Source organism: Prunus avium, chromosome 6, assembly GCF_965620075.1.
Source record: "Prunus avium chromosome 6, drPruAviu1.hap1.1, whole genome shotgun sequence".
Classification (NCBI taxonomy): domain Eukaryota; kingdom Viridiplantae; phylum Streptophyta; class Magnoliopsida; order Rosales; family Rosaceae; genus Prunus; species Prunus avium.
Genome location: NC_142289.1, coordinates 28,764,808 through 28,822,997, shown reverse-complemented (window position 1 = coordinate 28,822,997; position 58,190 = coordinate 28,764,808). Strand labels below are relative to the sequence as shown.

The window sequence follows — 58,190 nt, the reverse complement described above, 5'->3', positions numbered from 1 at the left end:
ATATAATTCCAAGAGCTATTCTACATATTAAGCTTCTCAAATCTGAGGTGCTGATCATGCCTACAACAAAATGAATTGTCTGTAGCTTGTTATCTCATAAAGACATTGAAAGTTAAATTTTTTTTGTGATAGAGTTAAAACAAAATGAATTGTCAAAGTTGATATGTACATCTGAATTTAATATTACTCTGCACTGCTCACAGGTCAATTATGGGAAACAATTTTGAAGGGAGTCTACCTGCAGAACTTTTTAATTACTCCAGTCTTGGGGTTTTGTAAGTACATCGTCCCCTTCTGTTTCATTAACCCACTTTTTCAGAAAAAAGGAAAAAGAAAAAAGAAAAATCAGCAGCTCTGTTTTCGTGATGAATTTTTTGTGTCCATTTTGCAGAATGATCAGTGACGTAGCAAACTCTGGTTTCCAATTCCCACGATTTGCAAACCTGAGCAATATATACACTCTGTAAATGGTTTTTATTGCATGTCGCACACATCTATTCAATTTTTAAGAGATTTAATACAAAAACATGTACAGGGCAAAGAGTTGAATTAATTCATGTTCACTGGCCAGATGTAAACTTTTAAAAAGCTTTATTTTGCTCTGCAAGAGTCTTTGTGCTGGGACAAACCCCAACATTTCTTTAAGTTGCATAATTTATTATGCAGTCAGCATCACTAGATGTAAGCATCTCATGCTCATGATTTATCCACTCACTCACCTCTTCTCATGGTTTCTATAGGATATTAAGGAACTGTTCCATCACCGGTGAAATCCCTGAATACATTGGTAAAATGTCAAATTTAAAATACTTGTGAGTCTCTCTCTCTCTCTCTCTCTCACACACACACACACACAACACCTTCACAAGTCCCTAGATTATGTTTATGTTTATGCTTTTTACTGATTTGTTTCAATTCCTGCTTTTGAATGTACTTTGATACAATTCATCTCACAGACTAGTTAACTAAGTTCCCAAGTTGTTAATGCCCTCTATGTATTCTTAACAGGGATTTGAGCTTTAACAATTTAACCGGACGAATCCCACAATCCATGAAAGGTTTAAATTTAACTCACTTGTAAGTGAATGAAATTCGTGTGTTTTTGCTACACAAAAGACAACCGAACTCTTGTTGATGTTAGTATTCTATTATTAACTTTCTCTCTCCTCAGGTCCCTGGCAAAAAATAAACTTAATGACACAATCCCTGATTGGGTTGGTGAAGTCAAGACTAGATTGTAAGCTTCTATATTCAAATTCTTAAACTATGTACAGCTATTTTTATCTTCATGCATTGGCTGTCAAGTAAGTCCGAAAGCTTGGTATCTTGATAATTGATCTTTATTTAACAATGATTGTCCGAAAGCTTAGTATCTCATAATTTCCTTTAACACCTTTGGGATTAAAGTAAGACCAGTTTAATGTTGTTTATGACTCAAGTTCACTAAGTGGAACTTTAACTTTTGAGATTTCTTAGAATTAGGATCGTTGCTTTTTGAACCTGCAATTGATGGCAAATTCAAATATACTGGATTGACCTTCGGTTGGACAGAGTATGTATCAGTCTGGTTGTTTACATGCGGTAGTAAACCTTGTGTGCGCATACATATATGAAAGAACCATGCAACACCCTAGCAAATAAAAGGAAACTATCTAGGAAGTACTCTCTATAATGAGGAATTGTTGGTAGCATCGTAGTTATCTTTCTTAGTGACAGTTGTCAGTAGTAATGCTGGTTTCTTAAAGCCATTGTGCACTTGATTGTTGGGGGAATGATCACAAAACTGTAGAATAGGATGGAAATATAAAGTAAGGTAGAGAGTATTTGTAAAAACAGAGAATTATACAAACTGATTTTTATTAACTTTTTCGATATATCAACAGCCCATTACATTGGCTATTTATAATTACATTTACACCTTTACATAATAAGACACAACTCTTGAATTAATTCCAAGAGATACAGATGCAACTTTTGATATCTAAAAGATACAACTTCTCATATAGTAAAGACATACAACTTTTCATAAGAAACCTGTAGGAAAAGATACAACTAATATGCATTACTTTTAACACTCCCCTTAATGCATTTGTCCTGCACACTTAATTTATCTCGGAAGAAATAAAACTTCTCTCTAGGAAGTGCTTTGGTGAAAACATCTGCAATCTGTTCATCAGTGCCACAAAACTTTAATTCGATCTCTTTGTCTTCAACCAATTTTCTGATAAAATGATGACGAAGCTAAATGTGTTTTGACCTGCTATGAAAAACGGGATTCTTTGTCATTGCAATTGTGGACATGTTATCACAATAAATATCAGTTGGTGATTTTTGAATTTGATGAAGATCTACCAGAATTCTTCGTAACCAAACTGCTTCACATGTTGTACTTGTGGCTGAAATGTATTCAGCTTTTGCTGATGATAGTGCCACAGTACTTTTCTTCTTTGATGACCATGATAAAGCTTTGTTTCCTAAGAAAAACACATGTCCAAAGGTGCTCTTTCTATCATCAATTGCACCTGCCCAGTCACTGTCTGTGTAGCCAACTAACTATGCTTCCTTCTCTTGTGTATATCTAATACCATATCCCTTGGTTCCTTGTATGTATCTGAATATTCTTTTTACTAGAAAAATGGTGATTACTTGGATCACTCATGAATCTAGATACCACACTTATGACATGAACAATATCTGGCCTTGTATTTGTAAGATAAATTAATGAACCAACCACACTTCGATATATGGATGCATCAAACTTAGGTGCTCCATCATTACTTGTAAGCTTCAAATTAATTGCCATTGGAGTATCCATTGGTTTGCTCTTCAACATATTGAATTTTTTCAACAGATTTTCAGCATACTTCTCTTGAGAAATAAATATCCCATCATCTGATTGTTGAACCTGTATACCAAGAAAATATCTCATAGTACCCAGATCCGTCATCTCATTATGCCAACCTTGGATTTGTGCTTGTATAAATCAAATCATCAACATAGAGGCAAAAAATCAGAAAATCATGTGTACCTTCTTTCTTGAGATAAAGTGATGGCTCACTTAAGCTTCTTGTAAATCCATTTTGCTGAAAATAGTGATCAATTTTGTTGTTCCAGGCTCTTGGCGCTTGTTTTAAGCCATATAAGGCTTTACGGAGGCGATAAACTTTATCTTCCCTCCCTTTCTCAACATAACCTTGAGGTTGCTTCACATAAACCTCTTCTTCAAGTTCTCCATTTAAAAATGCAGATTTGACATCCAATTGATAAACCTTTGTCTTCAGTTGTGTAGCCAAAGCCAAAACAGTTCTTATAGTTTCCATTCGAACTATTGGAGCAAACATCTCATTAAAATCAATTCCTGGATGTTGAGAATATCCTTTTGCAACCAAGCGAGCCTTATGCTTTTGGATTGAGCCATCTTCATTAAACTTTGTCTTGTAGACCCATTTAAGTCCAATGATATCTTTTGATTTGGGTCGATCAACAAGTTCCCATGTTCTATTTTTCTTGATATAACTCTTATTTCCTCATCCATTGCATCTTGCCAAATATTTTCTTTTACAACATCCTCGAATTTTTGAGGTTCAATAGCACTCAAAACAATTTCATTAGTGGACTCATATAGATCCTCCATTAAACATATTTTCTCGATTGGCCTTGCGCTTGAAGGTGATGATCTTTTAGAGGAACTAGAACTGGAGGAATGTGTTCTTGTACTTGATATTGGACTTTGAAGCATCTGAGTTTCTTCTGAATTTGATGAATCTAGTTCCTCAAAAAATCTTGGCACTTCAATATCATCATTCTCTCATTTCTAAGCTTTGAGTTCATAAAAAATAACATCTCTAGAAATTACCAAACTATTGGTTCTTGGATCAATTAATCTGTATGCTTTGGACTGATCACTATATCCCACAAAAATATTTTTCTCACCTTTCTCATCAAATTTTTCTCTCTTTTGAGAAGGGATATGTGCATATGCAATGCTGCCAAAAATCTTGAAGAAATCCACCTTTGGTTTAAAACGATGCCATGCTTCAAAAGGAGTCTTATCTTTGACTGCCTTGGTTGGAGACCGATTAAGAATAAACACTGCTGTATGAATTGCTTCAGCCCAAAATGCATTCGGCAGACCCTTTACCTTCAACATGCTTCTTGTCATCTCAACAATGGTTCGATTTCTTCGTTCGGCAACTCCGTTTTGCTGTGTGGTGTACCTTGCTGTCAACTCTCTTTTAATACCATTGCTTTTGCAATATTCAGAAAATTCATTTGATGTAAACTCTCCACCATGATCTGTTCTTAACACCTTCATATTGTGACCACTCTGATTTTGTAAGATCCCACTTTGACCAACGGAGAGGGGGTTAATGTGCCTTATATGTACATGTCCGCATCAATCTAGCACGAGGCCTTTTGGGAGCTCACTGGCTTCGGAGTTGTAGGAACTCCGAAGTTAAGCGAGTTGGGGGCAAGAGCAATCCCAGGATGGGTGACCCACTGGGAAGTTGGTCGTGAGCTCCTAGAAACAAAACCGTGAAGGCTAGAGAGGGGGGGCCCAAAGCGGACAATATCGTGCTACGGCAGAGCCGATCCGGGATGTGACAATTTGGTATCAGAGCCACTCTGCCGTGTGGTGCAAGTGTGCCGACGAGGACGTCGGGCCCTTAAGGGGGGTGGATTGTAAGATCCCACTTTGACCAACGGAGAGGGGGTTGATGTGCCTTATATGCACATGCCCGCATCAATCTAGCACGAGGCCTTTTGGGAGCTCACTGGCTTCGGAGTTGTAGGAACTCCGAAGTTAAGCGAGTTGGGGGTGAGAGCAATCCCATGATGGGTGACCCACTGGGAAGTTGGTCGTGAGCTCCCAGAAACAAAACCGTGAGGGCCAAAGAGGGGGGCCCAAAGCGGACAATATCGTGCTACGGCAGAGCCGATCCGGGATGTGACAGATTTTCTCCAAAAGCTTTAAATTGCTTGAAAACAGAAAATGCTTCTGACTTTTGTTATAAGAAATATACCCACATCATCCTGGAGAAATCATCTATGAATAGAATGAAGTACCTTTTGTTATTGAAGGATGGTGTACGAGTTGGTCCGCAAATATCTGCATGTACCAATTCAAGAGGGGCTTTTGCTCTCCAAGATGATTGTGAGAATGGTAACCGATGGAATTTTCCAAAAATACAGCCTTCACAAATTTCCTTTTCAGAGTGAATAGACGGAAGTCCAACCACCATATTTTTCTGGTGTAACAGTTGCAGGCTTCTTTGATTCAAATGCCCATATCTTAGATGTCATAACAACGATCCATCAACTTTCTCTGCTTCCAAAGCAAAGTTTTCCTTTGATGTCATCAACAGCGGAAAAACTTTGTTTGTTGTCATTTTAATCTTTGCCACCAGAGTATTATTCTTTTTATCAGAAATAACACAACAATCATCTTCAAATTTCACCAAGAATCCTCTTTGCAAAAGTTGTCCAACACTTAGTAAATTTTGAGCCAAATTAGGAACATATAGCACATCATAGATAAGTTTTGAAGTACCTCCTTTTGTTTGCACTGAAATGATACCCTTGCCTTCCACGTTGTGTAGTTTTCCATTACCAAGCTTGACTTGTGAATTCACTTTTTCTTCTAACTTGACAAAGCATTGCTTATTTCCTGTCATATGATTACTGCATCCGCTATCCACGTACCAAACATCTTGTGAATCTTGATGAGAACTGAAACATGTATAAAATAATTGCTCTTGAGAGTCATTTTTCTACGTTAAATTTACTTCATTGCTTTTCTGATATCTGCAGTCTCTTTGTGAATGGTTGGGTATCCTGCACCGAGTACATTTGTATCAGCAATCTGCACTTTTATGCCCATATTTGTTGCAAACATAGCATTGAAGGGATGATCTTCCATTTTGATTATTTGAATTGCTGCTTCCTTGTTGATTATTGGAACTGCTGCTTCCTTGTTGATGATTGGGACTGCTGCTTTGTTGTTGATTATTGAAACTGTTGCCTCCTTTGTTGGAGTTTCTACGCCCAATTTTTTTGTTTCTCTCATTTTGAGATTTCTAGAATTGTCCTCCTTTTTGTCTGTCTTCTTTCGCCTTCGAATTCACCTTGGACTGGAAAGCTTGCTCCACTGATTGTTCTGTGGATCTGTTGATTCTTTTTTCATGTGCTTCCAATGAACCAATTAATTCATGTAAAGAAAGTGTAGATAAATCTTTTGATTCTTCTATTGCAGCAGCGACATGATCATATTTTGGCGGTAGACTTCGTAAAGTTTTCTCTACAATTTTCTTGTCTGAAATTGTGTCCCCATAACATCTGATTTGGTTCACAATCCCAGAAACCTTTGTGAAGAATGCTTGAATGAATTCATTGTCTTTCATAAGTAAGTTATCAAATTCCCGCCATAAGGATTGCAGTTTGATGGAGATCACTTTTTCTGAACCTTTGAACTCAATTTTGAGAATTTCCCAAGCCTTCTTTGATGTTGTTGCTGAAAGTAATCTTGGAAAGAGATTTTTGCTTACTCCTTGTTGAATTAGAAACAACGCCTTGGCATCTTTTTTCTTATTTTCCTTGTAAACCTGCTGCTTTTCTTGTGTTTCCTTTCCTGCTTTTGAAGTTTCTTGTTCCTCATACCCATCTTCTACAATATCCCAAAGATCCTGGGAGATAAACAGAGTCTTCATTTGAACGCTCCAATACTCATAATTCTCACCATCAAAAATAGGCATTAGATTCTGGATATTCCCAATGGTAGATGAATTTGAACTTGATGCCATTGCTAATCACAGCGGTAGCGATAAGATCAAATACTGCTCTGGTACCAAATTTGTAGGGGGAATGATCACAAAACTGAAGAATATGATGGAAATATGAAGTAAGGCAGAGAGTATTTGTAAAAACAGAGAATTATACAAACTGATTTTTATTAACTTCTTCAATATATCAGCAGCCATAACATTGGCTATTTATAATTACATTTACACCTTTGCATAATAAGACACAACTCTTGAATTAATTCCAAGAGATACAGATGCAACTTTTGATATCTAAAAGATACAACTTCTCATATAGTAAAGAGATACAACTCTTCATAAGAAACCTGTAGGAAAAGATACAACTAATATGCATTACTTTTAACATTGATTAAGACCAAAAAAGGCGCTATTTGAATTCTGTATTAATTTTGAGCTGATATTTGAGTGTCTTCTTAGCTTCAATCATATCCATGCAATGAAATATTTATATGAATAGTTGTTGTGAAATTATCATTCTACAAAAAGTTTCATGCAGTAATTTAGATACTAAAACACTTCCTTCATCAGACAGCTACTTAGATTTGACACCGGAATGCTTAATTGTATGGAAAAGAAAAATCCTTATCTAAGCCACCATCATTTTCTAGGAGCTTATTATGTTCCCACATTCCATTAGCTATGAAATTTGACCATATGTCTTTTTAGGGATCTGTCGTACAATAACTTTTCCGAAGTTAGCTTCGTAGTGCCAGACGATAAGCGAAATCATCTGTAAGAATTGGCATTAATTTTCTTTTTCTATTGTTACCAATCTAGTTGCATGTGGAATTATGATGAGATCGTTTTCCATACATTTCAGGAACTTGTTTTCCTGCTGCAGCAGTTCAACCCATCCAGATCAACTATTTGTGTATGTTAATATTTTTATCTGTCCTAGTATAAGAAAAGCCAAGGGCCATTTCTTACAAATTTGGTGGTTTATTCAGGGATCCAAAGAAACGCATGCACAAGCATTGTCCTGGACGAAAATCTAAATGTGAGTTTGGTTGGTTCTTCAGACATGTATACAATTACACATAACTTTATACCTGATTGAAAATTGGCAATAGAATATGTAAAACTGTAAATATATAAAAAAATAAAAAAACAGCACCGTTAAATACTTGACACGTATATCATTTTGTCTGGTGAGGAATTATTATTCTTCCAAGGGATGAATTTTTAAATGGTTGGTTACGTAAGCATGATAAGAGAGTATGAGTATCAATCTATAAAAGAAAACTGGTAGTCACAGTGTAATGAGTACCTATTTAGCACTTTATTTTATCTAATCTATCCCTTTGTGACTAACATTTGCAGCTCGTTCCTTGTTTATAAATTGTGGTGGTGAGGGATTAACTGTTGGTGACAAGTATTATGAAGCAGACAACTCAACTTCATTCTATTATATTAGTCCATCCAAAACCTGGGGTTATAGCCTTTCTGGAGACTTCTTATCACCGGAGTCCAATTCTAGTAATTTCATACAGAACCAGCCATGTGGAATTCATGTTCCTGACGCAGACTTATATTTAAATGCTCGGATTGCCCCTGTCTTCCTAAGTTATTATGCTTGCTTACACAAAGGCAAATATAATGTGACCCTTCACTTTGCTGAAATAGTATTCAGGGAGAAGGAATCATATAGTATACTAAAGAGACGGGCATTTGACGTTTATATCCAGGTAAGAGCTGATGTCATTCAATTAATCCTATTATTTGTCACTAAATTGAGTACCATCATTATAATAGAGGTGTGACCCATATATAAGAGCAATAATACAAAGAATGGGTCCAACTAGTTTTGTTCCTGCACATATTTACTGTCTGCTAGTGTTAAAAGAAGCGTTTGTTGTAGGATAATAGAACGCTAATGAATTTCGACATTGCAAAAGAGGCAAAGGGTCCAGATGGACCTCAAACCAGATCTTTCGAAGCTGATGTTAATGATAGTGTATTGGAGATTTCCTTCTACTGGGCTGGAAAGGGATGTGTAGACGACCCGCCTATTTTGAATGGACCTCTCATTTCTGCTATTTCCATAACTCCAGGTGATTTAAAAGGCTATGACTTTAGTTTCTTCTGGTTGGTTCCAAGCTACACTTGAACCCCTTGGCTTATATGGTCATCATGCAGGCAGGCAGTTTTCATTTCAGTTAATTAGATTAATCTTGTTAGACTGCATATGTACTGAATTAATTTGACAATCCTTTAAAGAAGTTTGACTTTTCTCTTGCTGTTATCCCCTCCTTCGATGAAATATCACTTCGAAGTTCCCCAAAGCTCTGCATTGAAGAAAGCTTTGATTATTACTCTACCTTCAAGTGTAGTCGTTCTATTGCTTCTATTAGCTTTCGTGTGGAAAATGGGCTGGCTGGGGAAAAGAGAGTTGAGAGGTGAGTGAAGCTACAACTATACTGCACCATGCCCTTTTTCAAGAATTCTTATTTCCCAGTTAACATGTCAACTTTGATTTTTCCCGGAACAGAAATACAGATAGGCCAAGATAAACATGTTACCCTTCAAGAATTAATAGGTGCAACTCGAAAGTTTAGCAGCAAAATGGAGATCGGTAGAGGGCATTTTGGAAGGGTTTATAAGGTATACTTTTACACTGTGAACTTAATTTGTGGTAGAAATTTGATATTAGGGTGGGGTAGCTTTTGAATGTAGCAAATTTGTTCAGATATATAACATTAGTCTATTGTGTTGATGCAGGCTGAACTGGAAGGTGGTCAAACTACTGTAGCTGTTAAAAGACTCTCTACTCACTCAAAAGAAAAAGTTGAGGAGTTCTTAAATGAATTCTATACCTTAAAGTCATTGAGGCATGAGAACCTTGTTCAATTGTTGGATGGTTATTTTGGAGAAGGGTTGCATTTGCTCATCTATGAATATATGCCAAACCTGTCCATTGCAGACGCTTTTTTTGGTAATTCATCTTTTCTCCTCCCTTTTCTAATTCTTCAAGCACAACATCAAATTGTTTTATTCTATATTATAGGAGCAGTATACTTCCTCCTTTTGTGTACAAATAGAGATACTTACATTCATATTAGCTTAGCCAACATTTTCCTCTTCATATCGTGTATTGCTTTTATATTAAGAAATAAGATCCAATACTCACTTGTCATTGAAATACCATCAAAATACCATTAGGTGATGCATACCAGATGTCTGTCTTTTGAGAAAACTTTCCATGACCCCCCCATTCGACAATGCATGTTACGACGCTTACCCCGTTGACAGAACCCACCCCGAATTCCTCGGAATCCGGGATGAATCCCGTAGTATTTCCGACATCTTACCGATGCATGGCCCATTTACTAAAGAACAAGACTTTCTGCGGAAATTTCGGCAGAGTCTCCCATTGAAAAATGGACAAATCCCAAATTCTTAACCTGTTAAAATCACAGTTTATCCACAACTAGCAGCATGCACAAGTTAACCAACAAGCAGTTTACAAACTAGGCCTCTGACCTTTCAAATCAAACCCTAGAACGGGCAATAACAAAGCAATCTAGGAATTTCATTTTTCAAACAATAAAAAGTTTAACAAAACATAAACGAACCAAACTTATCCTATAGAAGCTCGAGGTTTGGAAACTCAGGGCTTGGCTCTGCTGCTCAGCTCAGTCAACTACTATCTGGGGGGCGCAAAACAGAAAATGTGTGAGTGGACAAAAACAAAGTTTGATTTATCTTGCAAAACAATATACTAACCCCACCATTTACAAAATAATGCCAAAACATGCACTTGATACCATATCTACGTAAGCATTTCAAAGTCAAAGTATTCTCACTTTCCCAAGAATATATGATACCAACCAAAACAAAACCTTTTTACTTCAATCCAAAGTTCCCGAAGAAATGACTGAAAACGACATATGTAAGACTGTCTTTAAAGTATTCCACTAATACATTTATCCATATATAAAATTATTATAAAAAGTTATATAAATCCCAAACTATGGTAATGTATTCTATAATATATATATATATATATATATATATATATATATATATATATATATATATATATATATATATATATAAGTATCACACCAACTTGAGTATCGGGGAAAACAATCCAACAGGGGAATTGTTTGGCTAGCCTGCAGGATTTCAAGTTTCTACCCTGCGTCTAGGGATGAGCCGTCCAATCGGGGGACGAACACTCTATAGCACACACGCCGGAAGTTCCAACGCCACGTGTGGCCAAAACGAATCACTAAGTCCTATGTGCGCAGACAACTTCATCACACGCCGGAACATCCAACGCCGCGTGTGATGAACTAACAACAAACCATATATGCCCACACATCGGAATCATCCAACAACACGTGTGGGTACAACAACCAAGGGAGGGTACTTAGCATAGTGCAATCACCTATTCACATAACCAATCAATAAAGTACCCCAAACTCATATTAATATTTTTCCCAAATACTTCATCATAATATGCATCGAAAATTTCTCAAACATAAATCCATATTCAAAGCAACCAAGATCCTCAAAATCAAAATAGTCAAAATTCCACCTTTTTAAGCAATACATATATATATAACACCTTATATATATACATATAAATCCCATAATCCGAACAATCCATCTTTAATGCATATTAATTCAATCGATAAAAACAATGCACTTTCAAAACAAAGTCCACTCACAAGTAGTCCCACGCTGCTTGACCCTAAGAGGGTCCCGCCTGCTGCGTACACGTGGTCAGAGTACCTATTTCAAAATACGAGCACAACATTAATACAAAAACCTTCGAACGAGAACTTTAAGTTAAAACCCTAATTCCCGAGTTTCATGTAAGCATGAGGAACAAGACGTTCCTAAGGTTCAACTACGTGTTTCGAATGAAGGTATAGCCTCGGAAGACGCTCGGTCAACCGGGCGATCAAACTTTCCAAATTGGGTCAACCAGGCCCATGGGACCCGCGACCTTCATTTTACGATCCGAAAGTTCTTAAGGTTTCCACAAGGTTTAGGATACACGTCCTACAAGTTTGGTTTGGATCGGAAGGTCGGATCGCTTGCGATCGGACGGTTATCGTTTAACGCAAACTTTAAGTTATTGAATCAGAACATTCGGGGCTCCAATTCACGATCCGCAAATTCCTACACGATCCTAGGAATGTCTAGATCAACATATATTGAAATGGAGTCAATCCAACGGTCCAAACGTGTCGAACCCGGATAACGCCTAATATGCGATATCCAATCGACGATCAAACGATAACCAAATTCATATCCAAGCATACCGTCGTGCTCGGGATGACATGACGATTATTTTAGGACCCTAAGACCAGCCAAAAAGTGGCCCACGCGCTCCCCACGCGCCGGCAACGCGTGGGTGTCCAAATCAATTTCCGGCCAAGACTTATACCTATACGAAGAGCACATAGAGTGGAGCAACTTTTGTTCTTGGACCTACCCCAAAAAGTCACCAGAAGTGGCCGGAATCGGGGGTCAAAACCGGCCAAAACTTCCATCGCTTAAAATCATTTCAAAACACAGAAATTTCTCCTAAATTACCCAACCAGCAGCTTGATCACAAAGAGAGGATGAGAAAACATACCAAGTTCGAAGAAAATGGTGGCCAGAGGTGTTCGAGAGAGCTCCGAAAGTTTTCTCACAAAAACCGGCCGGTTTTCTGCGAAATTCAGCGGGTGTCGACGATGGTGGTAGCTGGGATGGGGCGGGGCTAGAAGAGGGAGGAGAGGTGGTCCTTTTGGGACCGGTGCCACCCCAAGTGGCGGCCAGTAGTGGCGGTGGCTGCTCTTGGAGCCACCGGCTGGACAAAAACGAGAAGGGGGGGGGGGGGGGGGGGTCTATGCGCGAAAGGGGAGAGAGAGAGAGAGATATATATGTTTTGTTTTAAAAACCCAATTTCGAAAAAATTACAATTTTGCCACTACGTGTGTTTTGATCGTATCTTTCTCGTTACAACTCCGATTTGAGCCCACTATGTGTCTATGGACTCATCTCGGTACGATATACGTAAAAGCGCCACTCATTTCCCCCAAATCTTATGGATTAAAAAGTTACCAAATTACCCCTACCCGAGGGCAAAATTGAAAATTCATATTTAAATTTAATTAAATAATTGAATGGATAATTTAATTAGGGTCGGGGTGTTACACCTGCGTCATTAAATGTCATGAAAGGGCTTTTCTGTTGTAGTGACTAGTGTTTTCTGTGTCGATACAGTGTTTATGACAAAAACAAAGTCGTTTATGGTTTAGACTAAACATGAGGAATATATGCATAGAATGCTAAAGTGGTCATCATTCATGTGACTTGCAGGCTCGAACTCCAGATTGAAGTTTAATTGGGAAACTAGATTTAACATTTGCCTGGGAATAGCAAGGGGTTTAGATCATCTTCATGAGCACCCTAGACTCAAGATGGTTCATAGGGATATCAAAGCTGAAAATATCCTCCTTGATGGAGCTCTTAATGCTAAGATCTCAGACTTTGGAATGGCAAGCCTGTATACCGAGGAAGAACAACTTATGATCATCAAAGTGGAAGCACCAAAGTAAGTGTACAAACACTGTATAAAATAATACCATGAAATTCAACTTATACTATGACGGGTGCATTATGCAAATGAATTTATGCTTTATTGTTGTTGATGCAGCGGACATATGGCACCTGAGTATGCAATTCAAGGATTTGTAACAAGCAAAGTTGATGTTTACAGTTTTGGGGTGGTTATACTCGAAATTGTTAGTGGGAAGAAAAATGCAGGATACAAATTTAACCATGAGAGTGAGTATCTCTTGGACATGGTAAGCAAAACTGATAGGACGTACGGTGTTTTGTAATATCTCCTACTTTAAAGTGAACATGCACACTTTGAATTCTAAACCCTCATCATTTTACTGCAGGCTTATGTTGCATATAAAAATGGAAGCCTCATGGACTTGGTGGATAAAAATTTGTCTGGCATTTATGATGCAAAACAAGCCATCACCATCTTAACCTTGGCCGTGATGTGCACGAATATATCTCCTACTCTAAGGCCAAGAATGGCAGACGTTGTGAGTATTCTTGTTGGTGAGAAAACCTTTGAGCAGATTAATCCGCCTACTATGGGTGATCATCAGCTTAATGTAGCCATGGCTCGTGGCGAATGTACCAAAGATGATTCTTCTACTTCCACAGACGTGACCTCAAGGGCATCAACTTCAACTAAATTAATCAAGGGGATAGATGAAACACAAAATTCTTCTGCAAAAACCTGTATCGAAATATCGGAAGAGAGTCAGACCTCGCATTAAACATGCATCCTATTTGGATTGTGTGAGAGAAGTTACAGTCAGTTTGGTTTGTGTTAGACCTATGCTTTCAATTGTTTTCTTTTTAAAGCATTGTGTTAGACCTATGGTTTCATCATATCTTCGTCGTCTTCTTCTTTATGTAGTTTTCTTTTTTAATTACATTCGATAAGAATATTGTTTCAGGTTTGTTCTATGGTTCAATAAGATGGTTATTTCTTGTTTTTTTCTTTCTTTTCTTTAAGAATTCAGTTGTTAGTAGTAATGTAATTGATCACTGTCTTTCTTAAGGAAAAATTGGTTCTAGAGAGAAGTAGAGGGATACAGTGGGGGAGGATGAGAAAATGAAAAAAATACCCAAAGAAAAGTTCATGCCAGCCTCGTTGCACCTGATTTCGATTCCCCTCTCCTTTACATTAGAGTAGTTTAGAATATTGCTTTGTCAAAAAAAAAAAAGAATAAAAACCACTAATATTGCGTGATATATTCTTTTTGGTTTACAACTTTTAATCTAGGGCCACTTTTCTTGTTCTTCTTTATCAATGGGCGAAACAGTTTTTCATGGGGAATAATATTAGGACAAAGTGGCTATAATAAAGTAAGCTTTAACTTTGGGAAAAAAAAAAAAAAAAAGTAAGCTTTAACGAAATAAATATTTATTCTCGAAATATTTGCATCTTCATGTTCATAAAGTAAGCTTTATTAATTAAGGAGGGGCCTTCGAGTATTTATGTCTCCTCCGTCTAATCAAAAGGAATAAAAAACAAAATGGTTTCAGGCATTTACAGTTCATAAAATAAATTTATTATTTTTGGTTAAAATAAAGTTGCTTTAGTTGTAAAAAAATTCTATAGAATCGTGAAAGATGATGTACGCCCAAATTAATTGGCTCTATAAAAGTATTGCACTGTTTTTTCATTGAAACACGGAGAGCAACCAGAAAATAGGACTCCAAAGCTAAACAAGCTCTCATTTACATCAATTTCACATCCAAATCACAATCAATAATTACTATAGAAGGGGATTCATTTGGTAAGAGTGAAGCCGATCCAAGCTAAAGTCATTATTGGCCTGTTTGGTTCGATTTGAGCTTAAGCCAAATTTTTTTTTTAGTTAGTTAGCCAAATTTAAGAGCTTGCTAAGTCATTTTACAAAACGAACATTTTCTAATTTCTAAAACGGTAACATCTTAAAATTCAGTATTTGATCAAAGTAAACAAAATAGCAATTTAATGATATTAGTTATTGTTATGGAGATTCGAACTTGACACTACTGGTCTGCTAGTCGAGTCAATGCCTTCCACTCAACTAGGCCCTGTTAGCGTGGTGTATATTGTTTGATAAATAATAATCTTACGATAATAAAATTTGTTCATTAAAGAATGTGTTAGTAGATATGTCATTATCTCACTTACATGATGAATGAAGTTGAGTATATTTGAATAAACAAAACACGACAAGCTAATTTGATGACAATACTCTTGATAAACTGGTTCAGTTTATTGCTTTGGGTAAGTTGTTCACATTTCTAAAATATTAAAAGAATCAAACTTCTATGCATGCTTCAACTTTCTTTGCTTTTATTTCATGGTAGTTTAAGTGATTAAGAGTATTTATTCGTGCATTTGAAGTCCTAAGTTCGATTTTCCCCCTCCTCTAATATCGCTTGAATCAAAAAAGGTGTATTCCTTGTCCACGTTGTTTATACCATAATCAACCAAGCGTATTCGGCATCAAGCGACCGACACTCAGGAAGGGAAATATGCTAAACAAGCAGACAAGCAAGCCCTTAGAAGACGAGTGATATCATCCCCTTCTTAACCTACCGAAGGAAGGCCCCCTTCGAAAGCCGTAAAACACCTGCCGAAGCTCTCGGCTACAAAGACTAGAGCTATGACACGTGTCACCTCCACAATAGTTTGCACAAAGTCCCACATCGAAACTTTATGCAAAACTTCCATTTTCACTTCCCTATAAATAAGGAATAGTGCCCAAGTAAAAGGGGCAATTATTTTTTCACATTCACTTCCCTATATAGCTGACTTAAGCATCGGAGAGCCTTCGGTAGGCACCACACTGGTGTCCGAAGCTTGATGATTGCTTCTTCCCCCTTTTCTTGTCTTCTGTAGGATTTCCATATACCGAAGGTTCACACCTTCATTCCTTGCTGAAAACCTAACACTTTCCTACCTAAGTTGACCCTCCCAAAAAGAGCATCAACACACATTATTCATAGTAAATATATATATATCGTGTTAACACTTTGGTATGTTTCTGCAACTACGCAATGATTCGTGTGATTAATTTTTTTAATTATCTAAAAATGGTGGTATAGTGGTACGTACAGTTACAAGTCTGTTGCATTATAAAAATAGAGGCAGCTTAAGCTTCGCATGCGTACATATTAATTGTCACTGTAAACTAGAGTCACAATGGTTGAACTTGAAACCAGTGTTTTCAAAGGCATGCCTAAGCGTGCGTCGGAGCGAGGTGGAGGGAAATCGCCTTAGGCGTATGATTGTTTAGCTTGTTGTCTGCTTAGCATGGTGAGGAATGGCAAGGCGTGCAAGGCGAGGCATGGAAGGCGCAAAGAAGTGCCACTGTCTGCAAGCCAGAGCGCGAGGAAGAAGACGACCTGGCTTGAAATTTTTTTGTTAGGGTTTGTTTTAATGAAACGACGTCGTTTGATCTAGTTAAGTGTTTTTTTTTAAAACTGAGGTGACTATGCGCATGTTTTGGTTTTTATTTTTGAAACAAACAGCATGCCTTCAAAGCCCCCCACTGAAACAAACGATACTTCCTCCTTTTTTCTTCTAAATAAATACATTAATGGACCTATCAGTATATTCTAATGCGATAATCTCCATCAATTTTAATTCTCTCCATAAGTTGAAGCGTCTCTCTCCTTCAGTATGCAATTCTCTTTGTACAAGATTTTTTTTTCCAACAACACAATAACCAACTATAAATAACACTCAAGTCCATACATAAATTAATACTGAAAATTATAGCATTTTATGTTTCGTGATGAGGAGTGGGATGCATGAATTGAGTTTTTCTTTTGATGTTGAATAAGTATTTTATGTTTTGAGATTGATTATTATGCTTGAATGATATTTAGTACTTATTATATTTTGTATAGAATATTCTCACTACTACAAAAATCGAAATAGACGACGGGAATCCACCGTCGTCTAGAAGGTTTTCAAACCGTCATGAAATTGACATCTTTTGATATATAAAACAATGATGGCTAATACCTGACGTCGTTAAACCGTTCAATGTCAAAAATTATTACAAACCGACATCTAATTACTATATATATAGCGTAAAATGAAACCTTCGACAACATTAGACGACGGTTTTATTAAAACTCAAACGTCTAAAGAGTCTTACATGTCAAGATCAAAACAAGCACCTAAGTACAAATAATTATCCAAGTCCCTAATTGAAGGAATACAGACTTGTATAACCTAGAAACCGTCGTGGTTAACTTATACTATGTTAAACAAATAAACAAACCGACGTCTACTTTGTAAAAGACGACGCATACACAAAAGAACGGACGTTTAAAGCATATTACATGTCAATAATCACACAGGCACCAACGTAAAATTAATTAACCACGATACACATGTGGAAAAACCGTCGCTTATATGATTATGCACATCGCAAGGTAGGAGAACAACGCCTTTTTAAAAATATTCCACGTCTGTTTCTTGCGGGAATCGTCGTTTAAATTATACAAAGAAGCCCTTTAGACAAAGTTAGACGACGCTTTTTCTACAAAGTGGACGTCTGAATATTTTAAAATGACACAATGTTACTGAATACCGACGTAACAAATCCTACCCACGACTACTTTTGTTAAAGGCTGACGTTAAAAATTATATTGAAGGCGTGGACAGGAAAAGAAACGACGTGGGTTATATCTTCAACGTCGCTTTTTGTAAAATAAAGGACGTGGTTAATTCCTTCACTACGTCACGAGGATCCAATTGTATGACGTTGTAATTTCTTACCACGTCGGTTTCTAATACATGTTGACGTGGTTGGCCTTTTAAAAGTCACTTGTGTAACCCTCCTTGACGTGTGTATTCTCTGAGACGTCATATGTTTTTGACTAACCGACATGCAAAAAATATGTCACGACATTTAATGGAACTGAGCTGCCTTTATTTCAACCCTTAGACGACGGTAGGTTTAATCATGGAAGTAGTGTTTAACAAATTCATCGGTTGGAGTACTCCAACGTCGTGTTATAGCAAAATATACGACGTGCATTGTTTTGTAGGGCGTCATTGATGTTTATTACTACTAGCCGCTTGTAATTTAATTTTAATAAACCGACGTGTTTTCATTTTCAGATGGCGGTTTTTATTTCTTTACGATCTTTTGCATTTTCTTTCCACGACGTTGGTTTTATTTTAGACGTCTATTTTTCCAATTTTTTTAACTGGACCGTCGTATTTTACACCTTTAATCCAGTATTTTAAATTTTTTATTTGTCGTGCCCAAAGCCTGCATAATGAAAATGTGATCCGAATTAAAATGATATACAGACCTATTAATTAATGTCATACATTACAACAATCAATCAATCCATATATCTTCACACCCATCTCTAATATTTTCACTCCCAAACTCACCCACTAGGTCATCAAATGTGTCAACATTTGGTATCCCTCTAGTAAATGGCTCACACTCAATTCTAATATCACCTAGCACATCATCACCAATAACATCATTATATTCTCTATTAGGTATTGATAACACTACCGACCAACCATGATGCATTGGATCATCAACATAAAATACTTGTTTGACTTGAGAAGCCATAACAAATTGGTCATTCCTATATCCAATTTTACTCAAATCTACAAGGGTAAATCCAAGTTCATCGACTACAAGGCCTGAAGTGTTATCTATCCATCACACCTCAAGACTGGGATTCTAAACTTTTGGTAGTCAAGGTCCCAAATTTCTTGAATAACACCACAAAAACCCATATTGGAGACAATAGGGTTTTTATCCTTGGCACTAGCAACTTGAATAGTATGTGCAAATAAATAAACTCCACTATTTTGGATAGTTCGCACATCATCTTGTGCCTTGGTGTTAAATTTAACACCATTAATAAGATAGCTTCTATATGATGGCACTGCCATGCTTGGACCAGCTGCTAGACACCTCAAATTTTTTGATACGCCATTATTCTCTTCCCCATTAAGTTCACTTTAAACCTGCAAATTAATCATATATCTTAATTCAATCTAACGTATAGAAAGAAAGAAAATTAAAAGTTCAATATGTCATTCAATAACATATATACCTTAAAGCGTAGCCATTGAATGAAAGTGCTATTGTGCTTATCTTGCAGCCACTTTGTTCTCTTTCTAAATTTTGGATAAGTGGTCTTGATGTGGATCATATGTTCCCTACATTGACATGAAAAAATCAAGCATTACGGTCCCTTATATACAAGATAAACATAAAGAATAATAATATTTAAAATGGCTACATATGAAAAATAAAACTCATACGTACTCAATATAAGGTAGGACTTCCTCCGTATTCTCCAAGACATATAGATGTGCCTGGTTCAACAAGTCCCGATCAACTAAGCTCACTGTGCAACCAGATAATGGCTTTGAAACTCACATCTTCTGGCTTTAAGGCACTCCAACTGTACTAACATCAGATAAATGCTCGGTACAAAACTCTACAGCTTCTTCAGCTATATACCACTCAACAATGCAACCTTCGGGACAAGTACGGTTCTGAACATACCCCTTTAGCACTTTCATATATCTTTCAAACGGATACATCCATCTAAAATATACTAGCCCACATAGACGAACTTCTCTGACAAGATGTACTATTAGATAAACCATGATATCAAAGAATGAAGGGGGAAAGTACTTCTCAAGCAAACACAAAGTAACTACTACATTTTCTTCCAACTTATCTAGCTTGTAAACATCTACCATCTTTGCACATATATAAGAAACCCATATTCAGAAAAATCCATATTTAATGCATATTACTTCAATCAATAAAAACAATGCACTTTCAAAACAAAGTCCACTCACAAGTAGTCCCACACTGCTTGACCCTGAAAGGGTCTCGCCTGCTGTGTACGCATGATCGGAGTACCTCAATCCTCTGAATCTTTCTGCAATGCACCAAGAAGGCCCGGGGGCCCCCAAGGAGTAAAACCACCAAACAACACTTGATAACAAGAGAAGAGCTTGTTTCACTTATACTACATCCGAATGGCCTAAACTTGTTTTATAGCCACCATCTTTGGATATGTTGTAGAGAACAGAAAACTGAACAACATTCAAGAAGCAACCTTGGTCATTTGAGCAAGGGAAATCGACATGCAAGAGTGAGTAAAGTGCTGTAGAGTTAAAACAGCATAACATAGGACTTATTGACCTTGGACAAGGTTTCAGATGGTTATAGAACTCCAATTGCTGTGAATTTTAGATATGTAATAGTTATCTAAGGAAGGAACAGCTCGTATGAAGAAACTGTTGTCGAATGATCAACATAAATTGACATGCAAGAAAGAATTCGAGCCTACATCAATACAGCAGACAGGAATGAGCAGGCGACACTTAAACACGCTTTGAGATGCCTACACTTCTTGGATTAAGCTCCAATTTTGATAGATTATAGACAAGACATAGATGAACAACTTTGATGAATGGAACGAAGCCATTAGATCAGAGGAAGGCCGCATGCAAGAGTGAATAATGGCACACTAGAGTGAAACCAGAAAACAGAACGAAAGTGAAGACTAGTCTCACCTTGAACACGATTTGAGGTAGATAGAAATCTTCGATTTCCTTGAAGTTTGGATAAGTTGTAGCTCTTGAACAGAGGAACAAGTTTGATGAAGACTACTTCACCAAAAGAACAGTGGAAATATACATGCAAGGACAAACCCGAGCCTTATGCAGAGAATCAGGCTGTGATGAACAGCTTGTACTCAAACTGCGTTTTAGGTAACTAAACTTCTTCGATTGGGCTCTATTTTTGATATGTTCTAGTAGACAAGCCGATAAACAAGTCTGTAGAAGGAAATATTTCATTTTGAGCTGAGGAGATATGGGTTTCGAAGCAGTCAACAAGACTGACGTGAAGAAGGAGAGCTTGACCTTTCAACTTTGAAGAGAATGATGTGTGAAAACTTGTGTTGTGTGAGAGTTATCAATGGTCAGACTTGGGAAGAGGAGGGAATAAGGCCCCGTTTGGGATTGCTTTTTTTCGCCAAAAACCTGCTTCACTTTAAAGTTAAGCAGTTAAAGGTGTTTGGTAAAAATAAAATATCCTGATTATTTTAAAAGCAGTGGCCTTTTAACAGCAGCTTTTAGAAGCAGGCTCTGGGTTGCTTTTCAAAGTTGCTTTTAAAAAAAGCAGAGATGAACCTTTAATGAATTTTTTTAATTCCCAAAATACCATCGTTCTTTTTAAAAAATGACACCACCTCCACTTCCACATCCAACTCCACCACTTGCACCACCACATTCACTACCTCCACAACCATTGCCACCACCACCACCACCACCACCACATCCTCCTACTCCTCATCCTCCTCCACCACCTCCACCACCACCTCCTCCTCCACCATCTCCACCACCACCTCCTTCACCTTCACCTCCACCTCCAAATCACCATCACTACCACTACCACCACCACAACCACCACCTTATCCAAAACCTCCACATCCACCACCACCTCCACAATCAACACCACCACCACCACCATGATGCCACTACCACGACAACCACCACCTCCTCCAAAACCTCCATATCCGCCACCGCCACCACCTCCACAACCAACACCACCACCACCAACATGCTGTGACTACCACAACCACCACCACCTCCACAACCGCCATCCCCACCACCACCTCCTCTCCATCACTACCACTACCACCACATGATTAGTACACAACACTTTTGATATCCTGTCTATTTTAGTCATTATTTACAGTTACAACAATTTTATATTAAAATTTACCAAACGGTTTTGACACTGCTTTTTGTACTAACAGCACTTTAAAAATATTGTTTACCAAACATGGAGCTACTTTACTTTACAACTAATTATTTTTAAAGCACAGCAAAAGCAACTTTTTAAAAAAGTGACAGCAATCCCAAACTGGGCCTAAGTGTGGGAGTTATAAAATGATCAGATGTAAGAAGGTCTATGCATGGAAAATCTAACTTGGGGTATTTTAAATTTTAACTTGTCCAAAATTACGATCGTGCCACTTCATTTCTGTAAATCACAACTTCCTTGTTAAAACTCCGATTTGAGCCCACCACGTGTCTACGGACTCAACTCGACACAATCTACGTCAAAGTACTATTCGTTTCTCCAAAGTCCTTCCGGATTAAAAAAGTGACCAAAATGACCCTATCCCCATGGGCAAAATTGTAATTTCAGAATTTAAATAAATTAAATAATTGAATAAATAAATAAATTAGGGTCGGGGTGTTACAATGAGCATGTATGATCCTTGTCTTTTTAGGACAAATGAGGGATTCAAAGGTGGAAAAGAAGGATTTTCCTTTAATACACATGACAAGTTCTCCACTCTACTCTTTTCGTAACCGAGAGAGTTTTAAAATAGAGGCTCTGCCTTTTCTGTAGTCTTATTTCCTTCATTTCCTTCTTTCGAGCGAATGGAGGTTTTCCCAGCCAAGGCGACTCCACCCTCTTTTCTTTTTCTCTTTGGTTGGTTCTTTTTCTTCTCCTCTCTTCTGCCTTTTTTTGACCATACCCTTTAAAATTAGCCTAAAACGAAGTATGGGACGACTCACACATGTCAATTAGCCTTTAAAAAAAACATATAAAATTTCTTTATTGTATATGAGACCTTCCTATATTAGAGAGTTGGTTAGCAATGTAGTTCGTAAATATGGTACAAATAGTATTATTATGCTCTTTTACTAAATTAAAATATTTTAAATTTACTCATACTATCCTCATTTAATATATTATTTTCTTTCTTAACATGTTAATTAGCGAGCACGTCCAACGTACAACTTTGGAATGCTAAAGTAGGTGAGCCACACCATCAAAACCCTCTCCAACAGCCTTGTCAAACTCAGTCATCAAAGTTGCAACCTCTTTCTCTCTCTTCAAGATTGGTAAGTCGACATTGACTTTTCAAAACATTTAATTTTACTTTGGAAAAATAAAACCTACCTTGAAAATGTTAAAAACATACTTTTTTTTTTCTTTTCAAACAATAACTACATAGACATTTTTCACATGTTTTCATACTGCGTTAATTGAATTGAAGAGTCTACTGAGGCACAAAATATTAAAGTAGCAAATAAAGCTTTTCAAATTGCCACGTAGGTCAACAAACTTCAATTGAAGAATTTGGTTTGCTACTAGTATTGGAGATGCTCTAAGAGTATTTTGGGATTTAAAATATCTCACCAAAGTTTCCCTTTATATATACTAGAGTGCTTGTGTCAATTGACATTTTTTGTTTTGTTTTGTTTTATTTTTTGTTTTTATTCATTTTAGGGGTCGTTTGGTACGGCGGACTGTCATGGACTTGACTAAATCCTGAGACTGTCTTGGATTAGCTCAGATTGGACTAAGCTGGATTAAGTCCTGACCTACGTTTGGTGATGTGTCGGACTAAGAAGCTGGATTGTAAAAATAGTGAAGACCTATGTTTGGATCTGTGTCGGACTAAAAAAAATATATTTTAATATTTAATTTTAATTAAAACTAAATAAAATTCTAATATTTAATATTAATTAAAGATTGCTAAAACTATCTTATCTCTTCTTCTTCTTCTTCTTTTTTTTTTCTCTTTTTTCTCCTTTTCTTCTTCCTTTCCTTCCCAGCCCGTTTCTTTTTCTTCTTCTTTTTTCCTATTTTCTTCTTCCTTCCCAAGTTCCTAGGCCATCCCTTTTTCTTTTTTTTTCCTTTTTTCCTCTCTTCTTCTTCCTTCATTCTTAATCACTTGTCTAGATTGAAAGCTGTTACCTTTCCTGAGAGAGAGAGAGAGTGGTCAAGGGTTTTAGGCGAGAAAAAGCGCAGAGAGAGAGAGAGAGAGGCTGAAAATTCAATACCAGCTATTTATTCCATAAGTTCGACTTGATGGCTTCTATGTCATTTCCCGGAAGAATCCTTTAATGGGTACCAATTAGTTTTTAGAATTTTTGTCAAACCACTTCAAGATTGGGAATTCATGACTTCCTTCTCTCAGTCTCATACAAGAAAGCCCACATCTCCGTTAATGGTGTCTCCCTTTGCAGTTGTCCTGATCATGGTGGATGATTTCTTGGAAGGTTCAATTGGGTTTGATAGTGGTTGTTGAATTTGGGTTTAATTGGGTTGTGGTTCCATTGGGTTTGAATTGGTGGTGGTTGATTCGAGTGACTGGGTTTGAATTGGTGGTGGTTGGTTCGAGTGACTGGGTTTGACGATGGTCTGTGGTGATTCTGGTGGTTTGGCTGAGTCTATGGTGGTTACAGTTCTAGGTGAAGAAGAAGAAGCTGGTTATTGTCGGACTCGCGTTCTCTGTTTAGCGAAATTGGAAGAGCAAGTGAGGCTTTTTGTTTACTGTTGTACTATACAATCCCATTTAATTTAGTCCCCCTTTTACCAAACATGATTTTCAAAGTGTTATTTAACACTGTCCAGGCCAGTCCAGCCTACCAAACATGCCCTTATAGTATTATGAAAGGGAAAACTTGATATGCTTTGCTTCCCATGAAAATAAAAGCTTTTTATTTTTATTTTTACATTGTAATATAAAAAGCTGTTAATATATTTATTCTCATTTGACAAATGGTTTCTTTTTCTGATAAAACAAAAGCCTAACTAAACATTGTAATATAAAAAGCTGTTAATATATTTATTCTCATTTGACAAATGGTTTCTTTTTCTGATAAAACAAAAGTCTAACTAATTTACATTATTATATGAGAGAGATCAAACTCAAATGCAAAGATGGACTCACTGCCTTAGCTAACCGTCATAAAATATGTGGTTTCATTTCTTAATATTTTTATTAGCTAACCATATCTTTTTGAATAATGAAAGTTTATTTTATCCAAAAAAATAAAAGATTTATGAAAGTTCCATTTTTAAGGCATTAACAGAAGAAACTCACATTTTCATATTATCCGAAATTCTGTGTACAAATTCCCACCTGATCAATAAATAAAACAAGCTTTTATTTTGTCTGTATATATTGATAATCGAGAATATGAAGAAGAGGGAGAGTATGAAGATCGAGTATAGGAGGTAGTGGCATTATGGTGGGTTTCTGGCACAGATTGGGGACCAAAGGGAAAGCCTTATACTCAGCGACGCTCTCACCGCCATTTTCAAGCCCTCTCACTCTCCCTCACATTTGGGTTCCCACCCAAACCCCCAATCGCCCCCTCTCATCTGGGTACACCACATTTATGTTCTTCAGCTCATAGAAAATCATGGGTCTCTCTGTTTTAGCTTGATTGATTGATTGATTGAATGATTGAATGATTGAATGACTGAATGATTGAATGAGTGGTTGTTGATTGTTGTTGTACGTAAAGCTGTGAAAACAGGAGCTACAGGGCAGACTCGGAGTGCTGCTGAAATAATGAGCGGAAAGCCAATTGCAAAAGACATAAAATTGAGAGTAGCTGCTGAAATAAGCAGAATGAAAGCTGCCATTGGAAGACTTCCTGGGTTGGCTATGGTTTTGGTGGGCTACAGAGAGGACTCACACGCTTATGTCCATATCAAGTTAAAAGCTTGTAATGAAGTTGGGATTGAAACTTCCATTGTACAACTGCCCCAAGATTGTACTCAAGATCGACTTATTGATGTTGTTTCAAGTTTTAACAGCAACCCATCTGTGCACGGTATAATTGTTCAACTTCCTCTGCCAGAGGTACCAACTCCTTGGAGTTAATTTAGAATTATTGCTTCAAATTGGGTTTTGTATTCTTAATTTCTTCTAGTTCTAGTCATGTGATTTGGTTTTGGCCTTTTGGGTTTCTAAAAATATCGTATGTTAACTTGTCTGATTCAGCATTTGGATGAGGAAACGATTATAAATTTCGTGAGTCCGGAAAAAGATGTGGATGGCTTTCATCCCCTCAATATGGGGAATCTTGCATTGCGGGGAAGGGAGCCGTTATTCATCCCTTGTGCCCCTAAGGCTTGCATTGAGTTGTTGCTCAGGTATCGCGTGGAGATCATTGGGAAGAATGCAGTGGTAATAGGGAGAAGCAAGATTGCTGGGTTATCCACTTCTTTGCTCTTGCAGGTGACACATATTTTTGTTCTCTACTGTATAGACATCAGAATGTTTGAATAATTTTTCAATGATGCTCCATTAGTCCTGGACAGAGGCACCACGCGATGGTTAGCACTCTCCATTCGTTCACCAACAACCCAGAACAAATTACTCGTCGAGCTGATATTATTGTGTCAGATGTTGGCATTCCAAATATAGTCGGATGCAATTGGCTGATGCCAGGGGCAGTTGTAGTCGACATGGGGACAAATTCAGTTAAGGTAAATTATCTTGTTTCTATCTAACTTTCAGATCTAATGAGGATTATATCTGTGCACAGTCATAAACGTTTCTTTCTTAGGTTGTTGTGAAGTTTGGTCAGTTTTCCTGTCCATTTAAGTGCAATAACAAAGGAACAAACTACTGTTCATCTGCCAAGAAAGCAGTCATTTCTGTTTGCGATTACCAAAAAATACTCAATGCACCCGCGTTGGAGGGTGCATTGGAAAAAAGTATCCCAAATCTTTTTATTCTATATCTTTTGCCCAAAACAGAACATTGAAAGTATATGTTACTTCAAAATCCCCTCCTGCAAAATGCATTTTAAAAATAGAATTTTGCTAGAGAAACTAGATTTGTATGATCATAAGAATTTGTATCTATCAGATTTTACCTTCTTTACTCATGTGTGGTCATAAAGGAAGACTCAACTGCTTCAGCCTCACATGAGTCATGACTGTGTTAGACCATAATGATGTTTATTGTTTCATTAAATGTAGAAAAGTACTTTTGAAGGCCTGATGGTGGACTGAATCAATATCGATCTAGAGTAGACATTAATCTCTAAAGCAATTCTAAATTCCAAAGAGTGTAAGAGTTTACTCATCCACCTATTGAGATGAAGTTTCATATAAGTTCTTTAGTCGTATCATTGCATTAGGGGTTGGAGCTAGGACTATATTCTTAATTATGCCTTACCTTCTAACCATTAGTTGTCACTATTACCATATTACCTAACTGTCACTAGTTACTGTATTGTTGAACATCTATTAATATGTAAATCAACCAGAACCGCATGAGTAGTATAGAAAACTGCGGCCATAACTTGGTTTGAGAAAATTTATCCTTTACATAGGCCCTAGACCTCTAACTTACAAGAGTGCTGTTCCTTCAGTGGTTGTCTTTGATAAATTGTAAAAGTGCTTGTTATTTTTATTTTCATATGGGGAAATGACAGTGTCATTAAAACAAAGTGACTTTGCATGGCCATAGGAGTATATTACTATTAGTAAGTGTATTCTGGGTCTTTGTGTTTTTGATAGGGTTTTAATGGATGGTCATGACTAGTTTGATTTAAGGACAAGGATTTATTATTATCCAGCCAAAGTCTACAAATAAGCTTGTGATCTCTTGTTCTTTGTAGTAAATGAATTTTGATGTAAAATTAGGCTAGTTGTGTTTCAAGGCATAGCTACCTACTATTAAAGACTAGGATATTATTATCTAGAGGTGTTAGTCTGAATGTTGATAAAGACTACAATGCACAAGTGTATGCATTTGTTGTCTTTCCCGTCTTGCTTATTTTTCTCAGTTGCCTTCATTTCTTTGTCCTACTTGCCCTCTGAATTGCCTGATATCCAATTGAATTTCTCATTCTTAGTAGATCTGGTTCACCTGTCATAGATCCCTAATTTACCCCCAAATTCTTTCATCAAGCCAAACCTTAATTGGACTCCTCAGTTTCACATCAACCCCTAACCCTAAACTTTACAGTTTAGAGCTAGAAGCGACGATGGTTCTTGCTGTTTTGAATCAACTAATACAACATCAAGTATGTTATGTCAAGGATTTTAAATAGCAGAGGGTAAATGGTAATCCATGTTCGCTTCCCATTATTAATAGACAAACTGGACTGCAATGTGCTCAATGAGAAAGCCATTTCTCAATGAGGGCATTGATCTTGTTCTCTCAATGTGCAGCACCAATTTGTTTTGGCATATGGACTGATATTGTATTGCATGGTAAGTACCAAGAAAAACAATGCATTACATGGAATCTTCAATGTTATATCACAAGTACAGAAGCCATCAAGGAAAATCAATTTTCATCGCCACATCTCGTGTCAAATTTGTAAACATGTGTTTTTCAATGCCAATAAAGAAATACAGTGATATTTCACTAGGATATAAACTTGTCTGCGAATTTGGTTTGAATTCTTGGGCTTGCTTGCTCATGATGGATGTGTCATAATATGCAGGATCCCAATAGTCCCCGAGGATTCCGTACCACCGGAGATGTTTGCTACGAAGAGGCAATTAAGGTGGTGTCAGCCATAACTCCTGTGCCAGGAGGAGTTGGACCTGTTGTAATCTCAATGCTCCTCTCCAACACCCTTGACTCTGCAAAGCGAGCTTACGGATTCACTTGATCTTTTCTCCTAAGAAGAGAATGTATACATGACTGGTCGTGACACGACTTGTTGGGTATAAAAATTGGAAATACATAGATTGAGAGCAATTTAACTTTAATTGTAATTGCTTTTGTTTACCTTTTTACTAGTATTTTGGCACATGTTATGGTATGCATGTGAGAGTTATTGCTTGGAAAGTCGAGAAGAAAGGCAAGATGGATTAGTGGGGGAAAAATATGAGAGTATTTTATTTATTTATGTAGTAGTTGTTAATTACTATGTTGCTCGTACTATATTACCTTCATTTTATTGAGTGTAATTTAAATATTTGTTTGGCTCTTTAAAATTGAGGAGGAGCTCCTCCGCACAACAATGGAACTTCGACATTTGTCAGCTCCTTTAACTGTTTTTCATGTGTAATTTGATTTGGTGTGAGGAGGAGCTCCTCCTCACTAGTAAGGAGTTAAGCAATAGGGCATTTTTCTCTCTTAATTAATAGTATAGATTATCACTTTATGTTCAGTTAGGTTTAACAAAAATCATGAAGAAAATCAAACGGAACTAAACCACTATTGGGTTCAGGCAGTTTCAGCCTAAGCGTGATTCGTTTTATGTATTAGCCCAATTGCAAAACCTCCTAAATATTTTTTCATTTTCCAACACATAAAACCGTAAGTTCAATATGCCATGAAATTTCAAAGTTCAATAAACTTCAAATTTAACATTTTTATTTAGTTATTAGTTACTCTCCTTGACTAGCAAAATAAAATATAAATGAAAAATATATAAAGCTTAAACCCGGAACTAAACCATTATAGATCATTTCAGGAGTTCCTTAACTCCTAAGATGGTTGAGGCACGTATTTGTGGGCAGAATTGGCTGCGATCTTTTCTTGTTGAAGAGATGGAATTTTATGAAGAAGTCGAGTCAGGTATGCCATCTATATTATATTGGTTTTCTTATTGCAATCTTATTATAAAGTTAATTAATTAAACTTTTTCCTTTCATATAGAGGTGGGATCAACTCCAATAATAGAATCAGACATAACCTCTCTTGATTGAAACTTCTATGTTTGATTTGTGAATTAGGTGATGTTGAGGACCTATTATTACCTTGTTTATTTGTTTTAATGTACTTATTTAGTGATTATTTATTTTAACTTTGCTTTTTAGGCAATGTGCAGAGGAATTAGAGGATCAGGTGCAGTTCTTGACTTAGTTATTTTGAGGAGATGAAGACAAAGTGCTTGGCCTTTTATCTTGATTTATTTTGCTGGAATTTTATATATTGAAATTGCAATTTGTATGAACACCTTTGAGAAGCCAGAAGCGAATTAACTCAAAAGGTTGAAATCAAGCCTAAATAGATCAGCCACTACCTTACTGAGTTCTCAATCTCGTACTAGCCTGTCAAGTATAGTAGGCATGGTATTAGTGCCACTACTTGCTGAGTTCTGAATACTCCATTTAGGATCATGAGTCTCTGCATTTAGAGTACACGTATTTATCCGCATTTCACTTCATCTTGACTCTTAAAATAATCTGACGACTTAAAATAAAAAGACATCAAAATTAACATAAAATTTATTTATTTATTTTCTTTTGGACTACAAACTTTCATACCCTTCTCTATCCACAGTCGCCAAACCAAATAATGGATTGCTATATTTGAAAAATCTACATTAAACCAAAGAAACATTTCAAAACAGCGCCATCCCCTTCAAGGGCCGGAAGCCAAAATATTAAGCGCCCAAATTTGTAGACATCAGGAAGCCAAATGTTGTAACTGACGAGTTGGTTTGCCAGTACTAGACTTTAATATAATTTTTTTACTTAAACTTTCTCTTTACTTCCTTCAATTCGACTATCTCTCTCATTGACCAAAAAAGATCATATCTTCTCTCTCGGTTTTTTCTTTCGTTTTTGGGTTTTGCTCTCTGTCACTTACTCTCCCTTCCCTTCCTCTCTCTTTTTTTTTTAATTGAAGAAGAAATTGTTTTCTTCCTTAGAGCTATTGGAGTTAGAGGAATCACGTGGCAATGATTTTCATATCAGTTGGTTCAGATTGATAGAGAGATTCAATTTGGGGGTTTTCTTTGCTCTTTTCAGTTGGGGTTGATTCCCTGTTCTTGTGAGATTTCTGTTCCCATTTCTTTTATTTTTTCAAGTATTTGAGTATAGGCAATGACCCACGAATCCTTCTGATTAGTTATAAATTAGAATACAAATTTTACGATGCAGACATGGACGATGTACCAGTTGTATAGATGAAAGGCTGATTATATCCTTTGATTTTTTAAAGCTCTTGTTTCAATCTTTTATTATTTGTTGATGAAGTCAGGGGCTTGTTTGACAAGACCCGCCCCGAATTCCTCGAAACTCGAGACGAATCCTGTGAAAATTCCGACATCACACCGATGTCGGGCACACATGCTAAAAATTTAGCCTCTTTTCCAAATTAAGGAAAAAGGGCACGAGACTTTCTACCGAAAATTTGGCACTCTCCTGAAAATTTGACTTTTCCCCAAATTTTTCAACCTGTTAAAAGCACATTTTAAAACACCAACTGGCAGCATACACAAGTTAACAACATGCAATTGCATAATAGGCCTCCGGCCTTCAATTAATTCGAAACAGAACCAGCAATGCTCTTAAGTCGAACAATACATAAACCAAACAATTAATGATCTCAAACAACTATACGAATACCCCCAAAATCATTCAACCGGATTCAAATCCAATAACCACATCAAAATCCAATCACATACTCAGAATCGATCAAACCTTTTAAACATAGTATATTTTGTAACCCTTATATAAATATTATAAAAAAAATAATATTCCCTTCCTTAATTCAATTTTCCCAAAATACCTATTCATAGTATAGACAATAAATTCTCACGCATATAATCCGTAATTAGGGTGGTACCTAGGGTAGTGCTAATAGCACTCGAGCTAACATTCTAGTCTCACATCAACATCCCAAGCACCCCACACATAGTCAACAAAGATAGCACTTTCTCAAGTATTGTATGTATATAACTCCAGATACTCAAATATGTCAAGACCCACATATATCACAAATACTTTACAAAAATAATAAATTCAACTATTAAATATAAAATGAATTCCGATAAACTATTAAATTCATATGCATAATATTACCATCACAAAACCATGCCATTTATTTGAAAGCAATGCCCACCCACTTCCTAATAATTATAGTCGAGTTTCATGACTTACTTTCACAACCAATAATTCAAGTATCTCATACTCATCTATTCCAATATTTCAATTATCACAATAATATCTAAGAATTCAATAAGGTATTATAAACATGCTCATACTCCCAATATAATAAAAAATAACTCCAATAACGGTCAAGACTCGTTCACTCGGTTGTGCTAGCACTTCACGAAGGGTAAAACTACATCGGAAGACTAACAGTCAACTGAGGGTCAAACCTTCCAAATTTGATCAACAGGGCCCAAATTATATATTATATATATATAATATGTGCAATGATCAAGTATGTTTTGTTTTTGCGAATAACAGGAACAAGCTAAAAGAAATGCTGAAAATTGGAGTAAACAAATGTTGAATCACACATCTGGCACAAAGTCTTATGCTCGAAGCAAAGCACAATATGTAAGTTTATGATGCACTTGAATGTTTATTCTTTTTTCTTGTTCATTGTTCTTTATTTCCTTTTATTTGTTCAAGTATATGAAAAATTGAAATGTAGAGGTCTAGAAGACTAATTGTACAATTCATCATTGTAGATTTTATTGGGCTGGTTATTCTATGATGACCGTAGAATTTGATGGAGAATGATGAACTGAATATATGTATATATATCTTTGTTTTTTGTTCGGCTGAAATTAATGCAGGAAAACTTTAAGGGATTAGTTGAAGATGAATGTCCTGATAATTTAAAGACACGAAAGAAGGGCTTAGGTTGGGCAACTAAAGTTTTGGAACTCTACTTATGCCTTTGTAATATTTGGCTATTGTAAATTGTAATCCACATTGGTATCTTTTATAAGGATGGTTGTTGTATCTTGTATGGTTCAATCTTTCAGTATTGTATTTATAATTGTCATTACATTTGTAGTATCAATTAAAAAAATTTAGGAATGAAAAATGTGCATATTATATTACAAAACAAAAGGCATTTGAAGGAAGTATATTTAATGGTGCATCAGCTCATAAAAGAATTGAATTGACAAACAATCCTGGCTTTTTTTTTTTTTGGTTAAGAAACAATCCAGGCGAATGTCTCTGGCCACTGGTATACAAACAATAATCCTCACAAAAACTTGTTTAATACTGGCCATTTGTTTTGTCAATAACAAATTGAAGTCAGTTTATGACTTGTGTCAGATACTACAAACCTATACGGACTAAAGTTGCAAAAGTTGGTCAGTATTAATATCACTGACAGGACTTTTACTTACAAGCCTTATTTCCCCCGCTGCACTCGCCGGTGAACCGTCACTTATGAATTTTCGCCAATGATGAGGTTTCTACTGACCACAGAGAGTTGTCGGTTAGTGGTGCCAATTTCCCATTAATTAGGAAACATCACAGCCCTTCAAATATTGTAAGTTCTTTGCTCACCTCTGTTGCACCTTATGAACACGCTCTCTGTATCTCTCTCTCTCTCTCTCTCCATCACACACACACATACAAAGAGACAAATTATGTACATATATTCTGAATTCGTCTTCCTTTTTGTTCTTTTTCTTTTTTTTCTGCTTTGAGAATTTTGGATCAGAATCGACTTCCACCCTCATTTAGTAATTTGAGCAATCTCCAATACTTGTAAGCTTCTTTCAAACAAAGTTATATATATATATATATATGTAAAACTGAGCAATGAGGCCTCCTAAAAGAAAGCCTTCAACGAAAATATTATGAAACAAATTGGACCATCTATATTGAAAGCAAATTTACAACTAAAACCCATCACTACATATATATATATATATATATATATATATATATATAGTTATAAAAGATTCTTAAACAACTAAAACCCTCATATTTCTTTAAAAAGGCTTTTACAAAGAGTCGACTACTCTGCCATGTGAGAAATGCATGGTCCCCCTCCATAATTTGCCACCACAAATCTGAGGACCGCGTTCATGCATTCAATTATTTCATGCCTATGTACCACAAAAATCAGTGTGCAAGTTGTTTATATTCATTGTGCGGCTCCCACTTAATTAATGATTTGATTTTATTAGATCAGTATTTTTCTGTTAAATTATTTATAAGAAAAAAGAAGGGTTATTCGTAGCAATGGTCCCTCAAATATACCAGTAGTTACACTTTGGTCCACCAATTCAATTATTAGTTGTAGGGGTCACTCAACTAGGTGCTATGTTGCACTAGTAGTCCTTCCGTCAAGTTTGTGACTTTTTTCGTTAAAAGTGAGGGTAAATTCGGAAATTCATCCACAACCCTCCCTTTCCTCAACAATCCTCCCCTTCCTCCCAGTGGTCCTCCTAGATGCTTCCTTGGTCCTCCAGTTGATCCTCCACTTGGAAGGAGCTTGAATGGTGGCTATAGGTCTCCACCTCGTGGCTGGGCTAGAGTTGGCCCTAGAGATTTTGGCGCTGGGATGCCACCTCCAAGGCATGAAGGCAGGTTTCCTGACCATCAAAGGCGAAGAGATCGATTGGATTACTCAGACAACCATAGAGGAAGAACCAAGTTCGATCGGTTGGATTCTTCACCACCAAAAGATTATAACCGGCCTATGTACATGGATCGAGGACGAGATGATCGTCGCGGCATGGGGCAAGGCTGAATTGGCTCAACCCACGCCTTCCTCCTCCACTCACGCTTGAAGAAGATGGGCCATGGATCGAACTTTCGCAGCTTTGATTTTCTCTTCTTTTCTCTCTAACCAAACGGACGAGAAGTGGTGAAACGCTACCTTGGCTTGCGAGCGTTTGTTTTGGTGCGAAGCGAGAGTCGTCGAGAGAGTGAGAATTGGGTCTGGAAGTGCCGAAGGCTTTTACTGCACAGATCGAGTTGGGTTTATTTCTGTGTTCTTAATCTTTTAGGTGAAAGTTCTGTTTTTGCATTTTGGTTATGGGAATGAAGGGTGATTTTCAATTTGGGCATGATTCAAATTCGTTGAATCTTCTCTCTGAGGTTTTTGTTATCGTCAAAAATTGGAAGAAAGATGATGTTAAGAAGGCCATGGCCATGGCTATGAGAAATTGCTGCTGCAACCCACTTCGTGGATATGGATTTGATGGGTGTTTGATTCCTTAGAAGGCCATGGTCAAGCAAAACAAAAGGGTTTTTTCATCATCATCATCTTCTTCTTCTTCCTTGGATACGTTGGCTGAAGTTGCAACCCAACAATTGATGGAGTTGGGGGATGGGAATGGACTCACAATCGAGTGGGTTTTTAATGGAAAAGCTGTTCTTGCAGAGTTCTTTAGTTTCTGTGCTAAAAAGAAAAGGTGATATGCAGGTGATATGCTAAAAAGAAAAGCTGTTCCGAATTTACCCTCATTTTTGACAGAAAATTTAACAGAGTTTGACGGAGGGACTACTGGTGCAACGTAGCACCTAGTTGAGTGACCCCTGCAATTAATAATTGAATTGGTGGACCAAAGTGTAACTACGGGTATAGTTGAGGGACCATTGCTGCGAATAACCCAAAAAAGAAAGATGGTACAGCCTTTTGCATTATAAAAAGGGGAAGAGGGCTTAGTGTGTATATTGCCAAAGTAAACTAGAATCTGAAAGCAAAGCACAATGGTTGAAATTGAAACCCGTCCAAGACTTCTTGTTGAGTATATGCTCCTGAGTTTCCTCCTTTGGCAGTTTGGTTTTAGGCATGGATCTTCCGATACAACCACTTTGTTGGATCCTAATGAAGGTATACGACTGTTTTGTTTCTCATCCGTCTCTCTTTTTATTCACATTTCTCTCATTTTGAATTAATAATATTTTGTCATGATTTTATATTTCATAGAGAGCTACTTAAGAACGGAAAAATATATATGCTTGATTATTCAGCCCAAAGTCAACACAAAATTGAAAGATGTGACATATTCATTGTTGTTTATGCTGTTCTCGTATATTGAAATACCAAACACATTTCCACTATTTTTGTTTTCTGAATATATTTTCTAATTAAGTTACTGTTGAGATTTCAATCAGAAATTGCACACACAATGCATCAGCTCACACAAAACAGATGAATCGAAGAAAAAACAGAAAAATGCAGAGAAAGAATGGCAACTCAGTAATGCTCAAAAGTTCGTTGCTATGCACAAGACATGGCAGTGCACAGTGCATTCATTTCTAACGGAAACATTCCTTTTTATAATGCTGAGAATGTGATCTCAGCCTTACAATTGATCCAGCAATGTAAGCTGGACACTTGTCTTAAATCTGAGTCATATAAGATTCATCCAACCAAAATATTACATCTCTAAAATAAAACTTTAACCAGCAGGAATTTATAATTCAACAGTTACTAGATGCATTCTCGGATCTTGAAAATGTAAATTTGTTCCTTGTTTACATTTTTCGAAAGTATATTATGAAAACGTTATCAGACGGGCTCTTGTTTTGCTGATAATACATGCACGTGGACTCATTTTAGTTTTGCTTTATTTCACAATCCTTGATGCTACAGCTCGAGTTTGAGATATTAACATTCAATAACTCTCTCTCTCCCTCTCTCGCAGTGGACGTCCTCAATTTGATGGTATATAAGTTACAGTATAGCAGGCAATTATACTTGAATAGCTCAAGTTGCCATTATCCAGACTCGGATACTAACAGTTTGAAGATCAAGTGTACAGAGGACTGTGGACATGACAAAAACAGATATTGCCATGTCAAACAGTTGTAAGTCACAATAAAATTAATATAAAATAATATATATAGAGCACTCGTTCGCACTGCTCGGAATTGTTGTCATGATGCCAAATGTCTAACTTTTAATTCTAACAATAATTTTTCTCGAATGATTTGTGTTGCAGTTCTTTTACTGGCGCCGGTTTAACTGGTTTTATACCTAAAGAAGTGGAGAACCTTACGCATTTGGAGACGCTGTAATTATATCCTATCGTTATTCCAACAGTTAAAATAAAAAAAGAATAAAACAAAGAGTTCAGAGATTTTTTTATTATTATTATTTTTTTAAGATTTAGAACTTGTCTTTGCCAGTTCTTTTGGTGCCCGACTTAATCAAGTAGAGCTTAGATATTTTACATCTTTCTTTTTTTTTTTAAGTCTTTCAACCGATCCCTTCTATATTAATTGTCACGAAAAAGGGAAACCAAGCTACTAAATATATACAATATTAATTTCTTATTTATTAGTTGATTTTGTATACTTATATGCTAAATGATTGATTATATGATGCCTCACTTAAACAGTGATTTATCCAGCAATAAGCTTACCGGTTCCATACCTGATACCTTGTGGAATTTGTCATTCCTCATAAAATTGTAAGTGTATATACATAAATATAGATAAGGACTTAAGGATTCATTTGAGGGCCAGACCTTACCTCAAAACATATATATATTTTTTAGATTTATATGAATACACAGTAATTGAGTTTTCATATATTCAGAGACCTTTCAATGAATCAACTGAACGGAGGCATATCAGAGCGCATAAAATCGTTGCGCAATCTTACTTATCTGTAAGTATATATCTAATATTGGTTTCTGTATTTTTTTTTTTTTTTGCTTTCAGTATATATTCAATATTGAAAGAATTTAAGGTTTTTTTACCAAAAAAAAGAGAAAAGAATTTAAGGTTTAAATACATCGGTTCAATTAATTAACTTCAATGAATTTAAATATGGGTTTTTCCTTCTTCTTTTTTCTTACATGGGCTGACTTTCTATCTAATCTTGAATTCTATATTGTAATTTGTATATATCTATATCTAATTTCAGTATTTCATTTCTTACAACTCGGCTTAACTCGAATTTAAGTTTAATCTGTTTCTACCCCTCTCTCCGAGCTTTAACAAGGTAACATCTAATAACTTAGCTCCATTGTTTTCTGGCCAAAAAGCTCTCTGGATCACAACTTCCTCAGCGGACGGATACCATCATCTCTGGGTGCACTGAGTTCTCTGAAAAAATTGTAAGGAAACTTTCTGCAACTTTTTGTTTTCACCATTGCACTTAATTCTTCGACTTTCTTTGACTTGATATGATCAGTTGGTTTCTTTGTATAACATTCCAAATTCTACTTTATAATCTGTGAGTTTTGTAGATCTCTGTATTATAATAACTTGTCAGATCTAATTCCCTACGAATTAGGAAACATCACAGCCCTTCAAACATTGTAAGTTCTTTGCTCACCCTTGTTGCACTTTATGAACACGCTCTCTGTCTCTCTGTCTCTCTCTCTGTCTCTGTCTCTCTCTGTCTCTTTCTCTGTCTCTCTCTCCATCACACACACACATACAGAGAGACAAATTATGTACATATATTCTAAAGGCTAAGCTTTCTACTCAAAACAAATATCTGAATTCGTCTTCCTTTTTTTTTCTGCTTTGAGATTTTTGGATAAGAATCGACTCTCTGGTCATCTTCCACCCTCATTTAGTAATTTGAGCAATCTCGAAGACTTGTAAGCTTCTTTCAAACAAAGTTATATATATATATATATATCATGAGAAAAGAAGGAGAAAAATTTTGGTACTTAAATCTCTACTGGGATTACATTCTTTTGTTCTCATGTTGTGGAAGCTGGGCGGGATCCAATGATCTTACTGGGGAGTTCCCGGATTATGCCAATCTTACTCAGATGAGCGTATTGTAAGTGTTTTTCATTTAATAATGTCAGAGTCATCAAATTTGCTTACCAAATGATATCTCGATACATCTTTAGTATTTTGTTGGAAATAAATGGGTCAATAGTGGACCCAGATTTGAATAAATGAAACACAGCCATGTCATTTGAGGAAAAAAATTTGGTGACTGTAGCAGGATTTTTCTTTATTTAATATTCTTGATGCCTGCAATCTACAGTAAGGTGAATTTATTAATTTTTGAGAGAGCCTAATTGGCCAATGCAGTTCAATATCTGGCAACTATATGTCTGGTCGCTTTCCAGCTGACTTCATCCGAAAATGCACCCAACTATATTCACTGTAAGTTTTCCTTTACGTTACTGCATGCAATTTGTATCATGTAAATCTTCTCAAATCTTAGCTTGTTATCTCATAGAGACATTGACAGTTAAACTTTTTTTGTGATAGAGTTAAAACAAAATGAATTGTCAAAGTTGATATGTACATCTGAATTTAATATTACTCTGCACTGCTCACAGGTCAATTTTGGGAAACAATTTTGAAGGGAGTCTACCTGCAGAACTTTTTAATTACTCCCGTCTTGAGTATTTGTAAGTACACCGTCCCCTTCTGTTTCATTAACCCACTTTTTCAGAAACAAAGGAAAACGAAAAAAGAAAAATCAGCAGCTCTGTTTTCGTGATGAATTTTTTGTGTCCATTTTGCAGAACGATCAGTGACGTAGCAAACTCTGGTTTCCAATTCCCACGATTTGCAAACCTGAGCAATATAGACACTCTGTAAATGGTTTTTATTGCATGTCGCACACATCTATTTATTTTTTAAGAGGTTTAATACAAATGTACAGGGCAAAGAGTTGAATTAATTCATGTTCACTGGCCAGATTTTAACTTCTAACAAGCTTTATTTTGCTCTGCAAGAGTCTTTGTGCTGGGACAAACCCCAACATTTCTTTAAGTTGCATAATTTCTTATGCAGTCAGCATCACTAGATGTAAACATCTCATGTTCATGATTTATCCACTCACTCACCTCTTCTCATGGTTTCTATAGGATATTAAGGAACTGTTCCATCACCGGTGAAATCCCTGAATACATTGGTAAAATGTCAAATTTAAAATACTTGTGAGTCTCTCTCTCTCTCTCTCTCACACACACACACACACAACACCTTCACAAGACCCCAAGTTGTTTATGTTTATGCTTTATGCAAAGAGTAATGGTTTATGTTTATGCTTTTGACTGATTTGTTTCAATTCCTGCTTTTGAATGTACTTTGATACAATTCATCTCACAGACTAGTTAACTAAGTTCCCAAGTTGTTAATGCCTCTATGTATTCTTAACAGGGATTTGAGCTTTAACAATTTAACCGGACGAATCCCACAATCCATGAAAGGTTTAAATTTAACTTACTTGTAAGTGAATGAAATTCGTGTGTTTTTGCTACACAAAAGACAACCGAACTCTTGTTGATGTTAGTATTCTATTATTAACTTTCTCTCTCCTCAGGTCCTTGGAAAAAAATAAACTTAGTGACACAATCCCTGATTGGGTTGGTGAAGTCAAGACTAGATTGTAAGCTTCTATATTCAAATTCTTATACTGGATTGACCTTCGGTTGGACGGAGTATGTATCAGTCTGGTAGTAAACCTTGTGTGCGCATACATATATGAAAGAACCATGCAACAGCCTAGCAAATAAAAGGAAAATATTTAGGAACTACTCTCTATAAGGAGGAATTGTTGGTAGCATCGTAGTTATCTTTTTCAGTGACAGTTGTCAGTAGTAATGCTGGTTTCTTAAAGCCATTGTGCACTTGATTAAGACCAAAAAGGCGCTATTTGAATTCTGTGTTAATTTTGAGCTGATATTTGAGTGTCTTCTTAACTTCAATCATATCCATGCAATGAAATATTTATATGAATAGTTGTTGTGAAATGATCATTCTACAAAAAGTTTCATGCAGTAATTTAGATACTAAAACACTTCTTTCATCAGACAGCTACTTAGATTTGACACCGGAATGCTTAATTGTATGGAAAAGAAAAATCCTTATCTAAGCCACCATCATTTTCTAGGAGCTTATTATGTTCCCACATTCCATTAGCTATGAAATTTGACCATATGCCTTTTCAGAGATCTGTCGTACAATAACTTTTCCGAAGTTAGCTTCGTAGTGCCAGACAATAAGCGAGATCATCTGTAAGAATTGGCATTAATTTTCTTTTTCTATTGTTACCAATCTAGTCGCATGTGGAATTATGATGAGATCGTTTTCCATACATTTCAGGAACTTGTTTTCCTGTTGCAGCAGTTCAACCGATCCAGATAAACTTTTTGTGTATGTTAATATTTTTATCTGTTCTCGTATAAGAAAAGCCAAGGGCCGTTTCTTACAAATTCGGTGGTTTATTCAGGGATCCAAAGAAACGCATGCATACGCATTGTCCTGGACGAAAATCTAAATGTGAGTTTGGTGTTCGTCAGACATGTATACAATCACACATAACTTTACCTAAGCATGATAAGAGAGTATGAGTATAATCTGAACTTTATCAATCTAAACAAGAAAACTGGTAGTCACAGTGTAATGAACTTTATCAATCTGAACTTTACCTAAGCATGATAAGAGAGTATGAGTATAATCTGAACTTTATCAATCTAAACAAGAAAACTGGTATTTTGCACTTTATTTTATCTAATCTTATCCCTTTCTGACTAACATTTGCAGCTCGTTCCTTGTTTATAAATTGTGGTGGTGAGGGATTAACTGTTGGTGACAAGTATTATGAAGCAGATAACTCAACTTCACTCTATTATATTAGTCCATCCAAAACCTGGGGTTATAGCCTTTCTGGACAGTACTTATCACCGGAGTCCAATTCTAGTAATTCCATACAGACCCAGTCATGTGGAATTCATGTTCCTGAGTCAGACTTATATTTAAATGCTCGGATTGCCCCTGTCTTCCTAAGCTATTATGCTTGCTTACACAAAGGCAAATATAATGTGACCCTTCACTTTGCTGAAATAGTATTCAGGGAGAAGGAATCATATAGTATACTAAAAAGACGGGCATTTGATGTTTATATCCAGGTAAGAGCTGATGTCATTCAATTAATCCTATTATTTGTCACTAAATTGAGTACTGCTATTTGTACCATCAACTGAAATCTTGTGTACCAGCTAGTTTTGTTCCGGTACATATTTACTGTCTGCCAGTGTTAAAAGAAGCGTTTGTTGTAGGATAATAGAGTGCTAATGAATTTCGACATCGCAAAAGAGGCAAAGGGTCCAGGTGGACCTCAAACCAGATATTTCATAGCTGATGTTAGTGATAGTGTATTGGAGATTTCCTTCTACTGGGCTGGAAAGGGATGTGCAGACGACCCGCCTACTTTGAATGGACCTCTCATTTCTGCTATTTCCATGACTCCAGGTGATTCAAAAGGCTATGACTTTAGTTTCTTTTGGTTGGTTCCAAGCTACACTTGAACCCCTTGGCATATATACCGAATTAATTTGACACGTCTTTTAAAGAAGTTTGACTTTTCTCTTGCTGTTATCCCCTCCTTCGATGAAATATCACTTCGAAGTTCCCCAACGCTCTGCATTGTGGCGAAAATTGAAGAAAGCATTGACTATTACTCTACCTTCAAGTGTAGTTGTTCTATTGCTTCTATTAGCTTTCATGTGGAAAATGGGCTGGCTGGGGAAAAGAGAGTTGAGAGGTGAGTGAAGCTACAACTATACTGCACCATACCCTTTTTCAAGAATTCTTATTTCCTAGCTAGTTAACATGTCATCTTTGATTTTTCCCGAAACAGAAATACAGATAGGCCAAGATAAACATGTTACCCTTCAAGAATTAATAGGTGCAACTCGAAACTTTAGCAGCAAAATGGAGATCGGTAGAGGGCATTTTGGAAGGGTTTATAAGGTATACTTTTACATTGTGAACTTATTTTGGGGTAGAAATTTGATATTAGGGTGGGGTATCTTTTGAATGTTGCAGTGTTCAGATATATAACATTAGTCTGTTGTGTTGATGCAGGCTGAACTGGAAGGTGGTCAAACTACTGTAGCTGTTAAAAGACTTTCTACTCACTCAAAAGAAAAAGTTGAGGAATTATTAAATGAATTCTATGCCTTAAAGTCATTGAGGCATGAGAACCTTGTTCAATTGTTGGATGCTTATTTTGGAGAAGGGTTGCATTTGCTCATCTATGAATATATGCCAAACCTGTCCATTGCAGACGCTTTTTTTGGTAATTCATCTTTTCTCCTCCCTTTTCTAATTTTTCAAGCACAACATCAAATTGTTTTATTCTATATTATAGGAGCAGTATACGTCCTCCTTTTGTGTACAAATAGAGATACTTACATTCATTTTAGCTTAGCCAACATTTTCCTCCTCATACCGTGTATTGCTTTTATATTAAAAAAATAAGATCCGGTTCACTCGTCATTGAAAAACCATTGAAATACTATTAGGTGATGCATACCAGATGTCGTCTTTCATGTGACTTGTAGGAATATACGCATAGAATGCTAAAGTGGTAATCATTCATGTGACTTGCAGGCTCGAAGTCCAGATTGAAGTTTAATTGGGAAAATAGATTTAACATTTGCCTGGGAATAGCGAGGGGATTAGATCATCTTCATGAGCACCCTAGACTCAAGATGGTTCATAGGGATATCAAAGCTGAAAATATCCTCCTTGATGGAGCTCTTAATGCTAAGATCTCAGAGTTTGGAATGGCAAGCCTGTATACCGAGGAAGAACAACTTATGATCATCAAAGTGGAAGCACCAAAGTAAGTGTACAAAAAACAAATACCTTTCTCTTTCTGAAACTCTGTATAAAATAATACCATGAAATTCAACTTATACTATGATGGGTGCATTATGCAAATATAATTTGAATTTATGCTTTATTGTTGTTGACGCAGTGGACATATGGCACCTGAGTATGTAGTTCAAGGATTTGTAACAAGCAAAGTTGATGTTTACAGTTTTGGGGTGGTTATACTCGAAATTGTTAGTGGAAAGAAAAATGCAGGATACAAATTTAACCATGAGAGTGAGTATCTCTTGGACATGGTAAGTAAAACTGACAGGACGACGTACGGTGTTTTGTAATTTCTCCTACTGTAAAGTGAACATGCACACTTCGAATTCTAAACCCTCATCAATTTACTGCAGGCTTATGTTGCATATAAAAATGGAAGCCTCGTGGACTTGGTGGATAAAAATTTGTCTGGCATTTATGATGCAAAACAAGCCATCACCATCTTAACCTTGGCCGTGATGTGCACGAATATATCTCCTACTCTAAGGCCAAGAATGGCAGACGTTGTGAGTATTCTTGTTGGTGAGAAAACCTTTGAGCAGATTAATCCGCCTACTGTGGCTGATCATCAGCTTAATGCAGCCATGGCTCGTGGCGAATGTACCAAAGCTGATTCTTCTACTTCCACAGACGTGACCTCAAGGGCATCAACTTCAACTAAATTAATCAAGGGGATAGATGAAACACAAAATTCTTCTGCAGAAACCAATCTCGAAATATCCGAAGAGAGTCGGACCTCGCATTAAACATGCATCCTATTTGGATTGTGTGAGAGAAGTTACAGTCAGTTTGGTTTGTGTTAGATCTATTTAAAATTGTTAGGGTACTTCTTTATGGTTTCAATTGTTTTCTATTTAAAGCATTGTATTGCTTTGTCATGAGAAAGAAAAAAAAAAAAAAAAAAAAAAAAAAAAAAAAACCACTGATATTGCGTGCAATGATATATTCTTTTTAGTTTAAAAATTTTAGGCCTGGTTTGGGATTGCTGCCGCTTTAAAAAAAAGCTGCTTCTGCTGTGCTTTAAAAAGAATCAGCTGTAAAGTAAAGTAATTAAACGTTTGGTAAACTGTAATTTTAAAAGTGCTGTGAGTATGAAAAGCAGTGTCAGAGCGTTTGGTAAATTTTACCGTAAAAGTGCTGTAACTATTTATAATGACTAAAATGGACATGATGCTGAAAGTGCTTTTTACCAATCTGTTTGGTAAAAAACAAAACTGTAAAGTGCTTTTATACTTTTCTCCCTAAAAATTATATTAATCTTTGTTTAAAGAAAAAAAAAATTCAAATTGAATAAATTCCAACAAAGATAATTATGTATTGAATAAATTCCAACAAAAATAAAGAGATCACCATGGTAGTAGGTTCATACATCATCCTTTATATTGAATAAGTAATAAATATTTTTTTTGACAAATCCTTTGTCCTAATAAGGTTTGAATTGTAGCAATAAAAAAAAACATTGAAACTAGGCTTAAATAAATGGAAATAAAGAAACTGTCTAAGAAGATGCATGCCTTAAACTTGCAGCAATCTTGTTCCTTAATGTTTCTAGTTCTTGTGCTCCAGGCCCCTGAGTAATATGATATTCTTCTTGTGCATCACCCTCCATCTCCATGGCATTTGGGTTGTCATTCACTTTGTCAAAATGAATATCACGTTGAGCGTGCCTCCTTATATAGTTTGGAATTTCACCCAAGACCAGTTTCTTTTCCAATTAGTTCTTTCCATATTTTCCATTGTTCCTTAAGTGCATCCCACTTATTTTTCAATTGTGATTTATCATACTCGGCTCCTGTCTCTTTACTCAAGCTAATCCTCACATTTCCCTGTCCTTCTTTCTTAAAGTGAGTACCAGGACGATTACCTGCCTCTACCTCCTTGATACACAGGTCACAAAATATAGTTGTATTCTAATTATTCCATACAGCCAGAACTCGTGATCCACTAGCCACATTATTGTTCTTCACCATATGTTCATGTCCTTATATAAATATGTATGTATTGGGAGATGAACATGTTATAGCAAATAATGTTTTTACTAAAAACATGCATAGTGCCTAAGATTAATGGAAGTCAAAGAAATAAAAGTTTGCAGCAAAACTAGTTTATCATAAAGGGAATTAAAAGAAAAATGGAGCTTGTCGTTGGGTGATGATATCAAGTTTATTATCAAGTTAGAGGAGATATGCATTGTGGACCCATCACAACTCAACCACGATGAGGAGATATGCATTGTGGACTGCACCTAGAATAAAACCACCAGCTATGAGACCCATCACGATAAACTCTCAAGAAAATAAAAATAGCATATTAGATGGGTCTTCAATGGTGGCTAATAAAAATACCAGCTATGGGTCTTCAATGGTGTCCACACAAAAACTTCCTGGCATGGACACCTTCATGCTTGAAGAAACCATGGACAACCAGTAGAAAGAATCTGGACGTATATAAAACCAGTAGAAACCATGGACAACCAGTAGAAAGAAAAAAAAAAAAAAGAGCAGCATGTATATAAAAAGTTTGAGAGATTGAAGAGATTGAAGAATCTACCTTGTGAAAGAGATTGAGAGAGATTGAGTGAATGGTTGTCTCCAAACTTGGGAGGCTACGTTGTAACATCCCGACCTGAAATAAGATTATTTACTAATTAATTTAATTTAATTAAACATGAAATGACAATTTTGCCCTCGGAGTAGGGGTAATTTGCTCATTTTTAATTTGGAAAGATTTTGGGGCAGGGAGTGGCATTTTTAGGAAGGTCATACTGAGACGAGTCCGTAGACATGCAATAGGCTTGAATCGGAGTTGTAACGAGAGATATACGATCTAAAAACTCTCAATGGCACAATCGTAATTAATTCAAAATTTAATTTTGAATAAAAAAACAAAAAACCCTCATTTCTCTCTCTCTCTCTCTCTCTCTCTCTCTCTCTCCGTGCGATTCCCCTCCCCCTTCGCGATTTTTCCTCCCAGCCGTCACCTTCTAGCTGCCATCATTGACCACCAGCCACGAGACCGGACCGGATCGATACGCCACCACCCCAACAACCTTCCCCGACCAACCTCGACGCCAACCATCGCCGTCAGCTGCCGGAAAAAGCAAAGAAAGCATCCAGTTTTGACAAATTTTCCAGCCACTCGATCTCCCTCCTCCGGCCACCAATCCCGACAATTAATGTATGGATTTTCAACTATTTCCCATGATCTAGCTGATGGTTGGGTAGGATTTGAACAATACCTAGCATAGGTAACTCGATTTTGAACCCTAAGTTTGGCCAGTTTTTTAACTGAAATTTCGGCCACTTCTGTCTACTTTTTGGGGTAGGTCCAAGAACAAAAGTGGCTCCAAATGGTGTCTTTTACCTAGGGTAGGAATCTTGGCTTTTGATTTTGAAGGTTTCCAACCGCTAGTTTTTGATTAAGCCACCCACGCGCTGCCAGCCGTGCGGCGGCACATAGGCAGTATAGTGGGGTCACATTTTATCATAAAATCATCCTTGTGTTGTCACGAGCGTGTACGTGTGCTCGGATCTTAATTTGGATAACGTTTGTGCGATTTCCGGGTTTGATATGGTTGGACCGTTGGATCAAACCCAAATTCACGTATATTGTTCCTTGTATTCCTAGGATAGTGTAGGATTTTACGGATCGTGAATCGGAGCCTCGGATGTTCCGATTCAGTGACTTAAAGTTTGTGTTTTACGATAATCATCTGATCATGCGATCGCGAGCGATCCGACCGTCCGTTTCAGACTAAACTTAAAAGACGTTCATCTTAGACCTTGTGGAACTCCTAGGAACTCCCAGATCGTAAAACTGAGGTCGTGGGTCCCGTGGGCCCGGTTGACCCAATTTGAAAGTTTGACCGCCCAATTGACCGAGCGTCTTCCGAGACTTTTCCAGCTCTCGAAACCCTTAGTTGGACCTTAGGAACGTCTCATTCCTTGTGCTTATCTGAAACCCAGGAAATTAGGATTTTAATTTAAAGTCCTCGTTTGAAGCGTTTGATTTTAATGTTGTGCTCGTATTCTGAAATAGGTAATCCGACCCCGTTTACACAGCAGTCGGGAACCTCTCAGGGTCAAGCAACATGGGACTACTTGTGAGTGGACATTGTTTTCAAATACATAGCATGATTTTATGATGGAATTTTTATGCATAAGAATTTAATGGTTTATTGGATTTCACCTTATATTTTATAGTTGAATTTTTATCCTTATAAAGTATTTGTGATATAAGTGGGTTTTGACATATTTGAGGTATCTTGAGTTATGTACTTATATATAATATTTGAGAAAGTACTGTCTTGTGGATTAAGTGTGGGGTACTTGGGAGGTTGTTATGAGATGCGGAAAGAGGTGAGATTAGAATGTCAGTTGAAGTGGCGACCACCATCTTTGTTCGCTAAAAGCTGATATTTCGTCGCGAAAATCCTTTAGCGACGAAATAATTTCGTCGCTAGGTTGGTCGCCCAAAGCTCGTGGCTGAAAGTAAAAATGACAAAAGGCGACGCAAAATAATTTTCGTCGCCAAAAAAATTTCCCGACCAATTGGTTTCGTCGCCTTAAAGTAAACAGTTGGTCGCCTATAAAGACAGGTTCCCGCGAAAATACCAAAATATGCCGCCAACTGTGGAAGGATTGGGCGACCAAAGAGATTTGTTCGTCGCCAATAGTTTCTGGTGACTATGAGATTTGGTCGCTAAAGCTTACTTAATTGGTCGCTAAAACATGCATAATTTAAGTATTTAATTTTGTTTTTATAGTTACATATATATATATATATATATTGTTTTGTGATAATATTAACCTTTTGTTCATTAACATATTGAAATTTAAAAAATAAAATAATAAATTTAGGTAAATAGACTAATAGAAAATGACATAAATAAAAGTTTTTCCCATTCAAAGGTACAAAAGTCATTCAAGTACACATAAAGGTGCCATATATCTAAAAATAGTAAACATGAACGAGTGGAGGCCCAACTCCATATATTTTTGCCCTTTGTAAATCCAGTTTTGCAGTCACTATTTCCCTATACACTAAGACTAGAGACCAATCATGCATTCTATGCCCTTTGTAACCCCAAGTTTTGTTGTCATGATTTCTAACATTTGTGGGTTAGGGACCGTGATATGATCTCGTGGAATTCCCAAGCACTTTGCCAATTGTTGCTTGATCTTCTCAAACTCAGCCATGATATTCCTTTACAACAAAAAATATAAATTCATGTAGAAGGAATTAGAAAGAATTGTAATTGGAAAATGCACTATCTTTATGTAGAAGGAACAATACATGTTGCCAGTCCAAAATAACAATTCATATTCCTAAAAACTTAGCAAGAAAGTGAACAAGTTAATATAAGATAATATCCTTAAATCTCTTCATTACTTATCTGCCTATAACATTAAATACATGGATTATGGTTTAGCTTTTTCTCATAGCTCCTTGATTTATTTTACACAACTATCTCAGAGCTGCTAGACTTTGAATAGAATATAACTTAGTTAGTGCTGTGCAATATCAATCCATGAAAGAAAAATAAAGCGAAAGTGAAAAAAAGAACGAACACTGTCTATAACAGTAAAGACATGGTTTACTTATTTTTTACACCTCAGCATGCTCCAATCAAAATAACTACCACACAAGTCACATATATTGAAATTGATTTCATCAACTTCGAATCAAATTACTATCCCATGACAATACATAGAGGCTACGGACCTGTTTCTCAAAAAGGAAGCATCCCATATCCTATTCAACGTGTTTAGTGAACTAATAACAATAACAATAATAGTATGCAGAAGTCCTTGGTAGAGCTATGAAGGTATTTTGGTTTAGGACCAGCTTTAATTTAAAATATGATTCCTTTTAGTGTTAAAAATTAATAAAAACACAAGGACAATGATATATCAGATTGCTCAAAACAAAAAATTATGTTGTAGACCAAAGGGGCAGCAGCAAGGTAAAATGAATACAAGCCGCAATACCAGTTAACCAAAATAGAAATCTAAGAGATCTTATTTAAGAAATACATCTAATTTGTCCAATCTCTACTGATAGCATGGCCTGCTAACCAAATCCCTGAGAAAGCACATCAATTTCTCATAATCCTGGAGACTCAAGATTAACCAATAACTTCTCCGAGAACATGACTTGACAAACATACACTTCTGCAATTGCAGAAACTAGCAAAGAAATCATCTCATTTCAGTTAAATGTGAAAACAAAAAAGGAGCTAGCCCGCTAAAGAACAAGCTATGTACATTGAGATTCAAGTGTCTAGTATAATCATTTAAAAAGTACACAAAAATGGAACAGCTAGAAGCATACATGGAAAAATAAAAACATGGACCTAGATCTGATTTTACGAAAGCAAAACAAGGCAAATAACTTAAGTTTGGGAGAGGTTGAGACCAAATTATACTCAAAATATGTCACTATAGGCAAAGACTAATTGTTTACAAATCTTCAACATGGGTGAACTGAAAATCAGGTGTTTAATTCATAGTAAGAGTCCCAATAGAACTGATGAAATCTCAAATTGAAAAGCTAGGCTTTCTAATATAAGGAGCAATAAAGACATATAAGAGGAGATCTTATATCTTATGATTCATCTAATAAGTTGAACAAGACATGTAATTCAAATATTTAAAAAACAGAACAAGAAAAAATGTGCTTGAGGCCAATGCATAGGAACTCACCAATTTGGTAGGTATGTGGCAGGAATGGGTTCTCCAACTCTGGAGCTGTTTGAATACACAACTGCAATAAAGAAAACCACAACTAGTGAATTATTCTGAAATAAACTCAACTATCTCTAAATCTATGAGTACAATCTGCTACCTTAAGTATACATAACAGGAGAAACTCCATATAGTAGAACAATAGGAGCAAAATAAAGAGGGTCTTGTTTTTCATTCAATAGTAAGCTCTGTGGGTTACATCGCAGCCCATTGCGCTACACTGGGGTTAGATATGCATAATTAGCAAGCATTTCATACTGATTTTAAGAAAAGTCAATATCCAAGAAATTAATATAGGTATTTGCAGTCATCAAATAAGTTCATGTGTATAACAGATTCCTAGAAACTTATTGCTTCAAATGAGAATTTGGTTTGGTTTCAAAAAGCAGAAAGCAATTCCTTATAGCTAAATCTTCTAGCCAAATTAAAATGGCTACTGCTACATCAAACCAGAGAAAAAGAGAAAAAGAGAAAAAGAGATAATCCCAATCAAATAGGCAATGTAAGTTTTTAAATAGCTCCTCAACCTGATTACCAATTCACAATCTCCACTAGCCAATAATGAGAGTAAAATTTCATCTCAGATGTTTGAAAATCAGATACGCAAGTCCAACTTCAAAACCTAGTCATGTTAGACCCACTCTTTTCTAAGGCATTTTCCTACAAGCAGGAAAGCAAAAAACATAAATGTCCAACTTCAAAATCCAAGTCATGTTAGAAAAACTCAACCAACGGACAAATGTATAATGTATAACAGCAACCTTTAGAATACTCACTTCTTCTAAGTTGAACTTTAAACACTGGCAAAGAGATCTTTTAAAATGGAAATAGGGGAATACAAAATGATAACAGATAATTATTCACAGTACATAACCAAATATCTTTTGCAGACTAGAGACCTTATCAATTTAAGTGAATTCATTGAAGTCCTCTGATATATGAAAAGAGAAGGAAATTTTTTTTTATAATGCAAGGGTCTTTAAAAATTAAGTTTCAAAAGAATATGAGCCAAACAAGACTTTTTAAAAGGCACAACAAAGAAATAAAATTGTGGCACAATTTTTTATTTCTAATAAAGAGAAGGAAAACAAAGGATGCTCAAACCTGCCATCTGCAACAATAGTTTCACAGCCTAGCGTTGGTCTCTTGGTTGTCTGAAGGGGCCTTCAAGTCTTTAATAGCTACAATTATCTATAATGGAAAATTTTCAAATGGCAGTGCTCAATCAAGGTTGCTTCTCTTTTATTTCTTCTCACAGTTTACATAAATGAAATATTAAAAGACCTGAAGATTTAAGTTCTAGAATGAAGGCTTAACAAAGAAATCTAAAAAATGCTAAATCATTGCAACATCCCACAAAGAAACAAAGCATCAATTACAAGATACCACCAGGCAACGCAAGCACAAGAAATCTTTATAAAAAAGGGTAAATCTTAACATTTCCATGATTCCAAACTCGTAACTCAAAATATTTAGAGAAGTTTTCATACCTAAAATAGAGGCAGCAGATGAGAAGTGGTTGAGGGGTCGTCGACCACCTCATTACTAAGACAAAAACCAACTAAATTTTATTTTTACAAAATGAAAATAAAATAATTACAGAAAATTAGCTAAATAAATAATAAATAATAAAAGCACCTTTGAATCAGAGTTGGTATGTGGCTGAGCACATTGCAGAGAATCTCTAGTATATGTTGCCGTAGCAGCAAGTGGTTGGCATCAATGAAGGATGATTTTGGGAAAGAGAGTGAGAAATAAAGGCCATGAGAAATCTGAAGAGGGACGAGGAGATAGTGGGTATATAAGTGATTGGTCAGCATCGTTGGAAGATTTCATTGCGAGCGTCCGTGGAGGACGGAGTTGAAGGCAGGCCCAGCCCTGACCAGGGGCGGTCAGTGCGACTGCCCTGGGCCCATTATTCAGGGGCCCAATTTTTTTATTTATTATAAGTATTATATTATATATTATAAAATAATTTAATATTTTTTAGGGAAAAAAAATAGATGGTGTTCGCGTTTTGGAAGAAGCGCATCTCTTCCGCTCCTCAAGAACCCTTTTGCGCTACCCGTTCCACTTCTCCAGGTTAACGTTATCTATTCTAAATTTTTCTTCTTCTTGTTCTTGTTCTTCCTCTTCTTCTCTTCTTCTCTTCTCATAGGAAAATATGTTTTTTTTTTTTTATATAATTTGTTTGTAGATTTTTCACATCGTTTCTTAGACCTCCTACCCCTACCTCTTATCCTACCTCCTCCCAATCAGATTTTTCACAAGAACTCTTACCGAATTTCTCCCTGACGCCGATGATGGTAAGTTCATTTATGTTTCACTCTTCAATTTCGTCCTCTGCAAAAAATAACCATGGGTGATTTGCTTTTTTTTTTTTTTTTTTCTATCGCTCTTTTTCTCTATCGATTCCTCTTCTAAGTCATTTAAATCATGGGGTTTTCTTGGATTGATTCATTCAAATTCTTTGAATCACTAATAGATGTACTGGGTTTTCTTTTCAAATAGAAACCTTGCTTTACTGTTGGAATTGTTCTTCTGCGAAAATAACATGGATGATTTCCTTTTTTTCTTTTTTTCGATTTTTCTTGTAGGATGAATCAAAATTAAATACACATTGTTTTCCATAATTTAGGAATAGGATATTGAAATGGATCTGAAATTTTGGAACAAAGGATCCATGATGAGAGTTTTAAAAGAAATTCTTTGATATTGGCTTGACTTGCATTCTTGAAATTCTTTGACTCACTGGTATCTATAGCTGGACATTTGTTTTCATTGCTTAGGAATATGAAAGACATTGCTCAAAGTCTAAAAATATCTTGGAATAAATACTTTCTCAAAAAAACCAATGCTTAGTTGATAAAACAGTTGATAAACCAATGGAATAAATACTGTCTAAAAAAAGTATACTAGTGTTAGTGTTAGTGTTAGTGATTAATGTGTGTAGGGCACACTTTAGAATTTCGCCCTGGGCCTTTGAAAAAACAGGACCGGCACTGGTTGAAGGCATCGGTGGTGTGGAAGATGGAGAGAGTGGATACGAGAGAAGTAAATTGGGGGAAGTAACCGGTTAGGGAAATGTTTTTAATTTATAGTCTCCTAGAATCAGCCACCAAGCTATTTGGTCGGTAGCCATCAAATAAGGAAAACGACACAGTTTTAATACTTTATATTCTTTTTTACAGGAACCGCGACCAAACCAATTGGTCGTCAAGTTTCACAAAATATTTTCACGGCATCTCAAATTTAGAGACGACGCAAGCAATCTTAGAGACGAAATACTTTGGTCGCCAATAATTTTCAAGCTTAAAGGCGACCAATCTTAATATTGGTCGCCAATTCCTCCCCTAGCGACCAAATCTTTTGGTCGCCATTCGGACATATTTTATGGTCAATGAGTTCATAAATCTGACGAAATTATTAGCGACGAATTAAAAAATTTTGTCGCCCATAACCCTCTTTGGCGACCAAATTTGGATTGGTCGCAAAAGATTTCGTCGCGAAAGACCTTTTTTCTTGTAGATACCTCCCCTGGATTGGAACTTGGATATGGAAACTTGAGATACTAGGAAATGTCAGAACCCGGGGCATCCTTAACGGGGTGTTGCTGTAGACCCTTAATTAGGTAGTCTGCGCGCGTAAGACTGTTACAGGCGTACGGGTCTTGAGGATTCGTCCGTACATGCTGGCTGAGAGTTAGTCCCCCAGTTGGACGGCTCGTTTCCTAGCCACATGGTCAATTGAGGACTCTTCCATGTGGACTAGTCAACTAGGTGTGTCATATATATATATATATATATATATATATATATATATATATATATATATATATATATATATATATATATATATATATATATACATAGTTACATATCTACATATATATATAGCTATTCATTTGTTCTTGTTTCTCAGTGAGGATACTTCCTCGCTCGTCGTGCCTTTGGGCACGCATGTCGAGAGTTTAATTTGAGATTTTTAAGCAAAGGTTCGGATGGGTTGATTTGTAAGTTTCATTATGGATTTCGGATTTATCTCTGATTTTGAGCAAACTTTATATAATTATAGCTATGACCGTTTTGAATCCATTGGTTTTATGCATTGTTTTCTAAATCGATGGGGTTATATTACTTTGGTTTAAATGGAACTAAACTTTGTTTTGTCCACTCACAATTTTTTATTTTGCGCCCCCCAGCCAGTAGTTGACTGGATCGAGCAGTAGGGCTGAGTTGCGTGCCTCTAAATCGCGAGCTTCAATACTCTGAGCCTTTGTAGGGCTTTTTTACCCTGTAATTTTGTTGAACTTCCTTTTCTGCTTGTATGTTGAATTCTGTTAGGTATGCTCTGTTATTGCCCTGTTAGGGTTTAAATTGTGAGGCCAGAGGCCATGGTTTGTAAACACTATGTTTTGTCTAATGCATGCTGGCAGTTGGGTTGTAAATTTGTGTTTTTTTACAGGTTGGAAGTTTGGGGGATGTTAAATTTACAAGGGAGGCTCTGCCGAAATTTCAGTAGAAAGTCTCGGTTCTTAGTAAGTGGGCCCGGCATCGGTAAGATGTCGGCATTACAACAGGATTCGTCCAGGGTTCCGAGGAGTCCAGGACGAGTCTTGTCAGCTTGGTATCAGAGAATTAGGTTCATTTCCTTCGACTTTCATGCTTCTTTTGCGTGGTTGACACTAACGTTTCTATGGTTTCTTTTGTTTAGAATCATGCATCCTCGATGTGCTACGACGAGAGGTCGTGGTCGCATTCCAAGATGGGGGCCAAATCCTCCACCTCCATCTCCACCACCATCTTCACCTCCACCTCCACCTCCACCATCTCCACCTGTCGGAGAGCAAGCTGGAGAGAATGAGCTCGATCTACGACGTATGTTTGCTCAGTTCACCCGCACGGTGTCTACAGCCTTACAAGGGAGACGTAATACGAAAGGTTCTGACATCAAAAGGGTTAAAGAGTTTGGAGCAAAAGAGTTCTTTGGTAGTTCAGACCCTGCTAACGTTGACACTTGGCTCATAGATCTGGAGCGAGTTTTTGAAGTCTTACAGTGTTCAGATGAGGATAGGGTTCGATTGGCTGCCTTCCTTCTAAAGGGGAGTGCCTACCATTGGTGGAAGACTGTCCGGAGGGATTATGCTAATACTGCTGCCATTAACTGGGAGGAATTTCAGCGTCTCTTCTTTGAGCAGTTTTATCCGCATTCATACCAGAATGCGAAGAAGTCCGAGTTTGAGAATCTGAGGTAGGGATCAATGTCTGTGTTCAAGTATGAGCATAAATTCAATGAACTATCCAGATTTTCACCTGAGATGGTAACTACTGAGGAAGACAAGTATAGGCACTTCGAAAATGGTCTGTGGTTGGATATACAAGGGGTGGTCACTACCACCACATACCCCACTATGAGGGCACTGGCCCAAGCAGCCGATAGGGTGGCAAAGACTTACAGTTTGGGTGGTAATAGGCGTCGCAGGAACGCATCAGGCTTCAGCGGACCGAGTCAGGGTCCATCAAAGAAAGGAGAGTGCAGTTCCAGTTCTGCAAGCAGTGGTCCAGTTCAGGTAGTGGGAGGTCTGGCTCTCGACCAGTTTGGAGCCAGCACTCGGGGCATCAGTCTATGGCTAGTACATCTAGGGATCCTTCATGGCAGTTTAGTACAACCTGCTACCACTGTGGACAGGCAGGACATATTATGAGGGATTGCCCACAACTTGGACAGACTAGTGGTCCTAGCCAGAGGAGCGGAGTGAGTTGTTTTTTATGTGGGCAGACAAGGCACAATAGGAGTGAGTGTCCACTCCTTCCTATTGGTGGTACTAGTAGACAGGAGACTGGGGCCCAACAGGGGCAAGGTAATCAGGGACAGGGTCAGACCCAAAGCGGTGCATCTTCTTCTACAGCCGGTTCTTCATTTAGCAGCGGGGTTTAGTCCACTTTCCGTGGGCGACGTGGTAGGCATCAGAGGGGCCAGACTGGGCGTTTTACTACTCAGGCCCGCGTATTCTCGATGACTCAACAGGAGGCCCAGGCTACACCTGATGTCATCACCGGTATGGTTCCTATTTTTGGTTATTTTGCACGTGTCCTAATAGATCCCGGGGCCACACATTCATTCATTGCACATAGTTTCGTACCTTATGCCAGTGTTAGACCCACACCAATGGCAGGAAGCTTTAGTATTTCTTTACCTACGGGGGATGTCATGTTCGCAGACATGGTATTCAAGGGTTGTTATGTCCAAGTGGGTGATGCAATGTTGGAAGCCGATTTGATTCCCTTAGACTTGGTCAACCTTGACATCATCTTGGGAATGGATTGGTTGGAGAAGCATCGTGCGTCAGTAGGTTGTTTCAGGAATGAGGTAGTATTTAGAAGTCCAAGACAACCTGAAGTTGTATTCTATGGAGAGCGTAGAGTCCTTCCGTCTTGTCTCATCTCCGCCATCATGAAGAAAAAGTTACTTAAGAAGGGATGTGTGGGATATTTAGCTCACATCATTGATACTCGTGGGATTACTTTGAATTTGGAAGACATTCCTATTGTTCGCGAGTTTCCGGATGTCTTCCCGAATGATCTTCCTGGTTTGCCTCCTTAGAACCGAGTTCACTATTGAACTCCTTCCAGGAACGAATCCAATTTATCAAGCTCCTTATAGGATGGCACCAGCAAAGTTGCGGGAGTTGAAGATTCAATTGCAAGAATTGGTTGATCTTGGATTCATTCGACCTAGTGTTTCCCCTTGGGGTGCACCAATGTTGTTTGTGAAGAAAAAGGATGGAACCATGAGGCTATGTGTCGATCACAAACAATTGAACAAGGTGACAGTACGTAATTGATATCCCTCGCCTCGAATTGATGATTTGTTTGATCAATTGAAGGGTGCCAAGTATTTCTCTAAGATCGATCTGAGATCGGGTTACTATCAACTCAGAGTACGAGAGGAAGATATTCCGAAGACAGCATTCAGGACTCGTTACGACCATTATGAGTTCTTGGTGATGCCTTTTGGATTGAAAAATGCTCCAGCAGCATTTATGGATCTCATGAACAGAGTGTTCCGACCTTACTTGGACCGCTTTGTGATTGTATTCATAGACGACATCCTTGTATATTCCCGAACTTTGGAAGGTCATAAGAAGCATTTGAGATTGGTATTGAAGACTTTGAGAAGGAAGCAGCTTTATGCCAAGTTCAGTAAGTGTCAGTTTTGGTTGGATAGAGTGGATTTTCTTGGACATGTGATATCAACAGAAGGAATCTATGTGGAGCCTCAAAAAATAGAAGTCGTTGTAAATTGGGTGCAACCCACTAGTGTGACAGAAGTACGGAGTTTCCTAGGGTTAGCAGGTTACTATCGTCGATTTGTGGAAGGGTTCTCTTTGATAACAGCACCCCTTACACGGTTAACGAGGAAAGATGTTAAGTTTGTGTGGACGGAGGAGTGTGAACAGAGTTTCCAAGAGTTGAAGAAGTGATTAACCACCGCACCTGTTTTGGCTCTTCCGGACAATTCGGGGAACTATGTGATCTACAGTGATGCATCATTGCAAGGCTTGGGATGTGTTTTGATGCAGCATGATCGGATGATTGCTTATGCCTCGAGGCAACTCAAGAAGCATGAGCAAAATTATCCTACCCACAACTTGGAACTTGCTGCAGTGGTATTCGCTCTCAAGATTTGGCGACACTACTTGTATGGTGAGACTTGTTAGATCTTTATCGATCATAAGACCCTCAAGTACATTTTCACTCAAAAGGAGTTGAATTTGAGACAACGGCGTTGGCTGGAGTTGATTAAGGACTACAATTGCATGATTGAGTATCATCTTGGTCGAGCTAATGTGGTAGCGGATGCTTTGAGTAGGAAGACTAGTGCAAGCCTAGCTCATCTAAAAATGGCTTATATTCCGTTATTGGTGGAATTATGGAAGGGTGAAGTAGAGTTGGGAAATGAGTCAACAGGGTGGA

At 36.9% G+C, this 58,190-nt stretch overlaps 4 protein-coding genes and 2 long non-coding RNA genes across 7 annotated transcripts; 3 read left to right on the top strand and 3 right to left on the bottom strand.

Moving 5' to 3' along the window:
• Window positions 1–6,077: 6,077 nt before the first annotated feature.
• On the bottom strand, window positions 6,078–6,800 carry LOC148293986 (uncharacterized). Its single transcript, XM_088254673.1, has one exon. It carries the CDS (start codon window positions 6,798–6,800, stop codon window positions 6,078–6,080), a length of 723 nt encoding a protein of 240 aa, XP_088110799.1.
• Window positions 6,801–8,736: 1,936 nt separating this feature from the next.
• On the top strand, window positions 8,737–14,341 carry LOC110763313 (cold-responsive protein kinase 1-like). The gene is made up of 7 exons (XM_088255311.1): window positions 8,737–8,954; window positions 9,092–9,214; window positions 9,307–9,419; window positions 9,537–9,750; window positions 13,137–13,371; window positions 13,474–13,624; window positions 13,724–14,341. Exons 1-7 carry the CDS (start codon window positions 8,885–8,887, stop codon window positions 14,114–14,116), a joined length of 1,299 nt encoding a protein of 432 aa, XP_088111437.1. The 5' UTR covers window positions 8,737–8,884; the 3' UTR covers window positions 14,117–14,341.
• Window positions 14,342–19,143: 4,802 nt separating this feature from the next.
• LOC148293985 (uncharacterized) lies at window positions 19,144–20,404 on the bottom strand. The gene is made up of 3 exons (XR_015836677.1): window positions 19,661–20,404; window positions 19,446–19,551; window positions 19,144–19,356 (listed from the first exon to the last, which is right to left on the bottom strand). It is a non-coding gene; the product is annotated as an uncharacterized LOC148293985 (long non-coding RNA).
• A 4,690-nt stretch (window positions 20,405–25,094) lies between these two features.
• Window positions 25,095–28,968, top strand: LOC110763311 (bifunctional protein FolD 1, mitochondrial-like). Its single transcript, XM_088255315.1, has 5 exons — window positions 25,095–25,579; window positions 25,699–26,039; window positions 26,181–26,417; window positions 26,501–26,668; window positions 28,645–28,968. The coding sequence occupies exons 1-5, from the start codon at window positions 25,417–25,419 to the stop codon at window positions 28,813–28,815; spliced, it is 1,080 nt and encodes a 359-aa protein (XP_088111441.1). The 5' UTR covers window positions 25,095–25,416; the 3' UTR covers window positions 28,816–28,968.
• Window positions 28,969–35,517: 6,549 nt separating this feature from the next.
• On the top strand, window positions 35,518–44,574 carry LOC110763310 (putative LRR receptor-like serine/threonine-protein kinase At1g53440). Its single transcript, XM_088255305.1, has 26 exons — window positions 35,518–35,702; window positions 36,520–36,682; window positions 36,817–36,888; window positions 37,216–37,287; window positions 37,416–37,487; window positions 37,867–37,938; window positions 38,071–38,142; window positions 38,359–38,430; window positions 38,550–38,618; window positions 38,879–38,953; window positions 39,133–39,204; window positions 39,322–39,393; window positions 39,667–39,738; window positions 39,962–40,030; window positions 40,125–40,190; window positions 40,753–40,818; window positions 40,907–40,957; window positions 41,034–41,083; window positions 41,348–41,712; window positions 41,863–42,055; window positions 42,213–42,347; window positions 42,444–42,556; window positions 42,671–42,884; window positions 43,199–43,433; window positions 43,569–43,719; window positions 43,822–44,574. Exons 1-26 carry the CDS (start codon window positions 35,579–35,581, stop codon window positions 44,212–44,214), a joined length of 3,180 nt encoding a protein of 1,059 aa, XP_088111431.1. The 5' UTR covers window positions 35,518–35,578; the 3' UTR covers window positions 44,215–44,574.
• Window positions 44,575–48,347: 3,773 nt separating this feature from the next.
• LOC148293984 (uncharacterized) lies at window positions 48,348–52,128 on the bottom strand. Of its 2 annotated transcripts, XR_015836410.1 has the most exons (4): window positions 51,853–52,128; window positions 51,319–51,405; window positions 50,173–50,233; window positions 48,348–48,673 (listed from the first exon to the last, which is right to left on the bottom strand). It is a non-coding gene; the product is annotated as an uncharacterized LOC148293984 (long non-coding RNA). The 2 variants fall into 2 exon arrangements; XR_015836411.1 differs by lacking the exon at window positions 51,319–51,405 and having other exon boundaries at window positions 51,853–52,117.
• Window positions 52,129–58,190: the final 6,062 nt, after the last annotated feature.

Excerpts from the sequence above, each read along its gene's own strand:
- LOC110763313 (XM_088255311.1), top strand. The coding sequence starts at position 8,885 with ATGACTTTAGTTTCTTCTGGTTGGTTCCAAGCTACACTTGAACCCCTT. Across the intron at positions 9,420-9,536 it reads ATTTTGGAAGGGTTTATAAG|GCTGAACTGGAAGGTGGTCA; the intron begins GTATACTTTTAC and ends GTGTTGATGCAG. Across the intron at positions 13,372-13,473 it reads ATCAAAGTGGAAGCACCAAA|CGGACATATGGCACCTGAGT; the intron begins GTAAGTGTACAA and ends TTGTTGATGCAG.
- LOC110763310 (XM_088255305.1), top strand. The coding sequence starts at position 35,579 with ATGGTTGAAATTGAAACCCGTCCAAGACTTCTTGTTGAGTATATGCTC. Across the intron at positions 37,939-38,070 it reads CTGAGTTCTCTGAAAAAATT|ATCTCTGTATTATAATAACT; the intron begins GTAAGGAAACTT and ends TGAGTTTTGTAG. Across the intron at positions 38,619-38,878 it reads CTTACTCAGATGAGCGTATT|TTCAATATCTGGCAACTATA; the intron begins GTAAGTGTTTTT and ends TGGCCAATGCAG.
- LOC110763311 (XM_088255315.1), top strand. The coding sequence starts at position 25,417 with ATGGTGGGTTTCTGGCACAGATTGGGGACCAAAGGGAAAGCCTTATAC. Across the intron at positions 25,580-25,698 it reads CACCACATTTATGTTCTTCA|CTGTGAAAACAGGAGCTACA; the intron begins GCTCATAGAAAA and ends TTGTACGTAAAG. Across the intron at positions 26,418-26,500 it reads CCACTTCTTTGCTCTTGCAG|AGGCACCACGCGATGGTTAG; the intron begins GTGACACATATT and ends AGTCCTGGACAG.
- LOC148293986 (XM_088254673.1), bottom strand. The coding sequence starts at position 6,800 with ATGGCATCAAGTTCAAATTCATCTACCATTGGGAATATCCAGAATCTA.